Source organism: Schistocerca piceifrons, chromosome 2 (assembly GCF_021461385.2).
Source record: "Schistocerca piceifrons isolate TAMUIC-IGC-003096 chromosome 2, iqSchPice1.1, whole genome shotgun sequence".
NCBI lineage: Eukaryota > Metazoa > Arthropoda > Insecta > Orthoptera > Acrididae > Schistocerca > Schistocerca piceifrons.
The window spans coordinates 711,658,298-711,730,386 of record NC_060139.1 but is presented as its reverse complement, the minus strand read 5'-3'; the positions used below and the strand labels follow the sequence as shown (position 1 = coordinate 711,730,386).

At 42.8% G+C, this 72,089-nt stretch overlaps 1 protein-coding gene and 1 non-coding gene across 2 annotated transcripts; one reads left to right on the top strand and one right to left on the bottom strand.

Annotated features, from left to right (window-relative positions):
- Positions 1 to 33,647: 33,647 nt before the first annotated feature.
- On the bottom strand, positions 33,648 to 33,722 carry Trnas-cga. Its single transcript has one exon. It is a non-coding gene; the product is annotated as a tRNA-Ser (tRNA).
- Positions 33,723 to 50,097: 16,375 nt separating this feature from the next.
- LOC124775785 (holotricin-3-like) lies at positions 50,098 to 63,921 on the top strand. Its single transcript, XM_047250616.1, has 2 exons — positions 50,098 to 50,143; positions 63,469 to 63,921. Exons 1-2 carry the CDS (start codon positions 50,123 to 50,125, stop codon positions 63,919 to 63,921), a joined length of 474 nt encoding a protein of 157 aa, XP_047106572.1. The 5' UTR covers positions 50,098 to 50,122.
- Positions 63,922 to 72,089: the final 8,168 nt, after the last annotated feature.

Genomic DNA, 72,089 nt, shown 5'->3' with positions numbered 1-72,089 from the left:
GTACAACAATAATTCATGTATACAAAAGAAAATATTGCTTGGATTGCTCCACTTACGAATGAAATGTGATTCCTTTAATCTTTAATGTGTTGGGCCTAATGATATGAGCTAATTAAGACGGCGGACATCGACTTGAAGTTTGTGACGTAATGACATCATTCTTCTTTTTTTTATCTGTGCGCAGTTGAATAATAATGTCTCTGATACGTAATTTCCACCTTTTCAAATTAAATACGAAATGCCTTTATATTTCCTCATTCACTTCACTGAACCTTAAAATGTTCTAAATAACGAATATTTTAATATCAGTTATCATCTTGCATTGATCTACTACAAATCAGATCAAGTAAGTGCTATTACGCAGGTATCTTTTACTTTTTCTTTAGCGCCAATAAGAAGCTCGTATTTCATTATGTGTTTTCTAAAATGGCATTATTCTTCTCAGTATCACTTTTTCCAATATTCTTTTCTCAAAATTATCACGAAAATCAGGACGTCAAGATTTTCTAATGAATTTCAACACTTCGCAATGTTTTATTTCAACACTTACATATAGCGTCGTATCACTTAATAACTTTTAATTACAAAATCAGATAACAACGCTGGAATTTCCAGATCTCAAGACAGACCGAAAAGTTAACAATACCAATTATACCCCTTTTTATTTTTTTATTGTTAACAAAAGCGGGCGTAGCAAGAATATGATGCTATTGGCATCTCTAACCGCCGATTTAATTTGAAAATTTCCGGTGGCGTTCACTGCTCTCTTAGGTTTGAGACAATTTATTGCTGTTCCGCTCATGCAACGAAATAAATTAACACCTTTTGAGTTACATATGAACAGCAAATTAAAATAAAATCATAAGTCATAATAACATTTAAAAATGAATTCGTCTTCCCATATATCGTTGCTGCTGAAAGACAAGTAATGATACGACTATGTACCGTAGCGCTACAGCACGAGTCCATTGTTAGCAACACTAACCTCCAAATCAATGGGGCATACTAGTATGTGACATTTACGACAGCTCGTATTTAAAGAATATTATGTTGTCTACAGCTGCAATGGTATATGATTGACCTGTCCACTTTCCGTAGTGACGCTAACATCAATAAAGTTGTAGTTTTACTTCACTGAAAGACAGACGGTTCTAAAACTAAAACCTCTGTCTAATAAATCTGTACCAAACACTTTAATTCTAAATCATACGCCGAACTCATTCAGGGCATGGACTGGGTGATTCACTTATTTCGGACGCAATTCATTTACCAAACGAATACACATGCGATAATATCTACATCAAAGACATATTTTCCGTTTGAGTTAAAGAGACACACTTGTATATTTTATCCGTAAAAGTTATTTTTGACTCGATGTCATAAGCTTTCTGATGTGGTTCGAGGTATTGCGCTCAAGTCACAGTGGCGATATGGAATTCATAGAAGAGACAGTCTCAGGCCATTAGCGTCACTCACGCGCCTCTCATCCCTCACTTTCTTTGCTCTCGTGCCCAGCCGTGACAGGAGGATCTGCATTACGCTGCTTAAGCAAACACCACAGTCGCCCTGACAGGCGCCTGAATAAGTCATCAAAGCTCTGCCTTCGACAGTTAGCCTTGCGAGCGATTTGCATACCAGTCCGCGTAATTCAAAGAAAGCAACCGAAGAAAGAATTTTCTATTGTGCGTTCGTTACTCGCATATCTGTACGGATGTAACGTCATAAATCAAAGCCAAAGTATAAGTTCGGAAAGTTTCAGGTGATACAGAGTGTGGCACCAGTAAAATGCGAAATTAGTATTCAACAGGACTGAATCTAGAAATGTGTGATCTAGCTTTCCTAGTTCATATTCCCCTTATTCTATAGACCCATAGACTGCGTCAGCAATTCATTGTTGACCATTGTTGACCACGTACCCGTTTACTATACGAAGGCTATCTTATCTGGATAGAAAGATCAATATTTCTAAAACAATGAAATAGTGAAAAGCTGTAGTATATTCCTACAAAACTCTAGAGAGTAGTGGTAAGACACTACGCTAGAGAATTGGAATAGCAATCATTGAAAATCTTAAACAGTATATAATTTACTCCGATGGTCCAACTGTTGTATTCAAAGTATTGTGTGAAACTAATGCTCACAGCGGAAATGATTAAATGATTCTCGGCTCGTGAGTTGGCTTCCACCTCCAGTCACTAAACACGTGCCGAAGCCGTTTAATAATGCACGATGTAATTGTACCAACTAGTGTGGGGAGCAGCGCAACTAAAGACGGGGCCGACGGCATTTTTGAAATGTAAGTTGCATTTCACGATCTGGTAATCGCTCGGTGCAGTGTAATTAGTTAAAATTTTTTGACTTCTTCTTCGAATAACTACAGTTTCAGGTTGTACAATCAGCGAAAGGAGATAGTGGAAATTTTTGACACGTCACACCAATGGCGGATCGACGTCACACCGAAATGTTGCGTCCCTTCCATAAAATGTTGAAAAATCGAACTATTAGTACTGTGATAATTAACATAAATATGTGGGCAGGTATGACAATAAAGTATTAGAACGCATTTTGATTGAGAATTAACTTAATATACAGGGTGATTAGAATTAAAGTTAAACTTTCATAACGCTGTAGAAATAACACCACTGGTCAGAGTGACATCTAATTGCAACGGAATATTGTTGGAGAAGGGGAAAAACCTATGCTAGAAGAAAAAAATAGTGTGAAAAGTGATCAATAGATGGCACTCTATGTGACAAAGTACGTAAATGAAAACACCTGTCATGCGCACGACTCACTGAAGTTGATATAAACACGCCGGGAACACGGCTTTTCCTCCTCTCGAGTGTGCGACGTTTGCCATTACTGTCTCAATACATGATTGCTCTCTGCTTGTAAAGCTGTATTACAAGCATGATGACTGTAAACACGTCGGTCTGCAGAAGTTCCGGACACTGAAGGGTTTGAAAAAAGGCATTGGTCCGATGACTGCCGTGGGTTTGGAGAAAATGATTCGAGAATTTGAAAAGACGGGTTCTTTTGGTGTGCAACCTGGTAGAGGGAGGAAAGGCCTTGATTCGTCGTCAGTGGAAGCAGTGGCCACAGCAATGCAGGAGGAGACAAATGGTGGTGTGCAAACGTGTAGTGCGCGGAGAATTTCCCAAACATTGGACATACCCGTGAGCACTGTGCGTAAAATTCTACGAAACAACCTTCTTTGTTATCCACTCAAAATTACCCATGTACACGAGTTGCTTCCTGTTGACCTGCCAGCAAGAGAGACCTTTGCTTTAGAATTTCTCGCTCGCATGGAAGTGGACAATGATTGGCCGTGGAAGATCTTGTGGACGTACAAAGCCGACTTCCATCTGACAGGATATGTCAATACACAGAATTGTCAAATATGGGCAACGGAAAATCCACAAGCAAATCAACCAGTACCACTTCATCCTGAAAAGGTCACTGCGTGATGCAGGTTTACGGTATCATTTATCACAGGGCCATATTTTTTCGAAGAAACAGGTGCTTCCGGTCCTGTTACCTGTACCGTCACTGGTAAGCGATATGAGTGTCTTTTGCGCAACCACGTCATTCCAGCTCGCGAACAACGTGGATATATGGATGGGATAATTTTTATGCAAGACGGCGCACCTCCGCACATTGCAAATCTAGTTAAGCAGCTGCTGAAGCACCATTTCGGCAATGCTAGAATTAGCAGCTGCCATTTCCCTACAGCCTAGCCATCCCGATCACCTGAATCTCAATGAATCTCAATCCGTGTGACTTCTGGCTGTGGGGCTATCTGAAAGATGTTGTGTTCAGTGTTCCGATTGCAAACTTAGCTGCGTTGAAGGTACCCATTGCGCAACATATTCTGAACGTGAGACAGGAAGATTTGGTTTTGAGTGATGCTTTTTATGCGGTTTTTGGCCTCAGGACAATTAAAAAGCGATGTGAGTGATGCTTTTATACGGTTTTGGCCTAAGGACAATTAAAAACCGATTTTTCCCGTCCGATGTGATCTGACCTTGCCGTGGTGGATGGGCTTACGTAACTAACAGTATCTCACCTGTACACCCACGCACACTGAGTAGTATAGTTTGCTTAACGTCAAACGTACAACTTAGGCATAGCTGTATGATTTAAGTGTAATTTGTAGACGACCACAATTAAATTATGATTTTTACAGCGCCATCTATTGCTACATTTTTTAACTATACGTCATTCTGACTTGTGGTTTTATTTCTACAGCGGTTTGAAAGTTTAACTTCAACTATAATCACACTGTATTATAAATTAAACAGAGCTACAGAGAACGATGCTTACATGACAAGATCAGGATGGTGAAAGGGAAAAGCGAACAACAGGCATTTCCTAAATGCCCTCAAAAATTGAAGGTCGCGTCCTCGTTTATTTGCACAGATAATGTAAATGTTAACGTGTGGACTCTTTACTCCGGAATCGTTACACACACACACACACACACACACACACACACACACACACACACACACACAAAAGCAGGCTGGCGAGGTATCGTGAAGTATCAAGTTTGCTTACGTCATGTGAGAACAAGGTACAACATTAACATTTGTTTTCGGAAATGCGATGTTCGTTTGGGAGCATCTAGGGAAAAGCGGGTTGTATTACTTGGCACTCAGAGAAAATTTCTCGTACGTTAAGCAGTTTTGTTGACGGAGATTTTCAGTAACATACTAGAAGATATAACTGCATTAGAAATTTGTAGTGAGCGGTCTTGCATAGCCATATTATGGATTTTGTCAGTGGTTTCCTTGGTGGTGACGTCAATTGGACGGCCGGAGCGCCCTGCGACTTCGGTGTTTGTCCGGTCACGTTCAAATTCATTAATCCGTAAGTAAATGGTCTTCAGTGATGGTGCAGAGTCCGCGCGAACTTCATCCAGTTCTCTGTTGATTTTTGCTGCAGTACAACCCTTCAAATGAAGAAGTTTTCTAACAGCACGACATTCGGTTTTCTCCATTTTCAATCGCAGTCGTCACATTGACTAGTTCAGACGGCTGTCTGCCATGAATTGTAGTTTGTATTGTTGAAATTCTTTGTACAATCCTTGGAATAATCAAGATGCGTCGCCTCCCATCGAGCTCTATGGGTAATGTCAGCACTGCTGTGGACGACAGCGTCTGCAACCAGACAGAAGAAGATCTGAAGTTGCGTTTTGCAGTACACCTATCTTTTCGTAGTTCGACTGAGTTGCTTACCTTGAAAAAACACAAACAGAAGTTACGCGGAGTGGTTGAAACAAGCGTGAAAAGCTTCCTGGCGACATTTGAATCGAATAGGGGCTCATTTGTGGTAACAAATTCATAAACGACAACAATAACTAATTATAAATTAAACACGTGAACTTTGTAAATTAGCATTTACGTGTGCTGTTTTCTACGCATTTCTACTGTAACAACTGCTGAAAATGAAATAAAAGAATTACGCTGAAGAGCCAAAAAGAGCCAAAGAAACTGGTACACCTGCCTAATATCATGTAGGGTCCCCGCGAGCACGTAGAAGTGTCGCAACACGACGTGACATTGACTCGACTAATGTCTGAATTAGTGTTGGAGAGATTGATCCCATGAATCCTACAGGGCTGTCCGTAATTCGTAAGACTAGAAGGTTCAAATGGCTCTGAGCACTGTGCGACTTAACTTCTGAGGTCATCAGTCGCCTAGAACTTAGAACTAATTAAACCTAACTAACCTAAGGACAACACACACATCCATGCCCGAGGCAGGATTCGAACCTGCGACCGTAGCGGTCACGCGGTTCCAGACCGAAGCGCCTTTAACCGCACGGCCAAACCGGCCGGCCAAGACTAGAAGGGGGTGGAGATCTCTTCTGAACAGCACGTTGCAAGGCATCGCAGATCCAGTGAATAATGTTCATGTCGGAATGCGGAATGGACATGAATGGATGAAGGTGATCAGAAAGGATGCTCACGTACGTGTCACCTGTCAGAGTCTTATCTAGACGGGTCAGTGGTCCCACATAATTACAGACAGGTTGAACAGTCCCCTGCTGACATGCGGGGTCCATGGATTCGCGAGGTTGTCACCATACCCGTACACGTCCATCCGCTGGATACAATTTGGAAAGGGACTCGTGCGACCAGGCAACATGTTTCCAGTCATCAACAGTCCAATGTCGGTGTTGACGGGACCAAGCGAGGCGTAAAGCTTTGTTTCGTGGAGCCATCAATGATACACGAGTGGGCCTTCGGCTCCGAAAGCCCATATCGATGATGTCTCGTTGAATGGGTCGCACGCTAACACTTGATGACGCCCCATCATTGAAATCTGCAGCGGTTTGCGGAAGGGTTGCACTTCTGTCACGTTGAACGATTCTCTTCAGTAGTTCTTGGTCCTGTTCTTGCAGGATCTTTTCCCGGCCGCAGCGATGTAAGAGATTTGATGTTTTACCGGATTCCTGATATTCACGGTACAATCTTGAAATGGTAGTACGGAAAAATCCCCACTTCATCGCCTCCTCGGAGATATTGTTTCCCATCGCTCGTGCGCCGAGTATAACACCACTTTCAAACTCAATTAAATCTTGATAACCTGCCGTTGTAGCTGAAGTAAACGATCTAGCAACTGCGCCAGATACTTGTCTTATATAGCCACTGTCGACCGCAGCGCCGTATTCCGCATGTTTACATATCTCCGTATTGGAACACGTATGCCTATCCCAGTTTCTTTGGCACTTCAGTGTATTTACCGATTAAGAGCTTATATGACCTTATGTCCGTGCTGTGATAAATGGTGCAAGAAAAATAAACATCGAAACTTCCTGACAGATTAAAACTTTGTGCCGGGCCGAGACTCGAACTCGGGACTTTGCCTTTCGCGTGCAAGTGCTCTACCAACTTTTTTATCTTTTTTGTTTTTTTCGTTTTTTTCTCTTTTTTTTCTTCTTTTATTTTTCTTTTGTTTTTATATGTTTTTTTATTCAATAATGTAACCAATTTGTTAAAGGTAATGTAGGTTTGGGAAACTTTCTGAATAATTGGTGGAAAAACAAAAGAAAATGAAACAGAAGGAAAAAAAAGTGCCAGAGGAGGAATCGAACCCGAGACCTCTGGCGTAATAGTCCGAGCCCTAAACATCTTTTTTTTTTAATTTTTTTATATTTTTTTGTTTTAAGAGTGTTCAGTTATGAGTAGGTGGAGACAAGGTGGGCAGGGGTCGGAACCCGAGGCCTGGCCGCGATGTCTTCCCCCTCCCGTCCCTGAATCACTCCCTCAAAGTAGCTTTTTGATTTATTTTTGTTTTATTTTATTATTTTTATTATTTTTTTTAACAGGAACAGGGTAAATGAACAAAAGATCTTTATTGGTACAAACTTAAATACAACAGAAATGCCATCATTCCGGCGAAAATAACAGAAGACATTATACTCGTACAAGGCGAGCAATTTTTTTTTATGAACAAGGTGTAGAAAAAAATGAATAATAATACTGATGTAAGCTAAGAGGTGTGAAGCAATATACAGTGGAGCGAGGGAAAAACCAGTGTTTTCTGGTGCAGTGCATAAAAAAAAGGAGGCGTGTGTCCATGCGCCTACTCCACTGTGGGTTACAATGTAGAAAGTAGCGGGGGGGTCTCAGATGTCAGCAGGGTGGGGGGAGTGCTGTCGGCGTGTGGCACCATCCAACTGAGCGGGGGTGACGTAAAGATCGCATGTAGGTGATTGGCGAAAAAGGCGCGGTAGCGCGGTTGGTGTTCGGCTTCACTGTGGGCGGTTTGTAAGTACTGCCAGAAATCAAGGCGTGATTTGTCGCCATCATTATACATGTAGGTGATCGTCCATCCCTTGACCCATACAATCGCATGATTTTTGATGGCGGGGAAATAAGTATTCTCAGGATGGATAAAAGTCCATGGGTCAACCGAGTCCGGCGGAACGCGGAGGTAACAGGCAACGAACTGTCGGGCAAGTTTCCAGACGTCACTGGTGGCAGCACAAGTCAGTTGATGGACATCGTCATCCACGAGGTGGCAAATGGGACAAAGTGGAGAGTCCTTTAGTCCGATGGCGTGAAGACGATGATTTGTGGCGAATTTTTCATTTGCGACTTGGTACCATGTTGCCCGGACGTTGGAGGGAAGAAAAGGCTGGTGGATGTGACGCCAAACCGTGGGCCACCGCGTGGACGGATGTCTCAGTTCGATATTGTTGCTGGATATGGAACGAAGGAGTGGGGTGTAAACATCTTCAGGTCGAGGAGAACGCGTGGTCGGTAAGTGTGTGTGAGCATAACTGAAGTCGACGATGAAATCAGAAATGTGCGTCAGCTGGTGCTTGATGTGTCCGACGGGTACTGGTAGTGTTATGATCGCGGGCACAAGAATTTCCAGCAGGCTGCGCGTAAGGGAGGTGCCCCCGTGCCACTGTTTGTGCGTGGTGGACATGTACAAGGACGCCGCGCGGAGTCGCACATTGACAAGGCCGCTCGCGGGGGAAGGGTGAGCGTGTCGTAGCGGACCTTAAAGAGGGTACCGGCCGTAAGGAAGTATCCGAAGGCAGCCTGGAGGCTGCGTCCAATAGTTAATGGCAGCGGAAGGACCTGTGCAATGTGGACTATTCTGGACGCCACATGTTGACTGAGGTATTGGACACGTTGTAAAGAGTCGAGTCGTCGGAGAAGATTTTGTCGCACCGTCGTGCGGATAGTTTGGAGTGCACGCCGAAAATTGATGGCAGCGGAGCGGCGCACGGTGGAGGTGAAAATGATACCAAGGTATCGTAGTTTTTGTACACACGGGAGAGGTGCTAAGTCGTCGTGTGAGAGGCCGCGTCCAATGGCCATCGCCGCGGATTTAGCCACATTCATGTTACTGCCCGCTGCAGTGCCGAACGTTGATATCAAATCAAGTACCGTGTGTGTTTCACTCCGTGAGCGGATCAAGAGGAGGAGGTCGTCCGCATACGCACGACATCGAAAACTGTGCTGTCGCAAAGTGAGACCAGAAAGGTGGCTCGTCAGACTCCCGATGAGTGGCTCCAGGCTTATGGTATAGAGTAGGGTCGAAAGTGGGCAGCCTTGCCGTACGGAACGCCGGATCGCCACTGGTCCCGCCACACGGCCATTAACCTGAATCAGCGATTCGGCGGTGCCGTACAGGCGCCGGATGACATCGATAAAGGCTGGTGGAAAACCCATGCGGTTCATCACTGAGAACAGAAAAAGATGGCGCACTTTGTCGAATGCGCTGTCAAATCAATGGCAACCACTGCGGCGCAGAGTCTGCACGCCGCTGCCAGTGCAATTAAATCGCGACGTTCTCCTGTGGCCGTTTGTGTATTGTGTATTAACTGAGCCACCCGGAGTTGTCTGTTCCGGGGATAGAATGCTAGGCAGGACCTTGCGGCATCGCGTTGCCAGTAGGCGTGTAAAAATTTTACAGTCTGCGTTAAGCAGAGTCAGGTGACGGTAATGTGCTGTCGTCATACCTGGTGTCGGTTTGTGGATGGGTATAATAATTCCCGTGACGAAGGACGGCGGTACGGCGTTCCCCATCGTCAGCAGTTCATGAAACATCGTTGTCCACAGTGACGCCATGAGTGTGAAGAAATCGCGATAAAATTCTATAGGCAATCCGTCGACACCAGGTGACTTATTCAGATCACCTTTTTTGATTACATCGTGGATTTCGTCACGCGTAATGGGCTCCATCAGCTCGTCCGTTTCGTCGCTGGTGAGAGTGCGAGTTACGTGTGGTAACACAGACTCCTCAACGTGGTTGTCGGTAGTCTCCTCCTGGTACATTGTGCGGTAGTGGTCGACAAAGGCACTGACGATTTCGGCCTGGCAAGTGACGTGCCGGCCGCGACGGGTGGTGATCTCGGTGATGAGTTGTTGTCGTCGATGTTTCCTATCGGAGGCGATATGATGCATGGTCGGATGTTCTTGTTCCGCGGAATCTTGACATCGGGTTCGCACCTTAGCCCCCTGCAGTCTACGGCGTGTCAACGTTACAATTTGCGCCTTAATCCTGCTGCGTTCCCTCTGGGTGTCGGGGGTGGGCGGTTGGGCGTCCAGGTCGCGGAGAACGGCGTAGAAATAGTAGGTAGTGTGCCGGCGCCACGTAGCTACTTCCTCTTCATACTGAATCAAAGTACGTCGAATGGCAGGTTTGGCACATTCCAGCCACCAGGTCAAGGTCGTGCAGTATTTAGGTAAGCGACGTTCACAGGTGGCCCATGTCTCGGTAACACGTTGAAAACATTTGAGATCATGAAGATGGAAGGTCTTTAGCTTCCACAGTGCAGGACTACGCCAGACCACTTGCTTGGGGAAGAGAATGTTGCAGATGTAGGCACAGTGGTCCGAAAAGGCCAGGGGCCAAAGTTCTGCACCTTGGACTGCAGGTGTGAGTTCCCGAGAGACGTAAATTCTATCTAGGCGGCTCGCGGAGTGACTCGTCTGGTAAGTATGTCCAGGCGCGTCGCCGTGCTGAACTTCCCAAGTGTCGCGGAGCAACAGATCTCGGACGACAAGACGCAGTTCTTGACAGGTGTTGTAGTGTGGCACTTGATCTTTAGGATGCAAGACACAATTAAAATCACCCGCAAGCAGGTTCTCCGAGGCCTCGTCGGGTCGGACGGCCTCTGGAGCATCATGGGGAGGTGATTCGTCTCCTTGCGAGACCGTACGGCGCCTCCTCTTGCGCCTCTTAGGTGAACGTTGTTTGCGGGCTCGTCAGTCCGTGTCGGAAGACGGTGGGGGGAGAAGAGAGCGCCGAAGCGTAGGTGATCGGTAAATCCGTCGTCGGAACCGGAGGTGCCACGGTAGCGGCTGGCAATTGGGTGATTCGTCGCTGAAGACACTCAGATCTGAGGTGGCCTTCTTTGCCGCACCCGGAACAGGTCTTGGGTTGGCGGTCGTATATGACAACCGCGCGGCACCCGTTAATTTGCAGTTAAGATGGCACGTGGCGATGGAGGTCGATGGTGATCTGCCGTACACCGTTAAGAACGGGGTACGTTTGGAATTGCGCCCAGCGTTCGGCAATGTGGTCGTGTACAGTGCCATAGGGGCGGAAAGCCGCGATAACGTCTTCCGCCGGATGCTCGAACGGGAGTTCGAAAGCTCGTATGGTGCGCATTCCTAAGCCGGCATGGTCGAAAGTGACCGCTCCGACACTGCCGTCGGCGTGGCAAAAGCGTAATCCATGGTTGGTGTCACGAAGTATTCGTTCACATACCGCGTCATTGACGACTTTGACGTACACAGTACTGCTTAATATGGACAAATGGATGCCCAAGATATCGGAAGCTGGGATCTTAGCAACGTCGCGTAGGAAGCGTTCCACTTCCAAGGCCTTTGGTCGCGCGTAGTCGTTGCAGAAGTTGAATCGTAAAGTTGATTTTCGAAAACGGTTGGCCATGGTTCTAGTGCACCTAAGCGACACGTAAGTGACGGCCGCTGAAATGTAAACAACAGCGAGCGCGGCGCTCCGCAAGCGGAAACAACAACACGTTCCCACTGCATGGCGGCGAAAGCCGGACTGCTATGTGCTCTACCATCTGAGCTACCCAAGCACGACTCACGCCCCCTCCTCACAGCTTTACTTCTGCCAGTACCTCATCTCCTACCTTCCAAACTTTGCAGAAGCTCACCTGCGAACCTTGCAGAACTAGCACTCCTGAAAGAAAGGATATTGCGGAGACGTGGCTTAGCCACAGCCTGGGGGATATTTCCAGAATGAGATTTTCACTCTGCAGCGGAGTGTGCGCTGATATGAAACTTCCTGGCAGATTAAAACTGTGTGCCGGACCGAGACTCGAATTCCGGACCTTTCTTCCAGGAGTGCTAGTTCTGCAAGGTTCGCAGGAGAGCTTCTGTAAAGTTTGGAAGGTAGGAGACGAGGTACTGACAGAAGTAAAGCTGAGACGACAGGGCGTGAGTCGTGCTTGGGTAGCTCAGTTGGTAGAGCACTCGTACGCGAAGGGCAAAGTCCCGAGTTCGAGTCTCGGCCTGGCACACAGTTTTAATCTGCCAGGAAGTTTCATATCAGCGCACACTCCGCTGAAGAGTGAAAATCTTATTCTGAAAATAAACATTGTTTTAGTTCTTTACGGAAATTATTTCGGGGCCAACTGAATTTCTCTCGGTATTGGCAGAAACTATCTTGTATCGCGCAATTACATCGTTGCACGACACAATATATCGAGCGAGTGTCCATATTTTTAAAGCTCTGCAATCTTTTCGAATGTATTGTACAGACCGTCAATACCGATCTCAGTCAATGAATATTATTGCGCAGTAGTAAGTAATGTGCAATAAATATTGAGTGTGGGTCGGACCACTAGAGGAAGCGCTGGCCGTGGTGCTCGCAGGCGGTGCGGTCCTTGACCCCAGGCACGAGTCCCGCTCTGCTACGGGTGCTGACTGGTCCAGCCCAGCACGTACCGGTGACACACGGCGACCTCGCTCTACATGGGTGCCGACGGCAGTTATCAGCAGTACTTCGCACTTAATCTCTGACACCTTTTACGGTTTCGCTATTGTCTTCAACCCGTTAGTTTTGTTGCTGTGATTAGAATGAATGAAGTTCTTTTATTAACACCACTTGTCCAAGTAGCATCACTGCAGCTTTCAGTATTGTTATTTACTGGCAATAAGGGGCTGTTTTCAAATGAGCTCAAACGCAATGAGACACCTCGAACAGCGTGACCTCCTCCATGCCAACCAGCATGGATTCAGATAACATCGACCATGTGCTACTCAAACAGCGCTTCTCTCACATGACATACTGAAAGCCATGTACAAAGGTAGACGCGCTATTTCTCTATATCAGAAAAGCGTTTGGCTCAACACTATATCTACGGTCATTATTGAAAGTGCAATCGTATGTGGTATCAAGTGAAAGTTGTGACTGGAATGAGGATTTCTTTCTTTCGTCTTTTTCTGCGTTGAGGATGCAGTATATTATCTTGGATGGAGTCATCGACAGATGTATAAATAACTTACGATGTGGCGCAGGAAAGTGTGTTGGAACCCTTGCTGTTCACATTGTATACCGAGGTGACGAAGGACGTGGGACAACGATATGCATACTGAATTACTGCGTACACAAGCTGTAAAAGGACAGTGCATTGGTGGAGACTTGCTGATTCAGTATTTCTGTAGAGGACAACTAACGTCTTTCCATGTCAAGTCAGGTTTCTGCAATGCGTGGAACAGAAGGAGATTCGACACGATATTCGGAGGTATCCCATGAGTTTTGTCGCCTTGGTGTATATTAATTATCTGATACACAATATTAATAGTAGCCTCAGAATTTTCACAATTGATGCAGTTGCCTGTAGGGAAGCAGAAATATTCATTCAGATCCTGATAATGTTTCAGAATGGTGCAAGGAAATGGAAGCGTTTTTTGAATGTTCAAAAATTTAAAATTGTGTTTATAAAGAAAACTAGAAATAACGTAGCATCATGTGGCAACAATCTCAACAAATCACAGTTACAATCGGTCAACTCGTATAAATAACTGGATGTAACACTAAGTGGGAATATAAAATGAAACGATCACTTAGACTCAGCCTGGTAGAATACTAGGGAAACGAAATTAGTCTACAAAGGAGATTTCTTACTAATCACTCGTGCTACCCATCTTAGAATATTGTTCAAGTGTGTGGGACCCGTACCAGATGGGATTGTATGTGTGAGGGGGGGTTGGGGTATTGATCATACTCAGAGAAGATCAACACAGTCACAGGTCTGTTTGATTGGTGCGGGAGTGTCACAGAGGTGCTGCAGAAGCTGAATTGACAGGGACAGACACATGGAGATAGACTCCTCGAGAAGGCCTACATACAAATTTTTAAGACCAGGCTTTAAATGACGATTCAAGGAATATGCTACAGCCTATGTGATCGAGTGGATAAGATCAGATTAATTAGAACTCACAAAAGTCGTTTATACAGTCATTCCTCCTGCTCTTCATAATTGATACAGTGGGAAGTACCCTCTGCCATGCACTTCACAGTGGTTTGCAGAATATGGATGTAGATGGCTGTAGATATAGATGATAGATGATTACGACCAGTACATCAGAGAAATTAAAGTTCATACAGATCCTTACCGACCGTCATTTTTCTCCTGTGCTATACGCGAACAGAACAAAAAAGGACGGAAACGACTGTGGAATCAGAAGTGCCCTCTATAACACACAATAATGTTGATTGCGAAGCTCAGATGTAGATGTAAATATTTCCAGTGTTAAACTTGGTTTAAGCAGTCAACTGAATCACCTACTACCGTCAGATGCCTCAAATACGAACAGGAAATGATTTACAAATATACCAATATCGTGCTGCAGGGGCTGTATCTTGACGACAGTGCATGGGTCAAGAATAGGGGTGGGGTTGGGTAGGGGTGAGGGGGTGGATGATTTCATCAACAGCTACGTAAGTTTCGGTTTAAATACAGGGTGTTTATAATTAAGATTTCGCTATTTGCCGTACGGCATCCAGTTTTATTGGAATGATATTCAGACTGTGCGCTGCAGGATTTGCGTTGTTTGAGATGTTAGTGTCATGATTTGCCGTCGGCGACGTAGGGGTGAAACACCAGTACCAGTGCGCATTACAGTTGCGGACAGTCAACATGGGTGTGGACAAGGCGAGCAGTGCTTTACTGATTAAGCTGCTTTATCAAAAAAACAGCAATAGTACTGCTGCTCTTCGAGAGTATCGGCGGCATAAAGGTATACGCAGCGAGACTGGAAAACATGTGTCGGAAGTTCGAATTAATTGGCGATTTGAGAATTGCACCACAAATTGTTGGAGAAGTTACTGTTGCCATGGCTGATGATGCTGGAAGCAGTGTGCGATCAGTGCACGAGTTGTGTCATGAAAGCTGAACATTCCATGGCCCACCGAGCGAGAAGCGCTGCGAACAATTGTTAAGCGGTATCTCTAGCTCATTTCTCTGCTGTTGTAGATGTAGATGGTCGTCATATTGAGCAACGTTTGTAACCTGGAACCTTAACATGGAACCCAGTTAACTAACGTTAAACTCTCATGTGGGAATTGAAATATGTTTCTTTCAGTGATTTGTTTGTTATTTCTTTTTCGCATGTCCTTACAAATGTTTCCACAAAGTTTCATTGTCCTACATCACTCGTTTTTCATGGAGGCCCTCTCAAGTACAGAAAGTTTAGTTATAACGACCCTGTAGATTGTGATATCCGGCCCTTTGTTTGCATAGATCTCGTCGGAAAACCTGTCAGTCCGATACGGGGATGTCTATAGGTGACAGAGGAAGACGACCTGCTACGAAAATTGCAGCAATAGAAATGTTGCTGGCGTTGGGAAATGTTGTCGTACAACGTGATGAGAGACTTGTCCAATTCACATTTTTGTTGCAGTTCGGATATCGAGCTACCGAGACCTGCATTCAACAAAGTAGGGCCAGACAGCCCTATAAATATCGTTTAATACTCGGAGAGCATGTTGCGGTTTTGACAAGTTATAGTAAATCTCTCGTGATATCATTGTTTGGGTTACATTAAAGATCGTTCTGAAACGGTATCAAGTAACATATGAAGGAAAATCGGAGAATCGACAATGGAAACTGTTAGTTACAGTACGACGTTAATCCATGAACTAAACGCTCTTTGAACGAGAAATGCGGCGAAAAACGCAAGTATTATTAAAAATTTGATATCGTATGGCGTACATGTATCGAGCACACTTAGGAAGGACTCCTCTCACTTGCTCGATAATACAGTAACTGACTTACGTCAAATAGAATCTCTAGAAGAACATCCACATAATGTGAATGTCGAAACTTGGGATGATTCTTTTAAAATTAGGATGCAGTAAGCCAAGAATTAAAAAAAATGAAGCTAGGCAATAAGATAAAGTCGAAATCCACGAAATTTATGTTTTGACTTGGTTTTAAATAAAAATTTATTGTGAATTTTATAAAATATTTATCAACATTTAAAAGCAAATAATTAGGTTTTGCTTTGTTCTATTGATCCCCCGAGTCCCTTGGGTTTTACAACAGAGTCAGGCGGAGAGCAGAAAAGGATGAGAGAAAGATTGATGGAGACACGAAACGGGGAATCAGTCTCTCTGAACAGATATACTTTAAAGGAATACTATCAGAAACACATGCTGAATAGATAAATGACGACATGAGGAAGTCTCACATGGTAAATGAAACGAAGACAATTATTGCTTAACGTCGTCTGCGTTTGTATGCTGAAATTATAACGTGTGTAACTTTTCTGCTCAGCTGCTTAGTGCTACTAGTTTATCCCTTTTAGCTTGCGAATGTGAATGATAATATACTTGTTATCATACTTATCATACTTGCTTCGGCGTGTATTCATTATCAGGGACTTATGTTTCACAAACCTTAACATGTAACATAGAGAATGACGAGCAGGTTATCTCTGAAACAGATAACAGGAGGCGACTGGTAATCATAATTGACAGCGCTGTGGTATCAGTTGTATTCTTTCTCGCGTACTCCATCCGTAATGGTGATAGCGAAGCCAAACTGTTACACACCCAATTCTTCTGACCGCATAACGCTTCATCCCACTACAGTTGCGGTATCGCAGCTTCCCAGTGTTTTTCTTGCTTTAGCCAGAGGAACAACGTAATAAAGTGTAATTTTCGGGAAAGGTCAGATTGGCTCGGTGAATCGATTATCGTATGCGGTCCCCGGCTTTCTCGTGACCTACTGGTTCAGCGACCTGAAGCAGGTCATGTGAAGCGAAGCAACATTTCTAAGTGGATTAGCCTTGGCATTCGAAAGACAAGTGTTTAATTAAACAAAGAAAAGAGACAAGGTAAGTTCTCAGACAGCAAGCAATGTGAGATTTATGGGACCATGAGAATGTTTGTCCAGCACGAGTGCTCGGTGTTATGAATATTCATTGTCACGTTGGTGCAAGAGTGGCGTAATACTGACGTAACTGGAAAGTGGAACACGACAATACTTTTACTGAACTCTATCAAACTTATACTCAGGCCTACAGGATCTTTTCGGATTTCCAACTGCATAAGATGGCAGTTGGAGCGAAGTGTATTTCCGCGCTTATGGGATGTGCTGCTTTAAATTCCGTCGTTGTGCATGCTTGTTTTCAGTAGTTTCAATCAGAGAAAAACATTCCTACGCTGAAGAATGGCACGAGTGCAGGGTGGCTACAGGGCAAGAGTAACTTTACTGGAACTTTTAAGGTGGTGATCACTCCACGATATGCCCAGAGAACACACAAGTGCGGTTTATTGCCGTCATTCGGATTTAGAGGTCGAATCACTAGTGTGAGGACCATGAGAGAAACACATGGATATATCACACAGGCAGTTGGTTGTAGTGCTGTGCCTGAAGAACGAATTATAATCAGATAGACTCAGGACAACACTACCGTAGTAAGATTACACACGTTTCTTTCCAGACGAACTACACAAAGAGAAAATCGTAGGATTGTCCGAGTGGTTCTGAGTAATAGATACAAGGCAACAGCTGAGTGTCAATAAAGAATCATAGGGAACAGATTTCTGGAAGTTGGGTTAAGGTCTCCTGTTGCCATGCGCCTATTAACGCTGACATTGTACGTTACTGGCCATTAAAATTGCTACAACACGAAGATGACGTGCTACAGACGCGAAATTTAACCGACAGGAAGAAGATGCTGTGATAGGCAAATGATTAGCCTTTCAGAGCATTCACACAAGGTTGGCGCCGGTGGCGACACCTACAACATGCTGACGTGAGGAAAGTTTCCAACCGAATTCTCATACACAAACAGCAGTTGATCAGCGTTGCCTGGTGAAACGTTGCTTTGATGCCTCGTGTAAGGAGGAGAATTGCGTACCATCACGTTTCCGACTTTGATAAAGGTCGGATTGTAGGATATCGTGATTGCGGTTTATCGTATCGCAACATTGCTGCTCGCGTTGGTCGAGATCCAATGACTGTTAGCAGAATATGGAATCGGTGGGTTCAGGAGGGTAATACTGACGCCATGCTGGATCCCAACGGCCTCGTATCACTCAGTAGCAGTCGAGATGACAGGTATCTTAGCCGCATGGCTGTAACGGATTGTGCAGCCACGTCTCGATCCCTGAGTCGTTTGCAAGTCAACAACCATCAGCACGAACAGTTTGACGACGTTTGCAGCAGCATGGACTATCAGCTCGGAGACCATGGCTGCGGTTACCCTTGACGCTGCATCACAGATAGGAGCGCCTGCGATGGTGTACTCAACGACGAACCTGAGTGCACGAATGGCAAAACGTCATTTTTTCGCATGAATCCAGGCTCTGTTTACAGCATCAAGATGGTCGCATCCGTGTTTGGCGACATCGTGGTGAACGCACGTTGGAAGCGTGTATTCGTCATCGCCATACTGGCGTATCACCCAGCGTGATGGGATGGGGTGCCATTGGTTACACGTCTCGGTCACATCTTGTTCGCGTTGACGGCACTTTGAGCAGTGGACGTTACATTTCAGATGTGTTCCGATCCGTGGCTCTACCCTTCATCCGATCCCTGGGAAATCCTACATTTCAGCAGGACAATGCTCGACCGCATATTGCAGGTCCTGTACGGGCCTTTCTGGATACAGAAAATGTTCGACTGCTGCCCTGGCCAGCATATTCTCCAGATCTCTCACCGGTTAAAAACGTCTGGTCAATGGTGACCGAGCAACTGGCTCGTCACAATACGCCAGTCACTACTCTTGATGAACTGTGGTATCATGTTGAAGCTGCATGGGCAGCTGTACCTGTACACGCCATCCAAGCTCTGTTTGATTCAACGCCCAGGCGTATCATGTCCGTTATTACGGCCAGAGGTGGTTGTTCTGGGTACTTATTTCTCAGGATCTATGCACCCAAATTGTGTGAAAATGTAATCACATGTCAGTTCTAGTATAATATATTTCTCCAATGAATACCCGCTTATCAAATGCATTTTTTCTTGGTGTAGCAATTTTAATGGCCAGTAGTGTACCACAGACCACAGGTACCTGCACGGTGCACAGTTGGAGTCTACTGACGGGATGAGTGGCATTCTGCTGTGTTCAACAGTGATTCTCCTTTTTTATGGGTTTGATATCGATGCCAAAGTGTCCATAGACGACCTGGCGGAAGGTCTCAGAAAGAAGCGATTCTAGAGACTCTTAAACTCCTAGAACCATGTTGTCGGGAGCTGTTACATAAGACGAGAGGACTGATTTCGTAATTTTTGAAACTAGGCTAAAAACTCACTGGTCTATTACTGGAAACGTAAACACTTATTATATCCTTCGTCATCAGGGTAATAAATAGTATATTTTAGCAGGACAGCACAAGACCACTTACTGCACATCATACCACAAGCACTTTGAAAAGTGTAGCGATCCTTGAATGACTTGCCTGGTTCCTGATTTGTCACTCACGGAGCATGTGTGGGATGCCATGGAAAGACGGAAATTTTCATATCGTTCTCTAACCATCACTATTCATTAACTGACACAAAATGTGTTTCAGGCATGGCAATAAATCCTCAAGATGATATTCGAAGGCTGTTTGCTTTCGTGCCACCACGAATAGGAGTATCCATGCTCTTGGTGGTATTGATGTTAATGATGGACATCAGTTCCGATTGAAATGAAAGTTTATTGATTAATATCCGTTACGTGACGAACATCTCTAGAAAGTGGTGCTTCGCCGTGTAAGACTTTCTCTTTTTTTCAATGTTTTTGCTAGTGGCACTGCGAGATTAGACAGAGACTATTATCGAGAGAGAAACCGGAAAAGTGTTTCAGATCAGTAACATGTAATGCTAGAAATGAACTCAATTTCTCTAAAAATGAAGACAGCCTGAAAGACAGACTTGTAATGAAGATCTCCGAAACAGTGTTTTTATGGAATTACATTATGACGATTGAGTTTTCGATACACAAAGTGGTTCTTCAAATGGAGTCCAATATGAACACCAAATGTCTGTGCTAAATGTTTAACTATAATATTATATTTGCAGAAGGTGAATGTCTCTTGCTATCTGTCCTATGAAGAAAGTAATATTGAGAGAAAATGAATTTTTAATGATGTACGAAATGTTGAAGTACCATTATTAAGGTTGTTTTCTTGACACCGTGTAATGAAAATGGTTACAGCATTCCTCATTTAAAATCAGTGATTTAGAGTTTATTAGCAAAAAAAATTGAAACAAATAGATTGTGTCTGTCACTGTGATTGTAAGCTTTCTGTCTAAGAGAGAAATGAATACACTGATTTCCGAAACTTTCTCCTCATGTATCATGTACTTTAAGTATTGTATTCTCTTGCTGAGAAAAACTGACTGTTGATTGGCCCAGTGACATGAAACAAAACATTAAACTTCATGAAACGCAAAATTTGAAATAAAGAAAATGAATCTAATTAAATTGCAAAAAAACTCATTGTGTGCTCTATACAGATAATACTATGTAACTAAAACTCCATACCAAAGCGCATTATGAACGATGCATGATATGAGTATTGACAAAAGTAAGTTATTGCTGTACTTGGAGGAAAATAGCTCTTTGAGTTACCAGAACTGTTTACCAAAAGTTACCTGCTAGCATGACACCTGACAATTTACAGAAAACAGATCTCATTCTTTGAAAAACTCAACTGCACGCTACTATGTCTCAAGTAAGAATGTTCCATCGCTCCACAATTGACTGATTAGCAAGTCAACCATAGATAAAACTAAACAAAGAGTCAATGATCTTATTTACTACTGCTACAGTGCGTTCGTTGAGCTTTGTTCCTATACAGTACAGGTGAACCATTTACAATAGCAGAAAAACAAATAAGAACCTTACATGAAAAAAAGAAAGAAAATGAAACTTTTACTCTGCAGTATAATGTAGACTGCAAACCTCTTGGCAGATTAGATTTGCATGCTAGACTGAGAATCTAACTTTAGGCTTGAAGTCAGGTGTTGAGGCATGCTCAGATAGTTCAATCCTAAGAACTTTCCTCGTAATAACTAATAACTCAAGATCATGTCTAGGAGTGACATGGTTTTAATCTGTCAGCAATTTGCACTATAGGAAAGTAATTCAGTTTTACAAAAGTGAAATTTTCACGAAAGTGAACTAAAGGATAGCAAGTGGAATCCTACACAATGTATAGGAGAAAACTGTTACGGTAATATATGGTCCACAATGTCTAAATATCTCAGCAGCCAGAAGTCATTGTAAGAACACACTCGTTATTATTATTGCCAATAGTAGAGGCTAATGAGCACCATAATTTTCAGTGTATACTGATTTACACGTAAGACACGCTTCATGGTCATAAAATTGTGACGTAAGTGAACCAAAAAAATGAGACTCTGTAGTCTGATAAAGAACAAGACAGTCACCCTTTAGGCATGTCTATGCTTTCCTTCTTTACTATTGTCCTCCAGCTGCTAATCTACATTTCGACATAAAATTGAAATCATAACTCAGCCAAAAAATTAAACGTAATACACAACATGATACATGAAGAATTTACATAGTAGAAAAAAGTTTCTAATAGTAAAATTTTAATGCTAAATATCTTCAATGAGCTTATTTATGGTTTCAAAATTTGCATCATTAACTTGCAGTTAACTTGTAAGATACTTATTCTATGATTGAAAACAACTATGTAAGTTGAACTGTCATGTCTAATATCGCAGTTTTCGCACAAAAATACACGCTTTTACAGTTTTCAATTCGACAACATTAAAACGGTTGTCAGGATAATGCATCTCGCCAAAATCAAGAAGTGAAATAATCCTAAATACAACAACATTAAATATTAACTCCCAGAAAGAATATTAATCCTAAACACAACAATATTAAAGTTTAATTAGAAGTTACTTTACAAAATTGTTCCTACACAAAAATTATGATGTTGGTCAGTACTACGAAAATCATCCGATTCCAGTTCAAAGTTCGATACTATTTAAGATGATAATCAAGTCTATGGCGGATGGTTAGTTATGTCACAAATTGAGCGAAAGATTACACAAGGTCGCTCGAGTTTACAGTGGACTCAAACTGATGAACCAACAAAGTTTACGCCTCCGCCCACAGTATTTACCTTAAGCTGCGACGAGCTGCCGTCTGCTAGGTTGCTCTCTTCCCCTGAAATTCCTATAAAACTAATCAAACCTTTGCTGAACTTTCCAGCAGAAACTTTCCCCATGTTTCTCGTTATGCGAGAAAACATGTTCTCATCCCTAGTCTTAGTATGTGGCAATATACATGCACATAGCTGGAGCATTGCGCATATTATAATGCCCTCTCAGTTCCTGCAAGAACAATTAACTAATTGGCTGTTTCGTTTATCCACAGTTGGAGCTAAACGTGGCAACAGCTAATTTCTTGCTGGATTTCAGTCCCTGTAAACGCAGTGTTCGAAAAATCTCTTCTCTGCATCATATAGAGCATTAAGTGATCTGTTCTGCACTTGACGCCAGTTCAGAGAAGAGTCCTCGAAAATTTCCCTCTTGTCTTACTCATGGCCGAACTGGCTCCCCACCTGGTTGCATTCGATCTTCACGTCACAGTCTTTTCCGACCAATAGGAGCGTTCCTCTTATATTGTGGAAACTCTCTCTACCAATCGCAATGTCCCTTCTACTAAACCGTATCAGAACTTTAGTATTTTTCTCCTTCCTAGTGCGTTTCCGCCAATTGGACGTTTTGTGCCTGTTCTATACATCTAAAGTACATTGACCTTCATGTGTGTCGCACTAGCTGCATACATGATCGAAATGCGTCACTAGGTTTGTTCGTATCCCTTTGGAATTACGAAATGCATCTTTCTAAAGCGTTTTCTCTGTCCCTCTACTGATATGCCACTAGACGCATTTCTCCCACCTGAATCACCTGGTCGGGGTCCCTGACTTTCCACCAGCCACCCCTTTAAGTGGTTGCTGTGGTAACCCCTGTGGCGCGCCTTCGCTTCTGCCCTTGTCCCTCTGGCTTTCAAACTAAAACGTCTCACGCAGCTTGTTCCACCTTCTGCTCAAAGACATGCATTTTATAACGGTGTGTTAATTACCATTCGTTGACGTTCATCCCTTTTTGCATTACATACTGATAGGCAAATTTGCTCATAACTGCTGAATTACGTTTGGTTTCATTTTCACCTTCTTATTGGGATGTATAAAGCTCTCAGCAAAGTGCGAATCTGACGTATTGCAGATGAAAGTTGCACCATGATATGGAGGGCTGTGGGTTCGACATACCACCCTTCTGGCCTGTGTCAATTTTCGTGAGCTGCAGCCGCTAGTACTCACAAGGGACGGTCTCTGTTTTTGTGCGAAGCCGCTATTACTCACAAGGAAAACTTCCCATTGCACCCACTGAGATTTAGTGGTAAGATGGTCAAGTGGACAGCCTGTGAAAAACTGAACACAATTCAAGGATGAAAACAGAAAGAAGGTGTACTGAACTGTGAAAAAGGAAGCAAAATGGAAACATTGAAAGGTGCACACCCAAGATGTGCATCATTGAGCGAATTTCAGCAGGCAGCCCAAATCACCACATGTCAGTCAGTAACTGTCGTGGTATTCTACAATGCATTTGTAGCCAGTTTTATTGTGTTCGATGCGACATTGTATCAAAAATTTTACAATACATATGTTAAACGACATGCCATGCCGACAAGTGAAAACAAATGTGTCAGCAAGAAGTTAATTATTTGTGTACAGAAGCTAAGCTGAAGTCACCAGTACCAGTTCTCTTAGTGATCATACAGTATTGGGAAAGTCCCATTAGAAACTTCTAGGTCTTGTAGAGGGGAATGAGTACATAATATTTTCAATAGGAAGCCACGTCCTTGGCCGTTTTAAAACATGTTTGGTAGGTAGGTATGCAACAGGATAGTCATGGTGGGGGCAGTTAGGTCTGATCGGATGGTATCATTTGACATCAATCCTACCTCTCTGACTTGATTCGAGTCTCATTCGCGTGACAGTAGAGTTAGAGCAACATAGTTGAGGACACGTTTGCAGAATACACCGACGTGATGCTCCTGCATGGCGAAGCTCACGGTAAGGAAAGACCTGCATGTCACCTTTATTAAGACCGTTATCCACGACATATGACTCCATTGCATACCATTTTTGCACAATTACGCACCAGCTTCGAGAGAGAGAGTACGTTCACTGCCAGTAGGCTTGACTGAGTTGCTCCAAGGAGGCGCCACACACTCGAATTGGGAGAGGCCGTGCTGCACACGTCATTCTTCCACAGACATCCAGACATCTCACAGAACGTGTTCCCAGCAGGGTTCAAGCCGCCATAAAGGCGATGGGCGGACACACGCCACATTATCTTCCACTAATAGGTGTCTGGATAGTTTTGATCAGATAGTGCGTATGTTGTGTCGAAATTCAAATAATTAGTGTACCTTGAATGTACGCGTGACACAGTTTATTTTTGATTAACTTCTCATGGTTGGGATTCAAAGTCATATAATATTTCTTGAAAGACGTCATAGTCGCCGTTGACTCTATATATGTTTTTATACAGTCAACGGCGACTATGATGTTTTTCAAGAAACAGTTTATTTTGTTCCCTTCTGTTTATTGTAAATGTTTTTGGTGATCAAAGAAGTAGACAAGAAAGCTTCTCCTTTCTGATGGCATATAGGTGGTGAGGGATGTGGTGATCTGTCGTCTAGTTGCTTCAGCTTCTGCACAGCTTTAACCAGTATGGCGACTCCTCAGTTTACTACGACAGAATTTTATGTTAAAACTATTGATGGCTGGTAAATGATGATTCACTCCTCCTCAATGGCTGCTGCCTTACCATTGCGAGGAGGTCTGTGTACTATGGTATGAAGCATGGATCTACGCTGGTGGAACTTCTGGCAGGGCCACTCATTCCAGATGTGCCTCTTGGACAGATGTCAGACGAACACCAGTTTCCAATGTGGGTGGCAGAGATGCTCCTGGGCATAGAGAAGCCGACTTCCTAGAGGATGCTAGCATCATGAAAAGCACGGAAGGACACTGTATAAAATCTGGAGAGATGGATTCTCAGCCATAGTGAAGGCAATCATCTAAGAGAGATACCCCTCCCCCTCCCCCAAAAAAGGTATGATGGGATACGTGAAGGTGCAGCCCAACCACATAGCTACCGTGGCTACAGGCTGGTGTCCTTTAATGGAGGAATTTGTAATATTACAAAAATCGAAATTAAAAATGGGCTAACCCTTTGAGTTTGACGAAAGCGAGGGAAAAGGTTAAAAATAAAAGAGCTGAGAAAATTTTGGAAATAGTCACATGGAATGTCAGAGTATTGAGAACTAAAGAAGAACAGCTAACAAATGAATTAAACACTGCAAACTCTGATATAGTTGTAATATTAGAAATAAAGAAGAAACTACAAGGCTCAAAAAATTAATTGAATTTGATATACAATGGAGTAAGTAGAACTTAAAGGGCAAGAGGTGGAGTTGTAGTTATGGCCAACAGTACCCATGGAAAATGGTTACAGTCATACGTATATAATGAACTGCTGTTACATGTAAGTTAAAGAGACGAAAAAAGCTGGTGAATGTAATTGGTGTCCACCATGTAGAAATAAAAATAAGAAAAACAAACACAAGAAAACGTTTACAGAAAGCATTTGCTACAAGATCTAAACATTACATGGCTGTACAGAAAACCTTTAGATGTTGTTGTTGTTGTTGTGGTCTTCAGTCCAGAGACAGGTTTGATACAGCTCTCCATGCTACTCTATCCTGTGCAAGCTTCTTCATCTCCCAGTACCTACTGCAACCTACATCCTTCTGAATCTGCTTAGTGTATTCATCTCTTGGTCCCCCTCTACAAGTTTTATCCCCCCACGCTGCCATCCAATACTAAATTGGTGATCCCTTGATGCCACAAAACATGTCCTACCAAGCGATCCCTTTTTCTAGTCAAGTTGCGCCACAAACTTCACTTCTCCCCAATTCTGTTCAATACCTCCTCATTAGTTACGTGATCTACCCATCTAATCTTCAGCATTCTTCTGTAGCACCACATTTTGAAAGCTTATATTCTCTTCTTGTAGAAACTATTTATCGTCTATGTTTCACTTCCACACATGGCTACACTCCATACAAATACTTTCAGAAACGACTTCCTGACACTTAAATCTATCCTCGATGTTAACAAATTTCTCTTCTTCAGAAACGCTTTCCGTGTCATTGCCAGTCTAAATTTTATATCCTCTAAACCTTTAGATATTATGCTAAAAACATACAAGAAAATGAGAACATTAATGACGAGAGGAAAGAAATAGTAAGAATAATACACGTAGCTACTGATGAAGCTTCTGCAAGAAGGATGAAATATAAAAGCAAAAGGAGGCTCCCAGTCTGGAATAAAGAACAACAGGCGTCATGAAATATAAGCAACAGGCTTACCTGAAATATGTGCACAAAGGAGACAAGAATACTACATCGAATATAAGTGGCACTTCAGTTATTTGAAGAGAGACAAGGAAAATAAGACACAAACCTGGGAAGATTTTCTATATGAAATTGAACATGATGTATCTGGGCAACAAGTTAAACTCTATAAGATGCACAAACAACTTAATAAAGATGAAAGAGATACAATTCAAACCAACCCCATTTCAGAAAATGAGTTTCTGGATTATTTCCAAATTTTATGAATAAATCTAAAGGTTGTATTAAAGGCATTCACAAACAGAATATCCCCAGGAGAAGACAATCTCATTGTGTATTTATTTAAATATGTTTCGGAATCATTACTCTTAAAGTTATTAAATTCTGAAAATACTTGTTGGAAATACAGGAACATACCAGAAGATTGGCACACATCAATTGTTATCCCATTATTGAAGAAAGAGGACCACAGGATGTGTAACAGTTATGGAGGTTTTGTCTTTAGAAGTCTGGATACAGTTTAAAATTAATAAACGGACTAAAGGAACTTTACTTACAGGAAAGCGGAAAGGGTCTCCACACTTCTTTTTTTTTTTTACTTTTTTCTTTGTTTCATACATAACCCACTGTCTAACACTTTTGAGTGGGTGTATTACAATAATCATTGCTACTATTTTACAAAAGTGGTTTATTGGAAAATGTTTAACCTGGTAATGTAAATAAGGTAAGCGTGAAGATTAAACAGAATAAACGGCCTCTTAGCCTCTCTGGAATCCTCCCAGACAGTTGCCCGTCCCTAGCCACGTGGAGGCGGGCCGCTACTACCGTGAAACCACTACATTTGTACGTTACTTTTAATCTCTCCACCACCATACCGAGTAAACTACAACTACAACTTACTACAAGTCAGAGACTTAAACAAATAATGTATTTATATATTTCACTGAAGTTCTTGAGCCCGCAAACGCTATTTATTCCCTCACGAGGTAGGCTCGCTGAGCTTCCTTTGAGATTTTGTTCACCAGTTTAGTGAAACTGTCTAATAATTCACCATTCCTCAATATTTCATCAACATTTATTGTGTGTAAACGCTGTCTCTCGGCTGAGACAGCTTGTTCGTATATTGGGCAGTCAAAAACTGCGTGTTCAGGGGATCCCTCGTGGGCACCACAGTCACACCCTGGTGTTGGTCTTTTCCCTATTCGATGCAGGTACGTGGGACAGGGACCATGACCTGTAGGGAAATGAGCTAGGCCCTGCGAGGGCTTGTTTACCTTGTTCTTTAGCCTTTCCCTTACCGTAGGTAGGAAACTATGGACTCTGCGGCCCGTACTAGACCTATCCCATTCTCCCTACAAGATGTCAATCATTCTTTCTTTAATAGCTTTAACACAGGAGTGCCCACCATATTTTGCACTTTATCAATGTTCTGTTTATGCAGCCAATAGAAGGCTGCGTGCTGCCTTATTATTAAGTCTAGTGGGCATAGACCCATGATTACCAGTAGTGTATCAGTGGGACTTGTGTTGAATGGTCCGATACATCTCATCAAAACATTCCTCTGTATTCGCCTGACAGAGCAGCGGCAGGTCGCACCAGAGGTAACCTGTGGGCCCACGCACTGGATGCATGCTCTACTATTGGAGCCAATATACTGTTATGATAAATACTGATTGCCTTAGAAGGCAAATGGAATTTTCTTTGTCCAATTGATATTAATTTATTGCACACAGTTAACGACTGGGTTGTCATTTACTCGATATGCGGAATGAAACTCCAAGTCTCATCTAGATATACCTCTAAGTAACGGGCATATTTCTGTCTTGATGCTATCTGGCCATTAATTCTATTGGGTCTCTGTTCAACTTACCTTTCAAGAGCATATATAGCGATTTCTGCTGCGCAATAGACGTTTTAGTCTTCTGACACCAATCTGTTAACAGACCAATAGCCAGCCGCGCGCGTTCCTCAATTACATTACGAGTGTCTCCATCTATTAGAATTATGAGGTCATCCGCATATGCGACGACGCCCATAACTGCAGTGTCTCCCTGCAAGACATCCAGCAGTGTCTCCATGTTGGTATCCCAAAATATGGGACCCCACACAGATCCCTGGGGCAACTCCGGGATATTATCTTTGTTACGACGGCTCCGGGAGCCGTTATCTTAGCAGTCCTTCCATCACAGTAGGCCTCCAGACAACCATATAGCAGCCGCGGGCACCCGATCTCTCTAAGGCGAGAGAAGAGTGCCGGCCACCAGAGGTTATCGAAGGCCCCTGAGATGTCTATCATTATACCAAGAACATATCTTGACGTGGCTGAGTGAACAATCCGACAGACCTCATTGATCGCATCCTGTGTGGATCGCCCCTTTCGGAAGCCGAACTGCCTATCACTCATACCATGCAGGGCTCGGTGACTCAAGAGTCGGTCAGCCAGCAACTTCTCAAAGGTCATGCCCATCACATCCAGGAGACAAATAGGCCGATAAGATTTCAGCATCGTTGGGTCCCTGTCAGGGCCCTTATTGATAATTACAATTTCTGCCGTTTTCCATTTAGTTAGATAGTAGCCCTTCTGTAAACAGATGTTGTAAATACGACTTAGTGCCGGGGCGACCAAGGGTGCAAGTCCCTGTAAGATCTCTGCAGGGATCCCGTCATGACCAGGAGCTTTCTTTCTTGAGAAGGTGTAGATGGCTGCTTCTACCTCTTCTGCAGAGAAAGGGTTAACATTTATGTCATTGACATAATGATTCGAGAGCGCCCCACGTATTTCCGGCTGCTCTTGCGAATCATACTCTTCGATATCATCTGGCAGCAGTTTATCCAGCAGCAATCTTGCTGTTTCTTTCCAATCCTTTGTCGTGCCACCATCCCCGGCACGTAGTGTAGACAACATCATAGGCTATCTACTTTTCTCTCGAACGATTTTGTAAGGAACTCACCAAGGGTCTGTTCCTAGCTGATCGTTCACAAACCTTTCCAGTGACTGGTGCCTTATACTACCCAACTGATCTTTGTATCTCTGCTTCAGACGACGATAAATACGCAGGTGGTATTGTCGTTCGTCGTCCAGACTGCCAGATTTTGAAGAATATGTGCGGCATGCAATCGATCGAGTGACCTATCTTTGGACTGGCTTCTTTGGGTTTGTGGCTGATAGCGCACGAGCCTTCTGTTCGATACGAAGATTTGAACTGTACTGAATGTGAGTTGATGTATAGCGGTATCAAGCCGGTTATTAACGTATTAAAGTAAAGTAGAGTGAAATCGTAGCATATTCATTTAAGCCATCATACCTATCATCTCATGCTGGCCTACATAGTCTTCATCAGCGATGAGAAAGACTTTCATAAAGTTAACAGAATTAAAGTATGGGAAATTTTAACCCCTTGGGCGGCGTTGGAGTGGGTGGACTACTGTGGCCTGTTGTGAGATTGTGAACCACTGCAGCGGGAAGAAGCCTTTCCATCGCTTCTAGGTCCCTGGTTTCAATATAATACAATACAATGGGAAATTTTGGAAATGAGTGGCAAACCGCAGCATTTTGTAAGTACAGTTCAAAGTATCTATATACACAACAAAATCAATGTACAAAAAAGAAGTCTGTTTGCGAGAAGCATCTCTCGAAGAATGAGAAAAGGGTGTTCATTATCATCTACATTATTTAACATAAACAAATGGCTCAAATGGCTCTGAGCACTATGGGACTTAACATCTATGGTCATCAGTTCCCTAGAACTTAGAACTACTTAAACCTAACTAACCTAAGGACATCACACAACACCCAGTAATCACGTAACATAAACATAGACGACGTCGTAAAGACATCGCAGAATAACATAGTACACCACTATAAGCTTAATAATAAAGTTATCAAAACACTCGTGTTTTCAGATGATCAAATAATCTTAGAGGCCTCAGAAGATACATTACAGAGAGCAATTTGCTCCTTGCAGAAAGTTGCAAATGTTTATAGTATGAAAATGTCTATAGTTAACACTAAGATAATACCATTCCATGTTAAGTAGCATTTAAGAGCAAAAGTAATAATTAATGATAAACCGTTAGAACAAATATATACTTTTAAATAACTTGTTTGTGAGAACCCATATATTACATCCAATGATCAAGAGTTAAAATTGCAAAAATTTCTACAGTTGTTAAGTACAATTAATCAAAAAGGCAGAACTAAAATTTTATAATGTGATGGCAGCACCAGTACTAATACGTGGGCTGCACTCGCAATAAATGGAGGAGGATTGAAGCGGCACAGATGATACTCATAAGACGACTGGCTGGTTGCAGAGTCGTATATCAGACAAAAGAATAGTGAAATTAGAAATGAACTGGATTTCTAAAATAATAGGCTACTTCAAAAAATACAGGAGTACAGGGAGGAATGGCATGAATATATTTAAAGGGCGTCAGATAAACGAATATCTAGATTAATATCCAAATATAAACCCCAGGAGAAAGAAAAAATTCAGCGTTCTAAGAGGAGATGGAAAGATCAGTTCTGTGAACTTGAAATTGGAACAGGCGCTGACACCTGAAGCAAAACTGGATATGATAATGGTTCACTATAATTTGTCACTTTATGAAGATCAAATCTACGCAGCGTATTTAATGGTATGTTATTTTTGTTGTTAGTGTAATTGCAAATTCAGTTTATACTGGAATGGGTGATGTTTCATTGATTACGAATCATACTGAACTGGCAGCATGCCCTCACAATTTGACCACTTGCACATGTTTCTTCTTTCTCAACACTATTTTATAAATCACAACTGAATTAACGTTAGTTCTTGTTTATGTATAGCACACTATATACACACGACCTTCATCGTTTCTTTTTAAATGTGCCCTGTGAACTTTAATATGTTACACTCATTTTAAATGACTTTCCTCACAAGTGAATTATTTTTGACGTTTCTGTGAGCTTTAAGCAGGTATTAATTTCTCGGGTTATTAAATTAGTGAAAAAATTCAGGGTGCTACAAAAGGATACTGACAAACTACGAGTGTGCTGTAGAGAGTGTCTTGAGAAATACACTGAGGGTTGGAACTCTTGAGCAGAAACGTCATTCAGTGAGGCTAAAGAGTGTCGAAGTTACAAGCGACAGCGCGTGCCGCGCGGCCACCCGTTCAGCAGGGAACGTGACTGTACGCTGACGGAACCCAGGCGGGACGTCTCGCAATGTTGTTTGTTATTCAATGATCACAACCGATTTCCACGATCGCCATTGGAGAAGATGGAGCTAGCTGCTGCATAGACAGGCCTTGCTTCCTACGAATGCAATGCTCTGTTGTCTCGGTGGATGACGGTTTCAGACACGGAGTTGCATCCGCAGTTTATTTTTCTCCTGGAACCATCTAAAGTCTCCAGTGTTTTTCGGCGCTCAGAATGTAACAGAAAAATAGCGATAGCGTCGAAATTACAGAGGCTAACGTCTGCCTGCATGGCAGGCTGTCTACTCCATAGGAATTCGTGGCTGTCAGTTGCATTCAATGAATAACGGGAGATGTTTTGAGAATTCGGAGTTTTATTTAATTGAACGGCAAGGAATTATGAATGCAATGAAAAAGGGGAGGAAATATATGAGTATTTGCAGTGGTAGTCAACAGAAGAAAAGTTTCAAAAAGTAAACATTACTATGTATTCTATTGTTACAAGAAATTAAATGAAATCAGGGGAGGAGTTCAGAATGCCCTCACACCTGCATACCATGGAGTGTCGCACTCGTTCAAAGATACCGGCCATGTTGCGAACATCTTCAGACGTCGCATGTATCCCTGCAACTAAGTATGCTGTTGAATCCACTTGGTTTTACACAGCACATTCATCAGGTGGTCAGCCGTGCGGATTAGCCGAGCGGTCTCAGGCACTGCAGTCATGGACTGTGCGGCTGGTCCCAGCGGAGGTTCGAGTCCTCCCTCGGGCATGGGTGTGTGTGCTTGTCCTTAGGATAATTTAGGTTAAGTAGTGTGTAAGCTTAGCGACTGATGACCTTAGCAGTTAAGTCCCATAATATTTCACACACATTTGAACATTTTTTCAGGTGGTCGCTCAAGAAAGAGCCCTGTACCGTATGGAAATAGAAAGGATACTGTCCCTCCTCATGCATCACCTTCAAAACCGCTGTATGGGTACTTTGCAATGCATTTGCCACAGTACGAATGCTTGTGTACAGGTCCGCGTCGAATATCTCTAATACGTCCTCCTCAAATTCTAGCTCGTGTACGTTTCGTAAACAAACTCAACCGTTTTTATACCCTGTTTCACCCAGACGCTGATGAATAGCCGCAAACGTAGAAGGGGTGGGCTGACGCCTATATGGATATTTTTTCCCGTAGACACGTAAAAGTGCGTGCCCATTTCCTCTCGCCTCACCATAAACGAAATGCTTAAAGCTCTGCTCGGAACAACTGAAGTTCTCCATGATGAACGTGACAAACTACAAATAAGCGCTGTGTTTCTACCACGTATTTTTGTCTGTCCATTCTGCTGACACTGCTTTTAGCGGTCTCCACATTTTTGTTGTGACAGCCGTGGACAGGTTCAGCGCCATTTAACGTCGAGAATGGTGTGAGGTCTATTGCGAGACATTCCGCCTGCGGTCGGTGAGCGTACAAGGCCACGTTTGCTGCCAAAGAGGTGGCCTAGCCTATAACTTCGATGCTCTGTAGCGTCGTTAGATGCCTTCCGGACATGGGTTCCTATTCTCGATTTATACCTCAAGACACCTGTACGGCCCCTCGCTTGCTATACTAGGTGATCCAAAAGAAAAAAAACAGATTTTATTACAGACAAGCTATGAAAGACAGAAACGCATTGCGCATGTGACTGGAAAGGGGAAGGCTCAAAGTCTTATGTTCACACAGACACCGTGCATACATTCAAAATGAGCACCGTACATTGCTCGAGAAACATCGAAGCCGTAGTCCACTTCATTTCATACACGAATCATGAGGTCCCTGAATCGACAGCTTCGACAATTCGATTTCTTGTGAAGCTTGATACGTAACCGTTGTTTCAGAACAAGCCACATCGTTGTTTGAGGAAGCTGAAGTTACTGGACTAGTCGTATTGTGAACTTCCGAGGGTGCGACATGAACGGATCTCGCATACGCTCGACATATTTATCAGACGTGCGTGACCGTCCAGTACACTTCCCTTTGCATATGCAACCAGCTTCCAAGGAACTTCCTGGCAGATTAAAACTGTGTGCCCGACCGAGACTCGAACTCGGGACCTTTGCCTTTCGAGGGCAAGTGCTCTACCATCTGAGCTACCGAAGCACGACTCACGTCCGGTACTCACAGCTTTACTTCTGCCAGTACCTCGTCTCCTACCTTCCAAACTTTACAGAAGCTCTCCTGCGAACCTTGCAGAACTAGCAGTCCTGAAAGAAAAGATATTGCAGAGACATGGCTTAGCCACAGCCTGGGGGATGTTTCCAGAATGAGATTTTCACTCTGCAGCGGAGTGTGCGCTGATATGAAACTTCCTGGCAGATTAAAACTGTGTGCCCGACCGAGACTCGAACTCGGGACCTTTGCTTCCAAGAATCTTGTATTCTAGCCATAAAGCTGCTTATGCAGAGGCAGCGTCTTACTGAATTGACGGTGGAAGGCACGATGCACTCGAAAAAAGGTTTGACTTCTAGCAAATACCAATACAAATAATGATTTCTCTCGTGTTGTAGTCACAATGTTGCTACAAACAACTGTGTAATCGTGTCAAAACTTTGAATCTTCATCCATCCGGTGACGTGCGCAATTTGTCTGTTTTTGATGGTTTGTCTGTAATAAAAAAACTGAAATCAATTGTTTCTTTTTGAATCGCCCAGTATAAGTAAAACATTCACAAACATAAGAAGCTTACACATTTCAGGTAACATCAACAATATTAATCCAAGAAAATGAAAGAAAACGGACGGCCGCGGTGGCCGAGCGGTTCTAGGCGCTACAGTCTGGAGCCACGCGACCGCTACGGCCGCAGGTTCGAATCCTGCATCGGGCATGAATGTGTGTGTTGTCCTTATGTTAGTTAGGTTTAAGTAGTTCTAAGTTCTAGGGGACTGATGACCTCAGAAGTTAAGTCCCATAGTGCTCAGAGCCATTTGAACCATTTTTGAAAGAAAACGCAAAGAGAAATTACTTCTTAATGGGAGCATTGTTTTGGGAGTGTTGACGATATTTATTCATTTCTATAAATGTCACGAAACAACGCATCAGTTACAAACACGATTGCATAAGTACGGTGTAAAAATATTACCAAAGGCTTTTGCTGTCTTCAGCACCTGAGAGTACTGAAGACTCTCGATGTTGGACCGGCCGCAAGACCTTGTCGTCGATGTAATAACACAACGGAAAACCCTCGTGACCCAGAATGGACCAAAGAGGGAAAAAATTGCAGACCATGGACTGAGGTGGAGGAGAAATCATATGTAAAAGATGCAACACGTGAGTATCCTACGTGACCATCGGCAATTCTCCCTCGCTTGGCGTGTCACCAGTATAGTAGCTCAAACTGGTGGCCTTGATCCTTCGTCCGCCAAAGGTAGACCAATGATATGGTTTTAGAATACAAAGTACGCAGCTTCCATCGAAATTATATAGGATGGACGACGAGAACATGGAGACTGGTACAGTTGGCATTCTTAAGGTCGTGAAAATTTCTATAATGAAGAACATAGAGGACAGATCATCCGTCAGTAAAGAAGTTTTATGGATGGAAATCAACAGCGCGTATATGTGTTGAAAAGAAGTGATCGTGTGACACTACTGGCTGGAAGACCCCGACCAGGGTTGTTTGGCCGCCCTGTGCAAGTCTTTCTATTTGGCGCCACTTCGAAGACTAGCGAGCCAACGAAGATGAAATTAAATGAGTAGGCCAACACAAGCACCCAGTCCCCAAGCGACGAAAATCTGCTATCTGTCCAGGAATCGTACCCGGGACCCCGCTATTTTGTGTCAGCAGCGCTAGCCACCAGACCACTAGCCGTGAATATTTTTTCCTGATTACAGCAGGAAACTTCCTTCTTGGATGACTTTAGAACATGGAAGTTCAGCTATTTGCAAAGTGAATATAAATCGTTCTAAGCAATGTCTTTATCTTCGTAACAACGCATATGATCCCGTGTTGGCAATTACATGGCCCATTCACATTGAAGTGACCACCAGCTATGTTCGATGTCAATGTGCAATAACCACTGACAGACGTCAGTTGGCAACACTAACAGTGCAGTGGAAGATATATCTGGAGGACGTAGAGGACAGTGCAATCATTATCGTATTTTGCATGGAAAATGACGCTATCCAAAGTGGCGACAAGGCAACTATGGAGAGCCACAAGGGGGGGAGGGGGGGGGGGGGGGTTGCGGTAGCTGCGGAGACATGTACGAGCGAATAGCCGTGCAACTGCGTTGAGCAGTTTACCGCCCAGATGAATCAAGGGGCTACCAATAGTGTCTCCTGAACGACCGTTCAGCGAACATTGCTGCGTATGAGCCTACGGAGCGGGCGCCTATTTCGACTGCTTTTCATTGGCGACGAAAGATGGAATTTGCACGCCATTACCGCATCGGGAAGTTGAATCAGTGTCGATAGGTGACCTCAGTTGTATCAGGGTTTTCCTCCATCGACGTGAAATATTTGAAAACAACCACCCTGTAGCAGTCATCGGAAGGGTCCAGGCGGGAGGAGAGAGCGTTTTTACCCGGGGAATTGCTTCGTGGCATTCCCTGGATGATATCGTTATTCTGGAAGGCACAATGGATCAATGCAAGTATGTATCCCTCCTTGGAGACGATGTCCACCCCTATATGAGGTTTGTTTTTCCTCAGCACGATAGCATCTACCAGCAGGCTTTGCAACGTGTCACGCTGCTCGCAATGTAGGTGTGTGGTTCGAAGAGCACCAGGATGAGTTAACCGTACTCTCCTGTCCACCGAACTCCCCCGACTTAGCCCCAGTGGACGATCTGTGGGACCATCTCGACAGTGTTCGCGCCACGGATCCTCGACCGGCAAATCTATCACATCTGGCGACGGCATCGACATAGCTCCATATCCCTGCCGGTTCCTCCCAGAACGTCACTGATTCTCATCCTATGCGTCTCACAGGGGTCCCTCTGCAAAAGACTGTTATTCAGCCTATTCACAGATAGTCACATTAATGTGACTGGACAATGTATCTTTTAAATCTTCACATCAACAACAGCAATGAGGAATCCAATGTCATTACTGGTCTCGGGACTGTTAACATATTCGAAAAACATTCAGATTTGTTCCTTATTAATGTTAAGTTACAGATATGTAAAGACTCCTCTTAGAGCAGTTGCTAAGCCAAGGAAAATGAAAACGGTACTGGAGGGAAGAGAGAGAGAGAGAGAGAGAGAGAGTGAGAGAGAGAGGGGAGGGGGTGGGGGGGTTTCGGAGTTTAGTAGGAAACTGCCAGGCCTGTAGCTTTGCCTGTTTCCAGTCGCAATTGACATGCATGTTTGTTAATAAATTCTACAACCAAAACTTTGCTCATTTCTATTCAAATTAGTAATACTTCTTACTAAAGGACTCAGTACAAGAAGTTTTATAGCAGACCTGAAATTCAGTTACGATAAGAGGAAAGCACTGTATAACCAAGACACTGTAACAAAACTTGTACATATTACCAGAGAAATAATGAAACCAGTTGCTCAGTCTTTGTATTCAGGTCAGTCGACGACCACACAAGCATGAACAGGAGGAGAAATGAACAGAATAATGCAAATGGCTGTGAGTGCTATTGCTAAACAGAAGGCTTTCCAAAATTAAGTTTCACGTGTGTCTGGAAAGGAAAGCTTTCTTTCGCTGCATGTTTCACCTGAATTGACCTACGGCAGTGTCACATGGACTCATCATGCAAAATGCGTTCAAACTTTATGAACTGCTTAGTGGGCAACGGAATGACGCAGTTTGGGAGATACTACAGTGTTTAAAGAAACATATATTATTATTTTATGAAATTATATGGTGATGGACAGGGTATGTAGCCAGGCAAATGGACGGTAGAAGGACCAAGGAATTTCTGTTCTGAATTCCAAGAGATGAGGCCAAGATGACCGAGAGAAGGAGCGTAGATGATGACGTTAAGGAAATCTGCTTACTGCTGAAGGCCATAGTGTATGGCAAAGTATAGTGATAGACGCGTACGGGTATCCAACCAGGTGCCACTGGACCGAATAACCAAAGGAAGGACTGGGCCGGTTTTTGTTCATTTGCACATATTTGATGGGTAGGTATCACAGACTTTCTTTACCATTAAATTAGCCTTGACAGTATAGGCTAGTAATCTTCAGCAATTTATGAGTTATTTTAAAAACACTGGTAACAAACTAGCCAGATAAAATTTTTCACACGCAGCCTGAAGGGCTAATATAAAAAACAAGCTAAGACGGAAATACAACAAATTCCCAAAGTAAAACGCCAGAAGGACTGATTTTAAGGGACAGGAAAAAACACCAATAACGCCTGAAGGGCTGATTTAAAGAAATTACCGCTACCACAACCAATAACGCCTGAAGGGCTGATCTTAAGAAATAGCATCTACAACCAATGATGCCTGAAGGGCTACTTAAAGGAAAGCAATTAAGAACTCAATAATTAACCAGTACTTGGAAAGTTTATTTTGAAACAAGCCTGAAGGGCTATCTTAAACACACACTACTGGCCAACAAGGCATTTGACTGAATAATTAACAAGACACTTTAAACAGAAGCAAAATTTCCTTTAACAAAGGAATCACAGTAATAGGTAGAATTTAAAATTTCCACAGTCAATAATTACAGTTGGCAATAAAATAACTGAAGATTTGGTTCTCAACTCTAAATTAGTGCCAGCTGCTTCACATTTACTTCATACATGATCTGGCCGGTACACTACAGTCGGCTCGCAAACCAGCGGTTAAGCGTGGGAGTGTCCACAAGGCTACAACAGACTAAAGCATTCAGTTACCAGCCGGCACTGACAAATACAATAAGAACAGAAATGGGAACCTAGCCTGAATTACGCTGGCCCCATGTTATTAAGTTGGCACCGCAAGGAAACATTTTGTTACTGAAACACAAGTTCGTGGTCTCAGCCGCCAATTAAAAACATGTGGCAGTCCAACATGCCAGACAAATCGTACTCAGCAAACACTCTCCGCCCAAAGTTGTTAAAGAAACAGAGCATAAAATATCTTAATATTGGGAGGGGCAGATAGAGCCGACACAGTGATCAGCGGAAGAATCTTGAGGAGGTGGCACACACTTTCGTAGTAGCCTGCAGAATCACAGTAGCTGCAGGCTGCAGATTTAAATGCTGACCTAGCAAAACCGAAATAAATAGCCTCTTACGAATCCCGCCTGTGCATCTCACATAAACACCGAGCCCTAGCAATTTACACCGTACCACACCCCATTATGAAACCTCCACAAGCAGCGGCGTACGGCGTACTCCTTCCTCTCCAGCAAGGCCGGGAGTGTTTAATTTCTCATAAAGTCCATTGCTTCCCGCTAAAAGCGCACACCGTGCAACCTTCGTGCTATCACGTGCCAAGCCTATGCCGAACTCACTGCATGACCGCTCGCACGAACAGCCAAGGCGCGACTCTCTACTGTGCACCTCTCCAAAGACTCTCCCCTTGCGCTCACTAACCTCTCTGACAAAGATCACTAGTCGTAAATAGGAAAAATAAGGTAGCCGATCGCTGATAGCGACCAGCGATCCGGCTCAAATAGACAAGCACTTCATCCAGCAGTCCATGTCCAGTGGCTGGTGGTGGTGATGATAATAATGATGATGGTGATGCAGCATACGAAATTATTCACCTTTTTTCAATGTTATTAATAGACAAGGAAAAGGCAAAGTAACTGATGACATAGTATCATGAGAGACGCAACAACTGTATACAGGTCCAGCAGAAATGATTCGTTCTTTTCAAAGCGTCTATTATCCAAAGTATTACGTGTATAAATACGAGTGTTGTATGAATAGAACCGTAAACTCACCGATTTTAGCACTGTGCCTAACGATTGCCATTGCGAATGCAGTCCATTGACAAAATGACGACAAACGTGAGTATGAACTTTTCATGTTCAAGATGACGTTCAGCGAAGAAGGAATCTTCCTCTTATCTGGACAGAGTAATCGCCACAATGTGAGAGTGTAGGACACTGAACATCCTCATGAAATTGTGACGCATGAACGAGAATCGCCGTAATGTGCAATTTCATAAAGCAGTTGTATGGGCTGTTTTTCTTCTCGGAGAAGACCTCTTACCTTCATATGTCGCGGTTGTGGTTGTATCTCCCCACAAGAGGGGCATCCCCCCTCATTGGAGCATCAATGTTCGTCACTAACTAAACGACGAATTTTCGCGTTGCTGGACTGGCTGAAGTAGTATAAATGATGTGGCTCTGTTCTATTGGCCTCCCAAGCCTTGTGACTTTTTTCTTTAGTGGTCCATTAAGGACCGTTTTTACATACTACCAGCGCCAAGAACGCTGGAATAATCCAGAGAGCGCTTCAGCACTGCTCTGATGTCCGTTGACAGGATGTTGCTACATAAGATAGTGAACGAATTTGACTGCTGCTTGTGCGTGTGCCGTGTGACCATAGAGGCACGCACGTAATAGTCGTAGAGTGAAAAATTCAAACTTGGTGAGTTTATGGTTCTATTCATGCATCAGTCATATTCGTACATGTAATACTTTGCAAAATACGGAGCTCTGAAAACGAATGAATCATGTGTAATAGATCTATGTTAAAAATGTTTTAACAATCTTAGTTGCAAATTGTCACAAATAATTACTAGTTTTGATCACCTTAATGATGATATTCAGATCTGATTAATCACAAGGTAGGAAAGTCAGTTTTCTTTTTGCAAAAGTCGTAAGCTGTCAAATAAAAAGACTTGTAACAGCATTTAGTGGCATCCAACATGCTGAAAGTGAGATTAGTAACGGGGTGGATACAACTGAGTACTGTTACAAGTCTGCTGTTCCTCTTATTTTAGAATTGATGACTGAGCTCCCTTACCAAATTTTTTTGCTTGTAATAACTCGTGATTAATAAGATCTGAAGATGATCATGAATTGATCAAAACGTAATCATTTGACACAATTTGCCACTGAGACGATCACAACAAATATTTCTTTAAAAAAGGTAAAATCTTAGCTATCGCCTGTTACTAGAATTCAGTCCGTTACTCGCTTGGGCCAATATGTAAACCACACGGATAATACAAAAAAGTTTTCCTTTGTCAGGCAAAGAAGTCTCAATGCTCTTCACGCGAACAGTTTTTCTTATTTGACGATTCATTTGTCTTCTGTCTTTTGAATGGCACAAAATACACAGCACTATTGAGACAACAATAACAATGGCGGAACTATAATATGTACGGAAGGCATGCTCTCATAGAGCTGTTATGGTTGCACTATTCTCAGGAAAGTGAAGAGAGCTGGTTAGAGTTAAACATCATACAAACATCGAAAACACTAGAGCACTCGTGGAATTGTAAATGGCTAGAGGAAAGAATCTTGCGTCATCTTGTTTAGGAACAATCGCGGCAGTCACCTTCCCTCTCGGGAAACTACGGAAAATGTAAATCGTGAGGCCCCGACAAGGAGTTTCTGCCACGTCTCCTCCTAGGTTCATTGCTTTCTACGACCGAGAAGACAGTCATCATCTGTTATCCCGACAGCCGCGGTGCTCAGCCAGTACCACGAATCTTAATGAAATGTTGCTGTCTGGAGCATTCGACAAACACCAAAGAATTTCTTGTCAATTTGTCATCCCTCTGGCCGTGACCACATTGATGTCACGGTGTTTACTGTTCGGGAAAGACACGGCGACCGTGGCCTAAACGAGAACCCGGCCAAAACACGCATGCGTCTATGCAGCCGGCTGACCAGGGCTTCCCACGCAGTGGCTAGCTACACCGCCAGCGGTCGTTATGCAAACGAGGAGCGAAGCACAAGCTGACTGGTGAAGTCGGTCGAGGACAGGTGATAGATCTATTTTTAATATAAGAAGTACCTCAAAGTAGCAGGCTAGGGCCGGAACTGAAAGAACACTGACAACATGGAGTTTGAATTCCACTTTGGCGGTTCACATTGCCGTCTTCTGACTGTGAAGTTAATCGCTATGTTAGCTGAGCAACTTACGAGAAAGTTGTGTGGGAAACGCCGAACCCTAGGCACAGAGCTATGTAAATCTTTTTGGTCCACCTGATGTCTAATTAGGGACCAAGGCTACCACTTAGAATATCCATTCAAAAACTGAAATCGAACCAATTGACTGCTAGTTCTCAGTAGTTTTCAGAACGCCTTTAACAAAAGTCAACACGCATCAATAAAAGGGAACACAGCGATTCAACAAAATATCATTCACCAATCAACTAAAGATAGTAGGTTACAAGGTACTACAGTAAGAATGTTGTATTGTTATGAGAGAGATATGAGAGCAAACCGTGCTACATCATACCTGCGCAGTTGTGGTGAAGGAGAGCTTGAATTTCAGTGTCCTATATGGACGAAAGATGACAACAAATTTCTTATTTTGTTTACCTTTTTGAAGCAAACTGGGATAGCTGTAACGACAGTATATTTGTTGCTCGCTTTAATTGTGCCTAATAAAATAATTTCGTCATTTGTTAACTGCAATACGTATCTTTAAAAAACTGTCGATGGAGTGCTTCTTCACCTTAACTACACAGTACATTACATTATCTTAATCAGAAAATGTTGGTGGAACCACAAACTATTCTTAAAGAATTGCACCCGGCAGCTGGGTTAACTGGCCATACGCCAGAACACGTAACCATCTTATTTCGGTGGGAGCTGTACCTCGAGACACAGACACACATCCACACAACTATACGACTCTTAGAACTCCAGCGATGTGGGGATCATTCTTAGTCTGTAGTTATTAGTGATAAATTATGAAAGGCTCTTTCTTTGGGAAGCGAGAAGGAGGAGAGGTGGGAAGTAGGAATTATAAGCCTACAGTCATATGAAGTCGGCAGGCAGAAAACTTTTCATTCGGTATTTTACGAAAACGTTTTGTTCCCATTCAGCGCAATAGAATGCGAAAGTAGTGTAAGAATTAGTATCTACAGTTCTCTATGTACTCTCCAATATTGCAACGCTTCAAAATACATAGGATTGGCCTTACAGAGGTCATTGACACACGAAATACACCTCCGAAATGTGGTAGCTAAAATCAAATCTCGGAACAGTCACAGTAATCGCCCGGGGTGCGACTACAACAGTCCACAGATCGCGAAATGTAGATCTAGCAGAATGTTGCTGTTCCACGAGGCAAAACAGCGCTCGCACTAAAATAATTGGCAGACAGTTCAATCAATCAGTGTACCTCATCACAGGGCCTATTCGCCCCCCCCCCCCCCCCCCACACCAAACATTCACAGAAACATGACAGATCACAGTCATTGCATCACAGTCATTGCTCAACTTGTGGACAAGAATACAAAATAACCCAGAGTTACCAATTCATTCAGTATTTTCGTTATCAGAATCTTAGCGAGTGAAGTCTAGAAAACCATCATGGTGCACAGTACTCTGTCTGCATAGCAGTCATTTCAACAGGCAAGATGCCTGGAACAATCAATGGTAGGAGAAATGTTCCTTGGTGCATCAGCAGTTAATTAAAACTCCCTGGGAGCGATCTGCTGGTTGTCATCTACCCCGGCGACTCTCGTAAATATTGAAACGGATGAGAAGTGACCGGAGCAGATGTGGGGCATTGCTGCACCAATTGGGATGGAAGTCCTTTCCTCAATGTCACTGGGCCGAAAAGAACCAAAGTATACATCATAAAAGGTTTGAATGTTCTCTCAGAGCATTCCAAGGGACAAAATAAGACCTTCACAGTTTGGCTGCACAAGCTTTTGATTAGATTTCAGACCTGGATTTAGAGCTATGAACCCACTGTGAACCTGAGATTATGTGCATTTAAGGGAAATTTGTATAGTTGTTGTAAATAGTTGTCTGTTATTTTCTCCTGCAGACATTTGATAAATAATTATATACTCGTGAGACAATTGCCAATGGAAGATGAACATTTCATCGCATCACGTAACTGGCATGTCACACGTCTTATACTTGCCGTCAGGATGGAGCGTAGGTAGGGCAAGCTTAGAGATTTGGGGTTATCTGACCGTAGCTAACTCTTGTGTTCCCAACACATATGGGAATCCATCACCAAGGTGGTGCAGGCACTGGGATATACACGTGTTACGGTCCTAAATACGTAGGAACCTTCTATCCGGAGGAAACGTCTGCCGCTGGAGTCAACTGATGATGACAGATCGCCACACAAAATCGCGAAGTACGACAGCAGAAAGACATGTCGCAGGAAATGCCCCGCCAGTTCATTTCTGCACAACAACATCTTGAGAGCTGAGAATCGCGTCTTCACTATGTGGTGTGGACACCAATGTTCCGCAGCGTACTTCTACTCACTCAACATCAGAAGGTACAGAGGTTAGCACCGGCCCAGCAACATAGGAAACGGACTCTCCAAAAATTGAAAACGCCGACGTGGAGTGATGAGCTTGGTATACGGTGGTACACGCTAATGGTGTGGTACGAGTACATCGTAAACAATACGTGGAGACGTATTTTGTTCGCTAACAGGGCATTCAAGCAGACGGCAAAGGTACTGCAATTATGTATAGGTTTACTTGAGATGAACTGGGATCCCTGTTGTGTTTACCATCGTCTCTCATCTACCAATAACAGGGAAGCCTGTGTCTCGTTCACGTACATTCCTTCTCAGAAAGTGACCAGAAAGTGCAGAAAAAGAATATGCAGCCCCATCGGTCTAGACTTTTGTCAGATTTCCTTGAGAAATTCTCTTCGCTGATGACAGTGCTTATATCCTCTTCTATCGCACCTCGCTCTACCCTTCGCCCCGTCAGACCTAATCAATCCTACTGAGCTCATGTTTGGTGTTACCGTGCGGTTTGTAAGCGCCCTGGGCCCAGATGGGACCTCTTCTCGTACATTTTGAGTGCCGGTTGGGAAATTATGAATCAATAGAGCTCCAAATCGCATTCTGTGTGTAGTCGACAGTCCATGCTGCGACGAGTCGGCTCGGTCAACAGGCCGAAAGAGGCAGAAAGAAAGGAAGAATGAGATTTACCCCTTAGTCGGTTGGGGAAGGATGAAAGGAAATCGGATGTGCTCTTACAATCGAAACATCCAGGAATCTGCAGTAAGTTGTTGTTGTTGTTGTTGTGGTCTTCAGTCCTGAGACTGGTTTGATGCAGCTCTCCATGCTACTCTATCCTGTGCAAGCTTTTTCATCTCCCAGTACCTACTGCAACCTACATCCTTCTGAATCTGCTTAGTGTATTCATCTCTTGGTCTCCCTCTACGATTTTTACCCTCCACGCTGCCCTCCAATACTAAATTGGTGATCCCTTGATGCCTCAGAACATGTCCTACCAACCGATCCCTTCTTCTGGTCAAGTTGTGCCACAAACTTCTCTTCTCCCCAATCCTATTCAATACTTCCTCATTAGTTATGTGATCTACCCATCTAATCTTCAGCATTCTTCTGTAGCACCACATTTCGAAAGCTTCTATTCTCTTCTTGTCCAAACTATTTATCGTCCATGTTTCACTTCCATACATGGCTACACTCCATACGAATACTTTCAGAAATGACTTCCTGACACTTAAATCAATACTGGATGTTCACAAATTTCTCTTCTTCAGAAACGCTTTCCTTGCCATTGCCAGCCTACATTTTATATCCTCTCTACTTCGACCATTATCAGTTATTTTGCTCCCCAAATAGCAAAACTCCTTTACTACTTTAAGTGCCTCATTTCCTAATCTAATTCCCTCAGCATCACCCGACTTAATTAGGCTACATTCCATTATCCTTGTTTTGCTTTTGTTGATGTTCATCTTATATCCTCCTTTCAAGACACTGTCCATTCCATTCAACTGCTCTTCCAAGTCCTTTGCTGTCTCGGACAGAATTACAATGTCATCGGCGAACCTCAAAGTTTTTATTTCTTCTCCATGAATTTTAATACCTACTCCGAATTTTTCTTTTGTTTCCTTTACTGCTTGCTCAATATACAGATTGAACAACATCGGGGAGAGGCTACAACCCTGTCTTACTCCCTTCCCAACCACTGCTTCCCTTTCATGTCCCTCGACTCTTATAACTGCCATCTGGTTTCTGTACAAATTGTAAATAGCCTTTCGCTCCCTGTATTTTACCCCTGCCACCTTTAGAATTTGAAAGAGAGTATTCCAGTCAACATTGTCAAAAGCTTTCTCTAAGTCTACAAATGCTAGAAACGTAGGTTTGCCTTTCCTTAATCTTTCTTCTAAGATAAGTCGTAAGGTCAGTATTGCCTCACGTGTTCCAGTGTTTCTACGGAATCCAAACTGATCTTCCCCGAGGTTGGCTTCTACTAGTTTTTCCATTCGTCTGTAAAGAATTCGTGTTAGTATTTTGCAGCTGTGACTTATTAAGCTGATAGTTCGGTAATTTTCACATCTGTCAACACCTGCTTTCTTTGGGATTGGAATTATTATATTCTTCTTGAAGTCTGAGGGTATTTCGCCTGTCTCATACATCTTCCTCACCAGATGGTAGAGTTTTGTCAGGACTGGCTCTCCCACGGCCGTCAGTAGTTCCAATGGAATATTGTCTACTCCGGGGGCCTTGTTTCGACTCAGATCTTTCAGTGCTCTGTCAAACTCTTCACGCAGTATCATATCTCCCATTTCATCTTCATCTACATCCTCTTCCATTTCCATAATATTGTCCTCAAGTACATCGCCCTTGTATAGACCCTCTATATACTCCTTCCACCTTTCTGCTTTCCCTTCTTTGCTTAGAACTGGGTTTCCATCTGAGCTCTTGATCATACAAGTCGTTCTCTTATCTCCAAAGGTCTCTTTAATTTTCCTGTAGGCGGTATCTATCTTACCCCTAGTGAGATAGGCCTCTACATCCTTACATTTGTCCTCTAGCCATCCCTGCTTAGCCATTTTGCACTTCCTGTCGATCTCATTTTTGAGACGTTTGTATTCCTTTTTGCCTGTTGCAGTCCACCGTAATACGAATCCAGTATCTTACCACCGCACCATTTCATTCGGTTCAGGAACGAAAGTGGCTATACATGCTGACAGAGTACGTTAGAGCGCGAACAAACGTCACCGTCGTTTCAAGGGCTTCCTTGGTGCTACAAATGCGTTACTGTAGATGACTAATAAATTGCAGAATGATTCTGGACGGTTTGTTAGTGGCTCTTATGTCTCTAATATTATTTATTACAATGTAGAAAACTAGGAAAGACGGAAAGTGAGCAATCTTTTAAGGAACTTCAACGAAATTAAATTCAGAAATTCGGTAACACGATCAGGCACCATTCTATATTGCAAAATTTCAGTGTGACCATCAACAAACTGGGTGTATATGTGGTTAGTTGAGCACAGTTAAATAAGCATTTCTAAGAAAAGTAGGGTGTTTGCGGGAAAAGTGGCTCTAGGTCATACCTAAACATACGTGACAAATATCCCTTATAATTTTCAATCTACACACGCAACTGCTGACTCTGGGCTACTCAAGAATTGAAATAGAAATTATAAGAGGTTTTATGGATCACAACCTAAAGAAATTTCATCACTACGTTACATAAATACGAGTATAAGATGGATGCAAGGACTTAATGAAAACGTCCTATTAAGTACTCAGCCGACACGCCTTAAGAGTTATTTGTCTTTTAAACTCTAGAGCAGCAAGCAATTATTACTCAAGACAGTTAATAAATCAATATTTGCACAGACGATTTAATCTGTTAACGCCTAACAAAGGCTAGTCAGCAGGGGAAAGAAAGAGGAGTTTTTTTGTATATCTTTGCCATTTGACCGTCACCATAAACAGTAAGTCGTGAATTTTTAATAATCATCCTGAAAAAACATAACATGGTGGTGGTATTAGTCCTCTACATTTTCACTTGTCAGTGTGACAAATTTTTCCTAACGACGGATGGCTTGGTGGAGACCTAGGTTTTGGAGTCTGTATTTTGGCTGTTCAGGAAACGAGTTATCCAGTAAATCAGCTCATCGTCGTTCGTAAAATGCCTGCCTAGAGCTGTAAAACTATCACGGGCTACCATAGACTACCACAAGTAAGCGTAGACTACTGTAGCATTGGTCTGTTGAGACTGTAATCGGATTATCTGTACCTTAAGTATGCTGCATTCGGACGTTAACTCATTTCCACAGCTTTGACTGAGTACGCGATCAGTGGCTTACTTACTAGATGCCCCTAGAAATCAGAAGAAATGAACCTTCTAGAAACTGAGTGAGTGTACGCAAAAGACTGGAACACTTTTGTTCTACAAAATTATCCTCATGTCTATTACGTAAAATAAACAGTATTTATAGTAAATTTAAAATGGTCCATTTTTAATTCTGTTTTCTTCGAAAATCGTTCATTTGTAACTTTAAACAGAGGCATGTCGTGTTAAAAATATAAAAATACTGTCCAGATTTACCACATAATGCTCGAAACTTCCTGAAAAAAGGTAAAATTTAGAAAAGTGCAAAACGAAAACATATCAAATATCGCTTCCGTACTTCGCCGAGCTTATATAAAACATATTTCCCTTATTCATTGGAACTTTTACTCTTATCAATAATAACAAAAAACTTTGAAGTCAATAATAACAGAAAACTGTTGCCTTTGACCCTGATGAAGAACGTTCTATTGAGTTCAAAATAACAACAATAATTGCATAGATTTTTATATGTTTGTGAATGTAAACTGTACTTACATACAAAATACTCGCTTTGGTTACATAAAAGTGGAGAAGTTACGCGATGAGCCTATTTTTATTACTTAAAAAATGCAATTTATATTTTGTAAGGACATAAAACACTCAGTAGGCCAACACTGAACGATGTGCAGTTATAATTATGTGCAAAACAAACAAACAACAAAGAGAAGTCGTTGGCTCCCTGTTTCTTTCTCGTACATTCAATTATGCTTCTATCTCTGACAAAGTAACGAATACTACTAGTAATCATACCATTTACAACATGATTTATGTACTGCACGAAAATTACCGAACTGTAGTTTTTGTAGAGCGCAATGGTTTCTTCGCCAGAGGAAAGAGGAAGAAGTCACGAGGTGCTATGTCAGGAGAGTAAAGTGAATTGGGTAACATTTGATAGCCCAAAGAAGCAGCATGTGTGACTGTCCTGTGCAGAATGGGTCGGGGCGCTATCGTAGAGCAAATCCACGCCCTTGGACAGCTTCCCTTTACGCTTCGTCTCGACAGACTTCGTCGGGAGATTTCGGTAAGATGATCCTCTGACGCTTTGTTCCACGCGAGCTCCAGAAAACGCTCAACATCACCTTGTCCGATGATAGTTGGCCAATGTTGCCACTGCTCGAAATTGTTCGAATGGCTCTGAGCACTATGGGACTTAACTACTGAGGTCATCAGTCCCCTAGAACTTAGAACTACTTAAACCTAACTAACCTAAGGGCACCACACACATCCATGCCCGAGGCAGGATTCGAACCTGCGACCGTAGCGGTCATGCGGTTCCAAACTGAAGCCCTTAGAACCGCACGGCCACAGCGGCCGGCCCCACTGCTCGCTTTGTCCGTTTTTCTCAGGGAAAAATTGATATACGCAGCGCTTGTCCGTGGTAATTAGGCTATTAAAGTCATCTGGATTGGCTTGGCACAGCTGCACCATTTCCGCTGTTGTCTAAGTTCGGAGGGCTTTCTGAACAGATGTAAGCAGTCTCGGAGCCTAGCAGGTGGCTCCCTTCGTCGTGTTCAAAGTGACGTGGATGATGTCGAAAACTGTCCCGTGATTAATTTTCTCTTTTTCCACTTTCGCCTCCATTCTGATACAATGGTATTCAAGTATTAAGACCTTCACTTCCTCGGTTCTTCACAAAGGTATGGTCTGATATTCCGTTCTTCGTTATTCAGAGTTGTCTGAAGACACTGGTGGCGCTTAAGCCGCCTAACAACTGATAAATGACTGCATTGCTGCCGTGCAGTTCCGTCAACTCAGTATGGACTGCTACAGCTCTGTTACTCTTCAAACTCAGAAAACTAATGAGCGTATGATACCTCGTCAGTGGGGCGTACCATTTTATTACGGTCCCTATAGCGGCGTGCTGCGGAACTGAGGTGCGTGGTTAGCCTTATGACTACCTCTAGTTCACTGCCCCGGTGGAGTCTTACTTAAGACCTATTTTACTATGGCATACAGTTCGTTAGTTACAATTGCTTAGTTAGTCAACTTTAGGAAGAAATCTTTCCGACATTCCCACGGAGATATTTAGGGTTATGACATAATTTTCACTTCCGTCGTATTCCTTCTTCGATGTACAGGCTGAACGTTACCTTAAAATCTGTTTCGTTGACGCAGCCACTTTATTTTGCGCACGATTTGATTAACGTACTTCCGCCGCCGCTAGGCCGTTACCTAGCACGAGGAGTGGGCTGGCTGTGTTTCCGACAGCCGGTGGGAGGTCCCGGTGATCGAGGTCAGGGGGAAGACGAGACACGTGGGCAGTCCTGCTGGTATAAGAGCAGCTCCAGGCAGCGCTCGCTCAGTCAGCGTAGCATTCCCACAGCGACACGGAATAGCTTCGAGATGCAGGCCGGCGTGCTAGTGGTGAGTCGCTCGCTGCCTCCTCTCGCTCTGCAAGCCTCCCGCTAGCATCCTCCAGCAACTCTACGGTGGTTGTGTCGTAGCACTCCGTTCCGTCAGCGTGGGTATTCATCACGTCGATTACTTTTTCTGTTGCAATACATGCACCCAGCTTTTTAACAGACGTCGTTGTGTCACTGTAGTGTTGCGGTTGCAATGTTTTCGGTTCCAATGTATTAGATTCAACAAAGTTAAGCAGCGTATTGGGCAAGAGACCGAAGTTGAATTAGCGAGAAGAGAGATCCACAGTACTGCCCGGTCGTCATCGTTTAAGTTTCTCTGCCTGGTCAATACTGTAAAAATTTTTCAATAAGACAGATTCGGAGACAGCAAGGGACTTGGAAGACCAGTTGAACGGAATGAACAGTGTCTTGAAAGGAGGGTATAAGATGAACACCAACAAAAGCAAAACAAAGGTAATGGAATGTAGTCGAATTAAGTCGGGTGATGCTGAGGGAATTAGATTAGAAAATGAGACACTTAAAGTAGTAAAGGAGTTTTGCTATTTGAGGAGCAAAATAACTGATGATGGTCGAAGTAGAGAGGATATAAAATGTAGACTGCAATGGCAAGGAAAGTGTTTCTGAAGAAGAGAAATTTGTTAAAATCGAGTATAGATTTAAGTGTCAGGAAGTCGTTTCTGAAGGTATTTGTATGGAGTGTAGCCATGTATGGAAGTGAAACATGGACGATAAATAGTTTAGACAAGAAGAGAATAGAAGCTTTCGAAAAGTGGTGCCACAGAAGAATGCTGAATGAAGATTAGATGGGTAGATCACGTAACTAATGAGGAGGTATTGAAGAGAATTGGGGAGAAGAGGAGTTTGTGGCACAACTTGACCAGAAGAAAGGATCGGTTGGTAGGACATGTTCTGGGGCATCAAGGGATCACCAATTTAGTACTGGAGGGCAGCGTGGAGGGTAAAAATCGTAGAGGGAGACCAAGAGATGTACACACTAAGCAGATTCAGAAGGATGTAGGCTGCAGTAGGTACTGGGAGATGAAGAAGCTTGCACAGGATAAAGTAGCATGGAGAGCTGCCTCAAACCAGTCTCAGGACTGAAGACCACAACAACAACAACAAGACAGATTCCTTCCCCCGTCCGTGCCCCGTAAAACTATTGAGGAGAGAGCTTCGTTAGCTTCAGAATTTCTTGTCAGTTATTTGTTATATCTATTCTAATCTCTGTCTTCCTTTACAGATTTTACTCCCAACACTCTCTCTAGTACCTTGGAAGTAATTCCCTCCTGTCTTAACACATACTCTGTCATCCTGCATCTTCTTCTTGTCAATCTTTTCCATATGTTCCTTTCTTTTCCGATTCTGCGGAGAACGTCCTCTTTTCTTACCTTAACTGACCACCTAATTTTCAACATTATTCTGTAGCACAAAATCTCAAACATTTCGATTCTCTTCTGTTCCGGGTTTTCCACAGTCAATGATACATTATCATACAATGCTGTGCTCTAAAAGTATATTCTCAGAAATTTCTTCCTCAAATTAAGGCTCTGTTTGATAATAATAGTCTTCTTCTTGTCAGGAATGCCCTCTTTGCCTGTGCCAGTCTGCTTTTTATATCATTTTTGCTCTGTGATCTCCAATTTTGATGTTAAGGTACAAATGGTTCAAATGGCTCTGAGCACTATGGGACTTAACTTCTGAGGTCATCAGTCCCCTAGAACTCAGGACTACTTAAACCTAACTAACCTAAGGACATCACACACATCCATGCACGAGGCACGATTCGAGCCTGCGACCGTAGCGGTCGTGCGGTTCCAGATTGTAGCGCCTAGATCCGCTCGGCCACTCCGACCGGCTGATGTTAAGCTTCTCACTATTTTTGTTCCTGCTGCTTTCACTACTTTCGTCTTTTTCTTCGGTTTACTCTCAGTTCATGTTCTATACTCATTAGATTGTTCATTCCGTTCAACAGATTCTTAATTCTGCTTCACTTTCACTGAGGATAGTAATGTCATCACCGAATCTTTTCATTGATCCCCTTTCAACCTGAATTATAAACCGACTCTTGATGTTCAAATGTTTGGGAAATCTTATGGGACTTAACTGCTAAGGTCATCAGTCCCTAAGCTTACACACTACTTAACCTAAATTATCATAAGTACAAACAAACACATCCATGCCCGAGGGAGGACTCGAACCTCCGCAGGAACCAGCCGCACAGTCCATGACTGCAGCGCCTGAGACCGCTCGGCTAATCCCGCGCGGCAAACCGACTCTTGAACCTTTCTATAGTTCCGTCATTGTCTCTTCTCTGTATATACTGATTAGTAGGGCAGAAAGATTACATCCTTGTCTTACATCCTTTTTATTCTGGGCAGTTCATTCTTATTCTTCCAGTGTTACTGTCCCCTCTTCGTTCTTGCACATATTGTACATTACCCGCGGTCCCCTACTACTTACTCCCAGTTTTCTCAATATTTCAAACATCTTGTACCATTTTACGTTGTCGAACGCTTTTTATAGGTCAACAAATCCCTTCAGCGTGTCTTAATTTTGCATCAGTCTTGTTACTATTATCAAGTTCAACGTCAGAAGTGCTTATCTGGTGGCTTTACCTTCCCTAAAGAAAAACTGTCAACTATTCCTCAATTTTCTTTTCCATTCTTCTGTAAATTATTTTTGTCAGTAACTTGTCTCCATCAGTTGTTAACATGACTGTAAGACAGTAATCGCATTTATCTGCTCTTGCTATCTTCGCAATTGTGTGGATGATATTTTTCCGAAAGTCTGATGGTACATCGCTAATTGCACAGACTTTACACACCAACTTGAATAGTCGTTTTGTTACTACTTCCCCCAACGATTTTAGAAATTCCAATAGGATGTTATCTATCCCTTCTGTATTAATCTTAAGTCTTGCAGGGGTCTTTTAAATTCTGACTAATATCCTAATACTAGATCCCCGATGTCTTCCATATTGACTCCGGTTTCTTCTATCATGCCATCACACATGTTCTCCCTGTCACAGAGACCTTCACTGCACTGTTTCCACCTACCGCTCTCTCATCTGCGTTTAACAGTGGAATTCCCACAGCGCTCTTAATGTTGACACCCTTGGTTTTCATTTCACCTTATTTTGACTTATCTGTACGCTGAATCAGTCCTGCAGACGGTTGCTTTTTTCGGTTTCTTCGCACTTTTCCGTTTCACCTTGGCTTCTTTGCGCTATCTATTGACTTAATTCCTAAGTGACTTATATTTCCTTGAACATTCTGGTGCTTCCTTCTTCCGTAGATCAATTAAAGTATTTCTCCCGTTACCCTACTTTTCTGCCTATTTACTTTTCTTGTACATATACGCTGCCTGCATTATGTGTTGCAACATGTGATTTCTCTGTTTAGAGATGTCCACTCTTCTTCAACTGAGCTACGTGCTGTGATAGGCCTACTCCTTATCGCAGTATCCACATCTTTAGCGAACTTCAAACGCGTCTCACTATTTCTTAGTACTTCAATACCCACCTTCATTCCACACGGGTTCTTCTGGACGATTCTCTTAAACTTCAATTTACTCTTCATCATTAGTAAATTATGGTCGGACAGCCGTGATCAGAAAGCTCCATGCGAAATGTTCTACCAGTGACAAAATCTGTTTCTTCATGAAAAACTTTCATATGAGGAGATCAGTGTACAGTTCAGGGGGAATAGACTTAAGGGATATCAGGTATGTTGGCATCCACAAGGAATTCTTTAAATGAAACAGGTAGTTTAAAAGCCATTATACTGTATATCCAATAAGACGGTGTAAAATTAGGCGCACCTTGGGAGTATGGAACAGATCACCAGCCAGTTAGGATGGTCATGGCAGGTGTCGTTTGGTAGTGAAACAAATTCCGAGAAACATCAGGAGTGGAGGAGAGAAAAAACGCTATGCCTCGCTGAGAGCCACAGCCAGAGAGAGCGTCCCTCTGTCACCCGTCGATCACGCTGCCGATTGGCCATTCAGACACGTTGCGCTGAGACAGCGCATTTATGGGAACAAACATCCCCTGCTAACGTTATGCTCCTGCATGGCACGTAGGCCACAATACCTGGTACTTAAGTACTGACAGCGAAATTTTAATTACACGATTTTTTAATTTAACTATAAAAATTTCCTATACCCCCTGTACAGCCTTACGTAGATACGGTGTAAACGCTGTTGGGGACTTAATGGATGTGGTAAAAGAGGCCGATCTGACCAAAATTGCAACAAGTATGGTGAGGGCTTGGACAGAACGAGAGGCGGATAAAATTGTTTTTCCGTAACTTTCGTACTGCTAAGATTAGGGTGAGACGTTACAAAATAGTAGGATCTTAGATGGTGAAGAGAGAAAATTTTCCAGGCAAATAAAATCGAATAAAACTAAAAACATCGGCCAATTTTATCTTTGAAAAGGGGAGCATACTATTTTTCATATGGAGTAGACAAAGAAGGCTGTGAGAAATATTTCAATTTTGGACACAGCTCGTCTTAGGGAAGTCTACCATACCCATTGTACCTTAGACTATGTATTGTCTGGCCGGGAGGGGGGGGGGGGGGGAGGGGGGTCGAGAGTGGTAATGCACACAGCTGGAAACCGAAAGGTCACGTAGTCGAATCTCGGTCGCATAACGGAATATTCAGTCTGCCTTTAATCTAACATTCACCTTTTAACGTTGTAAGTACTCACAAGGAGCGACACGTGGATCGAACCGCACGTTAGACTGTAGGTCTCTTTTCCTCGATAGGATATCTGTGTTCTGTCAGCAACACGCGAGTCGCCGAAAAGGCGTCCAATTAAAACACTGCACGAGGCCGTTACGCCACTTGAAATTATTATTTTTATTACATTGCGTTGTACCTTGACTGAAATGTAATGAAAATATTTAGAGCTGATCTCAACCTCTATCAAATGGAGTGAGTACGTGTAGGGTCCGCTCCCGGTAGCTGAGTGAGCCGGCACGGTATGTCAGCGTGTTCGGTCAGAGGGCTGCGTGCTCTCTGTAATAATAATAATAATAATAATAATAATAATAATAATAATAATCCTGAGTGAAGGCATCAACGATCAACTTGAACGGGAAGTCTTGTGACGTCCGCCCAGACCAAACGCAACGAACTATATAAAAAAAATGAGAAAAAAGAAAGTGGTCATCGCGACAGGATGTCAATCCTAAGAGACCGGGTTCTATTCCCGGATCGGTCGGAGATTTTCTCCGCTCAGAGACTGGGTGTTGTGTTGTCCTAATCATCATCGTTTCATCCCCATCGACACTTAAGTCGCCGAAGTGGCGTCAAATCGAAAGACTTGCACCAGGCGAACGGTGTACCCGACGGGAGGCCATAGTCACACGACATTCACATTTTAGTGCGTGTAGGACTGATGAACTAGATGACGAATAATTGTTAGAGAACTAAAGTTAGAGAAGATGATTTTTACACTACTGGCCGTTAAAATTGCTACACCACAAAGATGACGTGCTACAGATGCGAAATTTAACCGACAGGAAGACGATGCTGTGATATGCAAATGATTAGCTTTTCAGAGCATTCACACAAGGCTGGCGCCGGTGGCGACACCTACACGTGCTGACATGAGGAAAGTTTCCAACCGATTTCTCATACACAAACAGCAGCTGACCGGCGTTGCCTGGTGAAACGTTGTTGTGATGCCTCGTGTAGGGAGGAGAAATGCGTACCATCACGTTTCCGACTTTACACACAATACATACAATAGTCTAGTATCAGAGAAAACGTCTCTGGACTTCATAGAATGTTTACGCTGCATTAGGCTCGCTTCCCATATAAGAAATCTATTTTTTTATTTATTAGCCTTCACGTCGTCTCTATTCAGCCATTTCAGTAGTAATGTCAATTACGACGATACGAACATAAAGACAGCACAACAACTAGTCCTCGAACGGAGAATACCTTGGGTCTGGCCATCCGTGGCGCCGACCCTTAGGCTATGGAGGCGGACGAGGGAACCAAACATGTAGCCCGCGAAACACTTGCCGTATGTTATGCAGGGAAACTGTACCATTTGTGGAAGGTGCTCATGGGAAATATTGTCGCGGAAAGAATGTCAGTAACGGAAATACTTTCTACATCAGTTGTCTTCTTAATACCGTAAGAAGATAGCTTAGAACGAGGAAGGCCACTTATTCAGTTACCGCTAACAGTCGGTTGGATTTTTTCTGCAGTTTTACTTTATTATGTAGCCTCCAAACAGGCAGTATCTTATGCAAAATTTATCCAAGCAAATGCTTTATTTGTCGCCACGAATGCTACAATGTTGTGAAAAGCTATTTGAGTCTGCATCGTTAGAATTCACCTCCTGTAACTGCTCTCTGAGAACGATCAGCACGGGCAACCTTGCCACTGTTCTGTCAACAATATCAAGATCATAATCTGCTCAGAGTTACGAAAAGCCATTGATAATGTATGCTACGTTGTAAATACAAATAAGAATTATTTGGACATCTGCTCCTTTGTTATCTCTGTGAAATGTGTTGTGTGTGTGTGTGTGTGTGTGTGTGTGTGTGTGTGTGTGTGTGTGCGTGTGTGTGTGTGTGTCTTCGAATCCACAGATCCCACGCGGGACAAAACTTTAGGTACTAGAAGGTTTCTGTTTTAATGTGAGCTGTGGACTCATGTCTCATCCTCGTCAACAGACACACTGAATGGGGGCTTAATTAAATAGAATGCAAATACTTTTAATTTTCAGTCGCTGTCTGTCCGGTTACGCAGTCTCGTAACCGGTTGGCCCTGACCAGTATTAGTACGCAATCTGACTGCATAGAATAACAACAAAGAATGAAACAAAACTTCCGTTAACACAATTAATTAATTAAGTCCCCAGCAACTATAAAAGCTACGAAACAACAAAGCACAAATGTAACTGTTCCGTGTGTGGAAGTGTGATTCAACGTACACATCTGGCACGGTTCTTCCTCAATACGACAAGCTGCTTTAAGGCACCATTTACACTGAAGTAATTAAAAAAACCCAGTAATACTATAATTGCACATACAAACCAGAATTACACTCTAATACATGAACACAAGCCAGATGCTTTGTTGACTGAACCTGTGACAAGAGACATTGTTAGTTAGGACATTTGAAATGAAAAAATAAAAAAAAAAATTTCTTTACCTTCATATATATTGACGAAACATACACTCTGATCATTACAACATCCGCAATCGAACAGCATCAGCTGTCTAGCCCATCAGAACAACTGCATACAACATGCTCACAACCAGTCACGGCTACATCAGAACTCCTACTGCCCACTTCTCAATAAGCACTCTCCACGACGACTTCTCGACAAGCACTCTCTACTACCACATCTCAACAAGCACTCTCCACTACGACTTCTCAGCAAGCACTGCCAGTGGAGGCGGCGGAATAAAACTCTTTGGCGCGGTCTCTGGCGCTGTGACTCAGTGTAGCCACCTTTCAACACATCTCTGCTCAAATTTCGCTAGTGAGCTCAGAATTCGCAGTCATCACTGTGAGTGTGGCTGGTAGAAATAGTTCTCCGGGAAAACGTGGTTCCTTAAAGGCTGCATGACCCTAAAAGTTTTTTGAATCATTACACCGCAGTAGTTTTTTCATGTCTGTCGTGGAGTGGACAGAAATGAGTCACTTCCAAGATAGTTGTCCAATCGTGGAGAATGATTCTTTTTGCATAGTCTGTCCTTTTCATTTGTTTTTACTTATTGTCTGTACGTTTTCGAGATGATATATCACAAGAAACGAACATTTATGATTTACTTGCAGAGCTTTTCTGCTGATAGGAACAACATATGACAGTCTGTACCGTTAACATAGGCCATAGTTGCCAATTAGCCAGTAGAGAATTAGAAATTACGTTTTTCGTTGATAATAACAGAAAAACTCCTAGTGTAACGAGAGAGTCATCTCCAGAATTAGCGGAATAGTCTATAGTGGTGTGCCGGAACAGAAGGCATTCAGTACAACCACCGCCCGCCAGGCCCACAGCAGCCACAGAAGCTGCTTGTGATGATGCAGTCAGTACCTGACCAGTATGCGCGGGTGGCACGGCAAGTGTGAGGGTCCCACAAATCATTAACTGAAAAAACATCTGAAGACATTTGGTAACAGAGGAGTACTCTCTAATTTTAATCGTGACCTGCAGCTGTTTTCGGTCAATTCTACCCAATCATATGGTGCGTTATGTTCCTTTAAGATTACTCACACTTGAAAATAGCAATTTTTCAACAAATATTATATCGAAGTATAAATTTGCCTTCAAGTTAATTAACCTCTTCACTCCTTAGATTTAAAAAATACACAGGAAATTTTTCTTTTCATATTTTCCAACACGCCAATTCGCAAGCATGACTTGAATACAGAACTATTTTTTTCCCTCATTTTGAAACATTCTTCGCGCCAAAAATTTTGGTATGTGCCCAGCATCGTCAATCCTAACTTCTGCAATTGGTTGCGAAGGAACTCATCTTGGCCGTTTATTCAGATTTTCGATGTCAGCTACATCGTCACTGCCAGAGAAATTCACTGTAGAAGAATGACATTTTCTCCTAGCAATTGGCATGACATATTTATAATTAATTATAACTTTGACAACATGTATTTTGTAGTCAGTTACAGGCAGTTGTTTTGCTTAGTTATTTGATAGATTGAACGCCTTCTATGCTACATCACCCCATAAATGACAACCACATGGTCTACAAATTCATTAAAATTCCGTACCGGTAATTTTCCTGCGCGAATGTAACATCTCTAATACGGTAAAAATTTGGCACGAAGATCAACATCTATCATTTTTTCATTATAGAGTTTCGCTATCATTGATTGTGAAACATCTAATTTCTTTTTCTCGTATCTGCATTATGATCTGTGGTCCATTTACGAGGACGTTCGGAAAGTATCTAAATTTCATAGTAATAAACTACATTTTCGCAAATGTGAACTAATTCTAACCACCAAGAATAATAAACTGACTTTAGATAAAATCTGATATTTAGGTATAATAATTGTCTGTAAATCTTTCTGGTTTGTAGAAGCAGCCATTTTTAGCGTACGACCAACTCTAAACTAACAAAAGAATCGTTCTTTGCAAGATGCTGCGTTCTATTGTTAAAACTAAGAAACAGAAGATCCACTCTTGTGGACCTTCTTCCTATTAGAGGAAAAATCCACGCGTTTGTGGAAAAAAATGAAGGTCCACAGTTGTAGTCTTAGAGAACGACAAGACGGAAACTGCCTACTACATGATTTCATGGTTCTAGGGAAATCCACAAAAACATTTCTTACACAATAAAACTAAAAATTGTGTGTTACTTGGTGGATGTTTCCGGACAAGCCGACACTTATGCGTTGTCCTATTATCCATAAACATGGCTCAGCGGTGCATGCTACTTGTCCCCATACAATAGCAGTCCAGTTTCGATGTTGCTGACCAGCCTCCTGTTTCTTCCATCCATGAACCACAGCTAACTTGCGTCCAGACACCACTTGTCTGCTTGCGAGAGCCATGCAAAGCAGGTTGTGCTGAACTTGTGCAGCAGACAGCATTCTGGATATTCAAAGGTTTGTTTCGACGCTCTGCTGTTGCCTTCCCAATGCGTCTTCAATAGTCGCCAGAGTCGATGCTCACCTCGAATAGGAACGACAGGCTTAAGTCCACCGCTGCAGCAAATTAATAATTGACATTTGCAGACTTTTGTAATAATTTCTGAATAAAAAATATTATTTATAATGTAAATAAAAAGATCTTTTTTACTTTACAAAAAATAATTTATTTATTCGAAATTGGAAGTATAATATATTGTTTCCTTTAACTGCAACAGTGAAAATCTGATTGTTTAACCCATGACGCCTTGAGGAAACCAAGGCTGCTTTTGTAAACATCACTGCCGGAAAAAAGCTGCAACCAGACTGTGCTAAAGAACGACGTGATGCAGTAATGGTATATGTCTACAGCTACGATGTATGTGATGATGTATGTGGCTTGTATATTGTTTCATAGATACTTTTTCTTGGCCGTGATTGTGAGAGAAATGTGGTCAATATAATACGAAATTTTTTATGTGTGAAAGCTGTATTTTAATTTTTTTGAAATTTTTCGTTTAACTAATAGGCCAGCGATGGCGTTTTGCATATTCCCTTTTGCAGTAGTTGGATTAAAATATATAATTACATTTGGTACAAAACAGAATCAAGAAACTGAATGTACGTGCAAAATTTCAAGCATGTTCCATAACGCCGTACCGATAGGGGGAATGTGTATGCTGCCAAATTTTTCCCAGTTAGTTTTATATATAAAACTTCGAAATGCGGAAAAAAATTTTCATTTTATATTACCACTATCTTTTACGATGTAGAGTAAGTAGCTGTAGCAGTATGCCATCACTGCAACATCTCGTTCTTTTTTTATAACGAATTAAGTCACTATCTGCTTTGGCGTCGGCTGTAGACACATGTTTCTGCCATCTTGTCGTTAGTCGAGCTCACGTTTAGCCTGCTCCGTATCAACGATGCAGACCCGTATGCTGTAATGTGTAACGAAAAACCTATCCGAAGTAAACAAAATGTAAAGACTTCGTATATAATGTAAAACCTTTTTTATACAGGAAAATCCTGAAGTTCTCCGTTGTATTGTAGTACAGAAATGTCAAATTTGTGCGAAAAATCCACGCTACCGTCTGACGACGGCCAGAGCCTTACACTACTTACTGTGAGATAAAGCATTCATTCAAATAATGTGGTTAGTTGCACTTTTTTATTCAGAGATCTTTACTGTAAATGTGCCCAAGCACGCTAATTACATCACATCTTTTTAAAATTATAAACAGAAGTGTAAGGTAATTTTTGCTTCAACTGCAGCATAAACAATGTCTTAGGCACAGTGATTACTTGTGAAAAATTTCTTTCTTACGTTGAAGCGTTACTGTATTTCTCAGTGGCAGCAAGATTATTTGTATATCACCGAACCGGCATATCACACCATAAAACGACAAACATAACCCACAGGTTTCGAGAACTCTATTCCACTGAGGCTATTTTGTGAATCTTAAAATTTTTAAATTTAAGTGAATCTGGTATTCTCCAATGCCCAGCTGATACAGCATTATTCATTGTGTCGCAGATAGTTTGTTTTACTCGAGGAAGAGGAAGAAAAAGTTCTACTACAGGAGATATGAGACACTCTTTATGCCTACTTTGAGTGAGTAGACCACCTAATATTGTATTGTATTGTATTGTATGTTAACCGGGGATCTAGAAACGACGGAGATGCTCCGTTCCCGTCGCAGCCGCAGTGGTCCACAACCCCACGAGGACTACAGCAGTCCACTTCACCCCTCCGCCGCCCCACACCGAACCCAGGTTTATTGTTCAGTTCGGCCCCCGGTGGACCCGCCAGGGAACGTCTCACACCAGACGAGTGTAACTCCTATGTTTGCGTGGTAGAGTAATGGTGGTGCACGCGTACGTAGAGACCTTGTTTGCGCAACAATCACCGACATAGTGTAACTGAGGTGGAATAAGGGGAACCAGACCGCATTCGCCGAGGCAGATGGAAAACCGCCTAAAAACCATACACAGACTGGCCGGTTCACCGGACCTCGACACAAATCCGCCAGGCGGTTTCGTGCCGGGGACCAGGCGCTCCTTCCCTCCCGGAAAGACCACCTAATATACTTTACGAGATTCGCTTTTTAGACGTCGCACTTTCGATGTGGTCATAATAGTGTGGCTGGAGGGTTTTTAATGCTAACCGTAGACAGATAACCAGATTTTTTATTTTTGTGTACTCTTTACTTATGGATCGATTTGTAGTGTCCATTCGAGAAAAATGGATGATTTACTGAAGAGCTAGAGCTTTACAAATTGAGGAAGTCGATAACACGCTGGTCCACCTCTGGCCCTTCTGAAAGCAGTTATTCTGCTTGACATTGATTGATAGGGTTGTTGGATGTCTCCCTGGGGATACCGTGCCAAATTATGTCCAGTTTGCGAGTTAGAAGTCAAAATCCCGAGCTGACTGGGCGAACCTGCCCATAATGGCACCTCACACTGTCACTCCTGATCACTCCTGGATGTCGGACCATAAGCTGGGCTACAGTCAGCTTGGTATCCGACTGGTGTCTGGAGCGTCTCTAGACACGTTTTCGGCCTGGGATCTTATTGAATGGAGTAGAACTGTCTACAGTGATGAGTTCTGCTTCGATCTGAGCCCCGATGACCAGTGAAGACTGCACTGAATGCGGTGGGGCTGCAACCACACTGTCGCCTGCCATAAGGCCCGACAACCAGGAGTGATAATCTAGAGTGCCATTTCTTGTCATAGCAATACCCTTTCGGTTGTCGTCCGCCCCACCCTTATAGCACAGTGGTTCGTCGTTGATATTCTACGCCCCGTTTTGTTGCCCTTCGTGAAAACCCATCCTGGCCTTACATTTCAGCAAGATGATGGATAATGCCCGTCTGCAAACAGCAAGCGTTTCTACAGGTTGTCTTCGTGCTTGCCAAACTCCACCTTGGTAGCGAGGTGGCTGGATTTTTCCCAGTTGAGAACTTTGGCAGCGTTATGGGCGCGGCCCTCCAACGATCTCAGAATTTTGACGATCTAGCACGCCTGTTGGACAGAATTTATCAAGATATCCCTCAGGAGGACATCCAACAACTCCAGAAATCGCTACAAAGCCGAATAACCGTTTTCATAAGGGCGGGAAGTGAACCAACGCGTTATCGACTTGCTCAATTTGTGAAGTTCTTTCTCTTGAAGAAATCGTCGAATTTTTATGAAATTGTGGTCGTTGTTTGTGTGTACACATACTTCACGGCTACCGATTTACGTCCCATTCAGATAATTTTTTCTGGTGGAGGTTCGAGTCCTCCGTCGGGCATGGGTGTGTGTGTGTCTGTCGTTAGGATAATTTAGGTTAAGTAGTGTGTAAGCTTAGGGACTGATGACCTTAGCAGTTAAGTCCCATAAGATTTCACACACATTTGAACATTGCCAGCCAGTGTGGCCGAGCGGTTGTAGGCGCTTCAGTCTGGAACCGCGCGACCGCTACGATCGCAAGCTCGAATCGTGCCTCGGGCATGGATGTGTGTCATGTCCTTAGGTTAGTTAGGTTTAAGTAGTTCTAAGTTCTAGGGGACTGATGTTAAGTCCCATAGTGCTCAGAGCCGTTTGAACCATTTTTGAACATTTTTGATATTTTTTTATTTAGAGTGTATTTTCTTAAATTGTGACCAGAGAGTGTGAAGACTCTTTGTGATCTGCAGAAACGTCCGGTCTTGTTGCAGGTACTGGGCCTGCTGTGCAGCGCAGCGTGGAGTGCGGCAGTCAGTGGGGGCGGTGACCGTCACCACCACCACCACTACGGCGGGTCATATCCAGGTGGCGGTGGCTATGCTGGGGGTGACTTCTATTCCAGCGGTCCCTACTATCCTGGAGGCGGAGGGCACCGACCTGGAGGCGGCGGCTATCCTGGTGGTCACCACCAAGGTGGGGGCTACCCAGGAGGTGGCTATCCTGGAGGCGGCTACTATCCTGGGGGCGGAGGGAACCGGCCAGGAGGCGGTTACTACCCGGGTGGCAGCACGGGTGGCCACTACCCGGGCTCTTACCCAGGAGGTGGAACAGGCGGCACCGGACATTACCCGGGGGGAGCCGGCGGTGGCGGAGGCGGCGGCGGTGGCGGCGGCGGCGGCCTTGGAGGCGGTGGGGGAGGTGGTGGAAGCGGATACGGACGATAGACTAGCTGATAATTTGCTTTCGCTAACTGATGATGTCATTTATTTATTTCATTCACCTTAATAAAATCAGCTCTAATCTCACACGTTTTTCATTTGGGAAACGAAATCATATTTGTTTAGTGTCCAATGATATGTCTGTGTTACTGGACGCAGAGCCTTGATATGTCGAACATTAAATTCAAGACTCAACGAGGAAAGCAAGATCGTTGCCTTTGTGGTCAGCCGAGTCTTTACTAGAGGACGGCGGTCAAGCACTACATTGGTATACGCCCACATCGATTAAATGTCAATTTAGAAAGAGAATAGAAAAGGGCCATGTATTTCCTTACTTTAAATGCTCAAAACGCTTCGCTAGCAATACCTATACAACTACTTACCACTCCCGTGTAGGATTTACTTTCGTCGGCTGACTCCATCAACCTTTATATTTGTGTTACAATAGGATTATACTTTTCACAAGATTTAACATTAATTATGTCACCTGAGTGGGCTGACTGTAAGTCGCAGGAGAGAAATTTTCTGGTGAAATATTGCCAACGTATTTAAAGGGCGACATGTCTGCCTTCCCTTATGTTGGGTGCGTAATACAAATCATGAGTAGTCGGCCAGGACCTTGCTTTTCTCGAACTAGATGAGGATACTTCCAACTAGTTGCAATATCCAGCGTTATCAGAACCGCATACGCTACGAGGAAATAATCCAGGTATAAGCTAGAACACAATGCTTTTTTATTTTTTACAAAATACTAAGGTCCATTTCTGAATTGCTGAGCAATGTTATGTTTTGATTTTTGAATCATCTGTGCGCAGTAAACTCAGAAACTCGTGTAATCATATGCATGTAGAACAATTAAATATCAATCAACACGTTTGGTCTATAACACTCGTTAAATACTGCCACATTGCCAGTAGTTATTGACAACGTAACGTGATTAATCCATGTTTTACCTACTACGTAAACCATTCGTAATAAGTTCAAACTCTGTCAGGGAGGAATCTACACACCCTCTCTACATGATATAGAGATATTACTGCTTCTGGTAGACGTAGGCAAATGAACATTCACCTGCTTTGCAATATTTTCATGCGAAATATAATTTTGTAAAATGTTAAGAGTTCTGTCTCTTTAAATCGCTTTTACATTCCTTACGCTGAAAGTAATTTTCCTCGAATGGAGTAATGGAAAGAGCAACGAATAAAGGAATTTAGGAGTCGATGCAACACTGCTTCCATAACAAGATGGTAGTAGAGCTTATTCGCTATAGGTAAGATGTAACATTGTTCGAGTAACAGTGATGATAGATTCCGTAGAGTAATATTGTGTTTATGTTGACACAAATACTGTTGCTCAGAATATATCGACTCAATACTGAATGTATACAGCCCTCTAACCGCATTAGTCTTTCGGGTAACGTACCACCATGGTTTTCTCCATTTATGAAGGGCAGTCAAACGTAATCCGCATACCCGTCCCAACGGGACCATGGAATGGTTCTATTCAAAAGTAATCATCACACGCGTTAAAACATTTATGCCAAAGGAAGACGAGACGATCAATTCCCGTTTCTTTGATTGCGCTTGACCTCTGACTGGTCCACAAACCCACCCAGTCTTGCATTTCCTCGTCCAACTGAAATCGACGTCGACACACGTCCTTTTCCAGGTCCTCAGAGATGTGAAAATCATGCGGTGAAAGATCTGGGCTGTACGGAGGTTGATGCAATGTTTGCCAATCAAATCGATGTCGTGTAGCCCTCGTCTGATTGGCAGAGTGGAGGCGAGCTTTGCCGTGCAACAGGATGAGTCAGTCCCACAACATTCCTGACCTTTTTGTTGTGGCTCCACGCTCGAGGAAATTTGGTTCGGAAACACTGCAACATACTCCGTACAGCCCGGATCTTACATCGTGTGATTTGTCTCCCAGTGAGATAAATTTCTTCGTGTGCTGAATAGTTTTGAACTGAAGCATTCCATGGTCCCGTTGTGACTGGTGTTGGATTTTCATTTGACTGCTCCCTATAGAACAAAATCGTTCATCTCTTCAAAAATGTTTACACCTCAAAAACGTCTCTAGATTTGTCAAAAAATTAAATAAAATGTTTCCATTTATTCGTATTAAATGTGCCCCAGTGTGGCACCGTGCAACTTACTTTCTGTCAAGCAGCCAGTATCCCTCTCTGAGCAGAGTAGAAAGTATTCGTGCAAAACCTACTGTACTTCACCCCTACCCGTTCTCTGGGAACTCATAAAAAGAAGGCACACGTTACCGACTGCTCTGTAAAATAAAATAAAATATTTTGTCAAGCGTAACACGTAGAAAAGACTCTCATTATGTCGTAATGGAACTCAGGAATTAATATTAATAGCATGTTGGAGGAGGCCTGTGACTACAATATAACACTCCGTAAGTCCACTTTCATTTTAGATATGTCTGTAGGTTTGTGTATCCGTAACATCTCTGTCACAACTACACTATGTGATCAACAGTATCCGGACACCTCAAAAAACATATATTTTTCATATCAGGTGCATTGTGTTGCCAACTACTGCCAGGTACTCCCTATCAGCGACCTCAGTAGCCATTAGACATCGTGAGAGAGCAGAATGCGGCGCTCCGCGGAACTCACGGACTTCGAACGTGGTCAGGTGATTGGGTGTCAATCGTGTCATACGTTTGTACGCGAGATTTCCACACTCCTAAACATCCCTAGGTCAACTGTTACCGACGTGATAGTGAAGTGGAAACGTGAAGGGACACGTACAGCACAAAAGCGTTCAGGGCGACCTTGTCTGTTGACTGACAGAGACCGCAGACAGTTGAAGAGGGTCGTAAGGTGTAATAGGAGAGATCTATCCAGACCATCACACAGGAGTTTCAAACTGTATGAGGATCCACTGCAAGTACTATGTCAGGTAGGCGGGAGGTGAGAAAACTTGGATTTCATGGTCGAACGGCTGCTCATAAGCCACATATCACGCGGTTAAATGCCAAACGACGCCTCGCTTCGTGTAAGCAGCTTAAACGTTGAGAGACTGAAAATTGGAAAAACGTTGTATGGAATGACGTATAACGGTAAACAATGTGGCGGTGCGATGGCAGATTGTGAGTATGGCGAATGCCCGGTGAATGTCTTCTGCAGCGTGTGTAATGCCAACAGTAGATTCTGAGGCTGTGGTGTTATGGTGTAGTCATGGTTTTCACAGAGGGGGCTTGCACCCCTTGTTATTTTCCGTGGCACTATCACTGCACAGGCCTACATTGATGTTTTAAGCACCTTCTTGCTTCCCACTGTTAAAGAGCAATTCGGGGATGGGGACTGCATCTTTCAACACGGTCGAGCACCTGTTCATAATGCACGGTCTGTGGCGGAGTAGCTACACGACAATAACATCCCTGTAGTGGACTGGCCTACACAGAGTCCTGACCTGAATCCTAAAGAACACCTTTGAGATGTTTGGAAAGCCGACTTCGTGCCAGGCCTCACCGACCGACATCGATACCTCAGTGCAGCACTCCGTGAGGAATGAGCTGCCATTCCCCAAGAAACCTTGCAGCACCTGACTGAGCGTTTGCCTGCGAGAGTGGAAGCTGTCATCAAGGTTAAGGGTGGGCCAACATCCTATTGAATTCCAGCATTACCGATGGCGGGGGCCACGAACTTATAAGTCATTTTCAGCCGGGTGTCAGGATACTTTTCATAACATAGTGTATATAATTCGTTGTAAGTAAGTGACGCTACCTTTCCTTATAGAAATACATTATCTGTAACCTGGTCTCACAATGTCTGTGCGTATATAGTTCCTCATTCGACTTGGTATTTGTAAATATTTTTTAAATATTTTTCTGGGTTTAAAAATATGAACTACTTCGTTGATAAACAAGTGAACATGTGCTGAATACCTTTGTCTAGTGTGAGTTGCACTCGGTTTTTACCTGTACTGATATTTCCACATTATCATGTTTCCAAACATTGACTCAACAACATCATTTATTAACAATAGTCGTACATTACACTGTACAAACCTTAACAATGATAACATCGTTGATCGTTCTTTCACATTTGTATAAACAGTAAGCATTTACATTCACAATATTTGCTAGTCCCAGTGCTCTTTACCAATGTCTTTTATCTTATTCCAAATAATAAGTTATGCCAACCCAATTATTTTGTTCATAACAATGTTTTAAAGTTTAGTTGTACTTGCAACCAACAAAAAAACTACTTCGATTTTCATGTCAAGTGGCATTCCAGTATGTTTGATTTCTAGTGCCAACCAAAAAACTTAATTATTTCTCAACTTAAATATTTTAAAATTAGTGAACAATGGGTTTTACTTCCCATGTACAAATAATCAATGGATAAAATGGAAGAACGTTTTACTTACAAGGACAGGAGCACCAACAAAATCCGGCTCTTAGTTAGCATTAAAAATAATATTTAATCTCAATGACATTTCCATTCTTTACGACAGATGCCATGTTTGTTTATAAAATATGACAATTTACATGTGATATGTTACTACAGTGAAAGGAACCTGTGACCACTGGAGACAGTGCCACAAGTTCCCCCAAAATCGTAATACAACACACACATGTATCACACTAACAGATGTAAATCCACCTGATGATAGAGGTTTAAACCTTCGAAACGCGTCGTGGAGATAAATAAACAGTGACTGGTAACAGTAAAGTTGTGTTTCATTCGGCTACAATCTGCCTTGTTACCTCGAGGAAATATTACTGCATGTTTTTAGACACCAAATACTAACCGAAAAGTATCTGTTAGATACGAACTAAAACGGTGTATTGTGTCCTTTATAATATCTTATTAATTTTTCCCCTCAATTATTACGTGATTCACTTTTCAGAAGACATGCCCTTTAGTTCACAATAAGTCAGTTGACGCTAAGTTACACTTCAAGTGATTTACCAGGAAAAACGCTTTGTGTGACCCTACAGGAACCACGCAGGCCACTTCATTAATACATGTTCCAAAACAAAGGGGGTGCCAGCGACCCCCATGACGTATTCGCCCATTCGACTGACTAGAAGGAGTTCGCACCCATCTGATACCCCAGGTACCGTTGTGCATAACAATCAACAAACACTCTCTTACTCTCCCCGAGTAGGCAATCAGTGCACATTGCAGGGCTCTTCCCCGCTAACATTTTAGCCACCTCTGGCTGGAACCCTTCCAGTTTAGTAACAGCGTGAAATTTACTATTCATTATCAACTACCGATTGACCAAGTTGTCATTGTGAGCCTATATTTGAGATAATAACAACTATGACTAACTTATTTATTTATCATTGTGCTAGGATACTGGTTTCCTCATCGTAACTGAGTTTACATTACAAGTCACTTACAACTTTCAGCCCCATGTGACATATTCACAAGTCTCTTAATGTTTCTGTGACATTCTCTAATTCTTAGGCTTAGGATTCAATATTCATCACATCAAGAAATTGAGGATTATTTTCAAAAAAAAAAAAATGGTTCAAATGGCTCTGAGCACTATGGGACTTAACATCTATGGTCATCAGTCCCCTAGAACTTAGAACTACTTAAACCTAACTAACCTAAGGACATCACACAACACCCAGCCATCACGAGGCAGAGAAAATCCCTGACCCCGCCGGGAATCGAACCCGGGAACCCGGGCGTGGGAAGCGAGAACGCTACCGCACGACCACGAGATGCGGGCTGATTATTTTCAATATTGGCAAGTGTAGGAGGTAGTACTCATAATGGATCCCACGTACTCCATCCAAGATTTGAATCTTTCACCTGACTTGGTTCTGCTAGCTGTACAAACATGTTATCAGTCTTGGGGGGTTGGGTTGTTTGGGGAAGGAGACCAGACAGCGAGATCATCGGTCTCATCGGATTAGGGAAGGACGGGGAAGGAAGTCGGCCGTGCCATTTGAAAGGAACCATCCCGGCATTTGCCTGGGGCGATTTAGGGAAATCACGGGAAACCTAAATCAGGATAGCCGGACGCGGGATTGAGCCGTCGTCCTCCCGAATGCGAGTTTATCAGTCTTCATCGAATGACTGTCAGTCCACAACTGACCTTCCTTTTAATCAAATCCTGTAATACTATCAGCTCTCAAATATCCACTTTTCTTTTAAATAAACCAGTAAAAGATTTAAAAAATAAAAAACGTCCATTACCAATAAAACAAGCAGCTAGAAAAGATTTACAAAATTATAAGATTAAAATTATTTGTCTGTGAGATCATCATATCTGCTGATGCTGTTAGTTTTAAGGACAGAAAAAGCAAATTGTGCTATCTACTTATTCAAAGGACTACTCGATAATTTCTTATAAAATCTACATTACATAATCCTCTAACTTAACCAATCACTTCAATGGTCACGGTGACGCACAACGAATACGTAGTGATTCTTGGTTCTTTTCAAACAAAAAATCACTATTTCCGCCCGGATATGAGCAATAAATAAATATCAAGTCACCCATTTCTACATTTTCGTTAAATAATCCATTTGTTACAAATATATTCAGTAGATTTGCGTAGCTTAGCGAACCTTGTGCATCACTAGGATCCAGACGAAGAACAGTATCTTTTATAGCGAATAAAAAAAGACATAATAGCTTTTACGTACTAGACAGTCGTAGCTTAACTGTTCAGTTAAACCGAGCGCTCGTTCAGGTTCAAATATCTGTGAAAATGCGTCTGACGACCATCACACACGTTAGTTTATCCCCTCTTAACAACATTTCGTAAATTAATTTGCATACGCTGCATTAAGACTTTAAATAATCATCTAAGTATTCATTCAAGTTAAATTTTTTCTCACAATCAGGCGTACGACCTTCATACATTATTGTACACCCACTGGAACACAGAAATTGATTTCTAGCCATTTTAATATTGCCACACACTTCTTTCTTTAAATCATCAGTAATTTTTACCAATGCTTTTATATACCTGTAGTTTTAAGTCATTTAACTCCTTAGCAATTTTATTTATGCTTGATTTAGTAAGTCGTCCTCCTGTTGCGATTCTCGCATATGAATCTTGAGGTGTGCCTGTAATACCTGTACACGTCATAATTAGCATTTTCTTTGCCTGTCTAGTCTTAAATATATCCTGCAAAATTAAGTTCTGAAGTTCAGAATCAATCTTTATTTCTCTTTTTACGTCTACAGTATCAGTCGTTAGTTCTTTTAAATCATTATCTTGCCTAGCGAATCTGTCATTCATTTTTTGTGTTTCTGTACGTAGCATGTCTTTAATCAGTTACACGTCTTCTGGCTTCATGTTTCTAATGTAAATTCCTGATTTTAAACACTTCAGTTTTAATACTTTCTGCAACAAGCTACTTTGTAATAATTATTAGCTACTATTGACTTAATCCTTCCTCTACCACTCTCAGGCTACAGAACCCTTTCGCAAGCCCATATATTCTGGGTGTCTCTTCTAAGAGTCGTCGGGCGCATTTTCTCTGTTGTTTTGGAAAGTATTTGTAGTTTTGTTTTTGTATTGTTTATCTGCAATGATCCCACACAATTACTGCTCGTCACACCTTCCACGCAGCGTCCAGTGTCAACAGAAGGAGACCGTTTGTTTACCAATACAAATAAATTTATTTTTAAGTGGGAATTTTACGTTCCCATTCTCTAGTGCGCTCTCAAATCAGTCTAGTCCGATATTCGTTTTATCGATATCTATTAACAGGAACAATAAAAAACGAAGAATAAACAGCGACCCAGCAGCGACGCAGTAGCTACGTGTTTGGTGGTAGCAGTCAGCACGGGCCAGGGGCCGTGCTGTCGATGCTCGAGTAATGGCGATTCTTCCGGTTTTGTATTATATTGTATTGTATTGTATGTTAACCGGGGACCTAGAAACGACGGAGAGGCTCTGTCCTCGCCGCATCCACAGTGATCCACAATCCCACGACGACTACCGTAGTCCACCCCTCCGCCACCCCACATCCAAACATCCAACCACTCTTTCACGGTTACTGTGCGGTTCGGCCCCCGGTGGATCCTCCCCCCCCCCCCCCCCTCCCCCTCCATGGAACATCTCACACCAAACGAGTGTTTGCGTGGTAGAGTAATGGTCATGTACACGTACGTGTAGAATTTGTTGGCGCAGCAATCGCCAACATAGTGTAGCTGAGGCGGAATAAGGGGAAC

Excerpts from the sequence above, each read along its gene's own strand:
- LOC124775785 (XM_047250616.1), top strand. The coding sequence starts at position 50,123 with ATGCAGGCCGGCGTGCTAGTG. Across the intron at positions 50,144-63,468 it reads TGCAGGCCGGCGTGCTAGTG|GTACTGGGCCTGCTGTGCAG; the intron begins GTGAGTCGCTCG and ends GTCTTGTTGCAG.